Source organism: Mustelus asterias, chromosome 5, assembly GCF_964213995.1.
Source record: "Mustelus asterias chromosome 5, sMusAst1.hap1.1, whole genome shotgun sequence".
Taxonomy (NCBI): domain Eukaryota; kingdom Metazoa; phylum Chordata; class Chondrichthyes; order Carcharhiniformes; family Triakidae; genus Mustelus; species Mustelus asterias.
The window spans coordinates 73,793,474-73,865,562 of NC_135805.1; the positions used below are offsets into that span (position 1 = coordinate 73,793,474).

At 40.8% G+C, this 72,089-nt stretch overlaps 2 protein-coding genes across 2 annotated transcripts; one reads left to right on the forward strand and one right to left on the reverse strand.

The window, feature by feature from the left end:
• Positions 1-1,602: 1,602 nt before the first annotated feature.
• On the forward strand, positions 1,603-38,804 carry tpd52l1 (tpd52 like 1). The gene is made up of 6 exons (XM_078212811.1): positions 1,603-1,743; positions 14,196-14,296; positions 16,916-17,064; positions 23,822-23,923; positions 31,890-31,950; positions 35,642-38,804. The coding sequence occupies exons 1-6, from the start codon at positions 1,725-1,727 to the stop codon at positions 35,765-35,767; spliced, it is 558 nt and encodes a 185-aa protein (XP_078068937.1). The 5' UTR covers positions 1,603-1,724; the 3' UTR covers positions 35,768-38,804.
• A 1,489-nt stretch (positions 38,805-40,293) lies between these two features.
• Positions 40,294-56,554, reverse strand: hddc2 (HD domain containing 2). Its single transcript, XM_078212810.1, has 6 exons — positions 56,443-56,554; positions 53,134-53,255; positions 51,180-51,282; positions 50,418-50,486; positions 41,726-41,864; positions 40,294-41,329 (listed from the first exon to the last, which is right to left on the reverse strand). The coding sequence occupies exons 1-6, from the start codon at positions 56,512-56,514 to the stop codon at positions 41,184-41,186; spliced, it is 651 nt and encodes a 216-aa protein (XP_078068936.1). The 5' UTR covers positions 56,515-56,554; the 3' UTR covers positions 40,294-41,183.
• Between the last annotated feature and the right edge of the window lie 15,535 nt (positions 56,555-72,089).

A 72,089-nucleotide genomic window follows, 5' to 3' on the forward strand; every position in this document is an offset into this window, starting at 1 on the left:
TATATTATGGTACCAGTGTTCGGATGCATCAAACTCTGTGGTGAAGTGATTCATTCTGGCAGGAAGAATGAGGAGGAACAAAATAAAATAAAGGGCACAATTCTCAAGAGGCTGTATGAGCAGAGGGACATGGGGACAATATGTGGACAAATTGTTGAAGATGGAAGGGCAGATTGAGAAAGAGGTGCAGAAAAGATTCAGGAGAATGGTTGCAGGTCGGAAGAATTTCAGCTGTGTTGATAGGAGACTGGAGAAATTGGGGCTGTTCTTCTTGGAGAACTGAAGATTAAGAAGACATTTGATAGAGGTACTCAATATCTTAAGGGTCTGGACAGAGCAGATGTGGGAGAAGCTAGAAGAATTGAGGTCCAGAGGACTCTGATTTAAGATGACTGGCAAAAGAAGAAACAGCAACATGAGGAAAGAATTTTTTTCTTGAGCAGTGAGTGGTTAAAATCTGGAATTCTTTGCTTTGGGTGAAGACAGATTCAATCATGGCCTTCAAAAGAGAAGTGGACAATTATTTGAAGAGAAACAATTTCCAGGGTGACTTGGGGGCGGGGGGGGGGGAGGTGGTTGGAGCAGGATGGGTGGTGAGTGGGACCTGCCGAGAGTCATTGTCACAATGGATTAAATGGTATTCCTCTGTACTGTAACCATTCTATGATTCTAAGTAACCTTTGGAAGCAGAATAATGGTTTTGATTAGTTGCACACCTTAATTAAAATCGGCAAATGAAAATTCTCAAAATGTTAAGGTTAAGAAATTCACTTAAAAGAAAAAAGATTCAATTGGATTAGGGACCTTTTTAAAAATATGTAAGAATCTAGGATTGTCTTTTAAGTTTCAAGGGATATACAATCAGGCTTTGTGACTCCAGGTTTTCACTAACAACAAAAGTTTGTTTAAGATTTCATTTAAACTAAATCTGTCCCTGGATAATAATTCCTCCTTCATGTATTTGTTTTCTAAAGCATTTGCTTTCATTCACACCCTTGTATTTTTAAATCTCACAACACCAGGTTAAAGTCCAACAGGTCCAACGTGGACCTGGACTTTAACCTGATGTTGTGAAACTTCTTGTTGTGCCCACCCTAGTCCAGCGCTGGCATCTCCACATCTTGAAATTAAATGGAATAAAATAAACTTTTAATTACTATTCATCAAAGTGTTTAAAAGATTTTTGTTCAGCAAAAGGTTGTGAAGGGTTATGGAAGCAAAGGTGGATAATTGGAGTTGAGATACAAATCAGTCATGATCCAATTGAATGGTAGAACAGGATCGAGAGCATGAATGGCCTAGTCCTCGTTCCTATGTACTCATGTCAATTATCACCCATGCGCTACCTGTACCAACTTCCCAGCGGCGGCAGTGGCCAGAGAGTGGGAGTCCTCCAACCATCGGCGGCGTTGTTGTGTCTACTGAGAGTGCGAGTCCTCCAACCGGCGGCGGCGCTGTTGTGCCCATTGAGAGTTGCTCGTCCTTAACCGGCGGCAGCGCTGCTGTGGTCCACTGAGAATGCGAGTCCTCCAGCCGGCAGTGGCGCTGTTGTGCTCATTGAGAATTGCGAGTCCTCCGACCAGCGGCGGCGCTGTTGTGCCCATTGAGAATGCGAGTCCTCCGAGTCTGAAGCTTCCCTGGAGCAGAGCGCAGTCTGTTGTGAAGAAGTCTGGTAGGTGGCAGCGGAGAAGGGCGACCCGTTCTTGGAGCAGGGAGAGAGGCCGATGGAGCCCGTTGAGCGAGGTAAGTGAGTGTGTATGTGTCGAGGTCCCTCTCCCTCCACATTCTCGACGAGCCCCCAGAAGTTATCAGGAGCGAGGTTAAAAATCCCAAACTGAAATGGTCGTGAAATAATCCGTTATTATAATTCTCCAAATGTCTTTTTCATCTTCCCGAAACCTCCTGTTGCAGCAGGAATGTTGTCCGGATAGGGTTTCCTCCCAACTGCGCTGTGTGTGTCCCTTCGCCATTAAAACAGGTTGTCCAGCAGCTGAAGGTAGTGTCTGAGTTCAGGTTGTGCATCTTAAAATACCATTAATCACAAGCCAATTTAAAATTGATTTTTTTTTTCAAATTTATCATTGGTTGTATTCATTTTACAGACTTACTCTCCCATGGTGGATCACCAACAATATTAAACTAAACTGGGTCTTGCTGTTGCACCAGGGCTGTGTCGCCTTGGAGTTGCAGTTGCATTTGCTTTCCCCTCCCCACGCCAAGTATTATCGGCTAAGACAAGAGATGAGCACTGTAATCGACTGCTGTAAAATCATGTGGAATGGTTGGATGAATGAATGAGAAATGTTGCACCAAATGTGCCAACACAAAATGTTTAAATCGTTTAATTTTGGGGAAGATAGGTCATCAGGTGTAAGCACCACAAGGTTACCTTCTTCCTCCACTCCAAAGGCATTTGGGAAAGAAATACTTGAGCTTGGTGTTCAAAGAAGGAACTTGTATTTGTATAGCGTCTTTCATATTCTTGAGAAGCTCCAAAGTATTTAACAGCGACGAATTGTTTTTGAAGTTAATTACTTTTTCAAGGAATAACATATGCGTCCTATAACATATGCGTCCTATATAAATCATGACTTTCTTGAGACTTGCCAATTATAATTTCTTATCACTCACCTAAGTAAGATATCTAGGAAGGTGTGCAGATGCAGTTTACAATTTGGAACAATGCCAACATTAAATTCTGTTCTTGAGATGAGGAATGTCAGTGTTAGGTAACAGAACATTTTTCTCAATGTTGCATCCCAATGATAAACTGAGCATTTCCTGAAGTGATTGGAAATCAATATAGTTCTGACCAGACTCCAGGTAAAATTTGTTTGTCTGCCTCAACCTTGTATCTTAACTCCAACTCATTAAAAGCGCAGCGATTTCTCAATCAGCTGTTACTGTAACTAAGCATGACTGTAAATCACTTACGTAAATATAGTGCAATTGTTTACATTAGTCTGGCTGGAGAACTAGGTGGAAAATAGAGTTTGGTTTAAACATAAGTCTCTGGCTCCTGGTTGTCTGCTGGTATATTTATAAACATGTTTAATCACTGGTATAAATGCAGTAACCACAAGAAAAGACTGATTCTTGTATTTTTGTGAGAGTGCGCTTCTAATGATTTTAAAACTTATTTTTCTCTGTTTTAATGTTTACAAATTTCTGTTTTCCTTTATTATTTCTGTTCTTTCTGCTTCGTTCTCTCAAAACTTTCAGTTACAGTACAATAAACAATAAATATGTTCTTTCCTGTCCCAAAATAAACACATGGAGACATCCCATAAAAGTTCACAAGAAGCTTCTGCTTAAGCATGTGTCTTTGTAGGTGGAACATTTATCCTCTCAATTTTGCTGATGTAGATGGGTTCAGTTGCTGGGTTTTAATTTTGAAATTCTATTCATAGAATCTTAGAGTTAATGCAGAAAAGTGTGAAGTGTTTCATTTTGGTCATTTACAGCACAGGAGCAGACTATTTGGCCCGTCATGTCTGCTGGCTCTCTGTAAGAGCAACTCATCTAGTTACCCTCCCCCATTTTTCCCCCATAGCCCTGCAATTTTTTCTGTTGAGATAATTATCTAATTCCTTGTTGAAATCCACAATTTAATTTGCCTTCATCACACACACAGGTAGTGCATGCAAAATCACTTGTGTAGATATAGTGCAATTGTTTACATAACTCTGGCTGGAAAATTAGGAGGAAAAATAGAGTCTTTGGTTTCAGCACAAGTCTCTGGCTCCTGGTTGTCTGCTAGTACCTTCAAAAATATGTGTAATCACTAGTCAAAATATGATAATCACAAGACTGATTCATATATTTTCGTTAGAGTGCTTCTAAAAATATTTAAAGATTATTCTTCATGCCATATTATGCCATTGCTTTTTTGGTCATTCATCTTAAACCTGGGCCCTCTGATTCTTGATTCTTTTCTCCAATGGGAACAGTTTCTTCCTATCTACCCTGTTTAGACCCCTACTGCTTTTTGAATACCTCTATCAAATGTCTCAACCCTCTCCAAGGAAAACAGCCCCAGTTTCTCCAATCTTATCGACATGAAAGTTCCTCAATCCTGGAACCATTCTCATGAATCTTTTCTGAACCCTCTCTATTGCCTCACGTCCTTCCTAAGGTGTGGTGCACAGAGCTTTCTTGATTGCTTTCTCAACCTGCCCTGCCACCTTCAATGATCAGTTCACATAGAACCCCAAATCCTTTTGCCCCTGCACCCCCATCAGAATTGTACTCTTTATTTTGTATTGCCTCTTTCTTCTGGTCAAGATGAAACACTTCACACTTTCTGCATTAAATTTCATCTGCCAATTATTTGCCTATTTCACTAACTTGTCTATGTCCTCCTGAAGTTTATCACTATCCTCCTCACATTTCACAATCTTCCAAATTATTTGTTGTCTGCAAATTTTAAAATTATTAATATATAGCAGGAAAAGGATGGGTCCTAACATCAACCTTGAGGAGGCCCACTATATACCTTTAAATCTGAAAACATTCATTCACAACTCCTGTCTGGTTTCTGCCACTGTGCCAATTTTATATCTATGTTTCTATTGTCCCTTTTATTCCATTTGTTCTAACTTTGCTCACAAGCCTTTTATATGACACTTGATTAAATGCATTTTGGAAGTCCATGCATACCACATGAATCACATTACCATGATCAACCCTCTCTGTGACCTCATCAAAAAGCAAGTTAGTTTAACATAATTTTCCCTGAACAAATCCATGCTTGCTTTCCTGAATTAGCCTATGTTTGTCCAAGTGACTGCTAATTTGGTCCCAGATTATCATTTCTAAAAGCTTCCCCAACACAAGTTAAAATATGTGGCCTACAGTTATTGGGCTTATCTTTGTATCCTTTATTTATACAAGGGTGTAATATTTGCAATTCTCCAATCTTCCGGAACCATCTCTGTATCTAAGGAGGATTGGAAGATTATTGCCAGTGCCTCTGCAGTTTCCACACTTACTTCTCTCAGTATCCTTCGATGCATTTCATCCGATGCTGGTGACTTATGAACTTTAAGTACAGACAGCCTATCTAATACCACCTCTTTGTTAACGTTTTGCCCATCCATGTTTCTTGTCTTTCACTGTCTTGGGCAACATTTTCAAGGTAAAGCCGGATGCAAAAGTATCATTTAGCCCCTTGGTTATGCCCCCCTGTCTCGTAAATCCCCTTTGTGGCCCTACTCCTCTTAGAACCTTTTTACTATTTATATGCCTACAGAATATTTTTAGGTTCTTTTCTGTAGTAGCTGGCAGTCTCTTTCTCATGCTCTGTTTCTTACATTTCTTATGTTTAGTAATAAATAATTTAAAATGTCTGCACAAATGAATAGCTGTCAGATTGTGAAGTGCAGTTTGTTTTAACTTCAATGGCTGAGGCAAGGAAATGATTAGAATAATATTGCATACTATTCCATTGTATTTACAGCATAAAAACAGAGTTATGCCTTTATGTTCCTCAGGAGCCTCCTTCCACCTTTCTTCATCTGATTCTTTCCTTAATGTATTTATTTAGCTTATTCTTAAATGCTCCTAAGTCAGCTGCCCCCTTATGATGGCATGTTTTGAAATAACCACTGCATGGGTAAAGATGTATCTTCTGAATTCCCGGTTGGATTGATTAGTATTTTATATTTGTAGCTGCTAGTCCTTGTTGTAGGCTGTTAGATATTCAATTGGTTTTAATGAAGTCTTTGTAATCTTAAGTAGTTTAACTGTATGTATTAATTATCTACAAAAGCTATGCACATATATAGTAAAGAGATCAAGCTAGGAGCTATCTCCATGCTTGATACTATATACAGCTCTGTCCAACACTACACTAATCCCTGGATTTGGTCACATGTTCCCTTACATTAGTGAGGGCAGTGGTGTACTCAGTCCCACGTTAAGCCTATATGTGCATGATCTCCTCATCAGTTTTAAATCCTTCTAGTGTCTGAATTACCTCTTATTTCACCAAGGCCTGGATCGCAGCATCTTCTTTCATAAAGACAGGTGTAAATTATTCATTTAATACCTCAGCTATGCCCCTTTGTAAATCCACTTTTTGGCCACGAATCAGCCTTATTCCTCTTAGCACTCTTTTACTATTTGCATACGCGTAGAAGCCTTTGGGATTCCTTTTTATGTTAGCTGCCAGTCTTTTCATAATCTCTCTCTCATTTGCTTTTTCCCTTCTGAACCTTCCATGTTCAGCCTGGTTCTCCATTGTATTGTCATAAGCACACTTTTTATTTTTCATCTTAATCTCTATTTATTTTGTTATCCAGGTACTCGGGACTGGTTTGTCCTACTTTTTCCTTTTAAGGGAATATACTTCCATTGAGTCTGAATTATCTATTGTTTGAAGGTAGCCCATTGTTCAGTTACCATTTTCCCCACCAACCTTTGGTTCCAATTCATTCACCCCATATCCTTCCTTACCCTGTAATATTTAATTTTGTTTATATCAAGCAAGATGACCTGTTGTTATGATGATGACTCATTGGTTTGTATTGCTCTGCAGTGACAAGTTGTACAGATTTAATTAAATGATCTGATATAAACCATTGTCCTGTGTGTTTGTTTGCTACCTGAGAAATAAAATGACTTAAAGCTTCATTCTTGCAATGCCTAAACATGAAGGTATCTTCAGCAGATCTTAATTTATTGTAGCCACTTCCTCACATTGTGCTAGAAAACTTACATCCTATTAAACTTCCGATTTAAAAAACTTCTCTTACTACTTGCGAAATACATCTGTTGCAACCTGCGTGCTAATACCTGCATTTTCTGCAGCTCTTTGGTAAAACCAAGTCTGTTTGTTCCTTTCTGACTTCCAGACACCACACAACAGCTGGGAGAGATTGACAGGGCGGGTTGTGGGGGTGAGGTAGTCTGAAATTGCAACCTTTTGCAGTTTAGGAGAAGGAAATCATGCAAGTTCTGGGGAGAGAAGCAATAGAGAATGTGGAAGATGATGAAATAAGATGTGTCAACTGAGTGTTCTTCGGGTGGCACTGGGTGGTTAACACTGCTGACTTATAATGCCAGGGATCTGGGTTTAATTCCAGCCTTGTTGTTTGCATGTTCTCCCTGTGTCTGCGTGGGTTTCCTCCCATAGTCCAAGATGTGTGGGTTTGGTTGCTAAATTAAATTGCCCTTAGTGTCAGGGGATTAGCAGGATAAATATGTGAGGTCACAGGGAAAGGGTCTAGGTGGGATTGTTGTTGGTGCATGCTCAATGGGCTGAATGGCACTGTATGAATTCTGTTCTATGGCTCATGGTATATGATTTAATTTCATATTCCATCCTGCTATTTTTTTGTTTCCAGTGGGTTATTATCTACTTGGTATAGTTCTGTCCATTCCATCATAGTCCAGTATTGTTCAGTTGTCAGGATGGTTCCCCACCACAAATTGCACTCCTAAAGATAAAACCTGTAACCAAATTATTAAAACATGCAACAATTCAATTAAATTAGATCATTTTTTTTAACCCTGTTCAGTTGTTCAACTATTCTACCCACTCCATGTGCAGTACATCCCACTGGACCTCAGACTCTGAAGTAGCATGAATCTTCCTCTGATACTTCAGAGTCTCAGCCAATCATGGAGAATCCCAATTGTACCTGCATCTCTTGTCACAGTTAATGTGCAAAGAGTGTGCTTCTACAATGGAACTGTGCAACCAGACTCGATTCCCAAAAGCCTTTGGACCCTCTTTTCCAAGCCCAATCTACTGATTTTTAGGCCTTACTAAATCAATCTCATGGGTCTAAGTATTCGCTCCTGGATTAGGAGTGCAGAGTCGGGAGAATTGCTGGCTTCGCAAATCTCCTGAAAAACTACCCTGGAAGTTCCAATTTTTGTTCAGGGAGAGATCTAATGGGAGTCGTGCTTGCTGACCCCAGAAACAGTTCAGAGGCTGAGAGGCTGGCCTTGGTGATCTGGCACTTGGTCCGAGCTGAAAAAAAAACCCAAATCAGCCCTCGAGTCCTCACCTCCCACACATACACACCCCATGTTCCATCCATGCCAACCAATGGCCCCCACCCACCTTCCAAGGATCCTCATTCCCTCCTGTACCAACTTATGCCCCCCACCTACCTCCTGGCCTTTCATACCCACCATGCCAACCTGCGCCCCTCTACCCACCCCCATGGTCTCTCATACTCTCCATGTCAGCCTATGCCCCTCCACTCACCCCATGGTCTGTTATAGCCACATGGCAACTTAGTACAAACTCATGCCAACCCATGCCGTCCCACAACCACCATTTTCCATTACACCCTCCATGCCAACTCATCCAGTATTCACCATGGGTAGACTTCTGGACCCAAGATGAGAGGAAATAAAATAAAGTTCTGTGTGTTGATGAATTCACTATTTTAAAAGATTGATTAAAAATGTTCTCTATATTTAAGCTCTGATGAAGTGTCATCCAGACTTGAAACGTTGGCTCTATTCTCTCCACAGATGCTGTCAGACCTGTTGAGATTTTCCCGTTTTTGTTTCACTACATTTACATTTGTTCAAAGAACAAACAAAGAACAATACAGCACAGGAACAGGCCCTTCGGCCCTCCAAGCCCGCGCCGCTCCCTGGTCCCAACTGGACCATTCTTTTGTATCCCTCCATTCCCACTCAGTTCATGTGGCTATCTAGATAAGTCTTAAACGTTCCCAGTGTGTCTGCCTCCACCACCTTGACCGGCAGCGCATTCCAGGCCCCCACCACCCTCTGTGTAAAATACGTCCTTCTGATATCCGTGTTAAACCTCCCCGCCTCACCCTGAACCTATGAGCCCTCGTGAACGTCACCACCGACCTGGGGAAAAGCTTCCCACCGTTCACCGTATCTATGCCTTTCATAATTTTATACGCCTCTATTAGGTCACCCCTCATCCTCCGTCTTTCCAGTGAGAACAACCCCAGTTTACCCAATCTCTCCTCATAACTAAGCCCTTCCATACCAGGCAACATCCTGGTAAACCTCCTCTGCACTCTCTCCAAAGCCTCCACGTCCTTCTGGTAGTGTGGCAACCAGAACTGGGCACAGTATTCCAAATGCGGCCGAACCAACGTCCTATACAACTGCAACATCAGACCCCAACTTTATCTAATCCAAATAACAAACAACCATATAACAACAAATATTTGTATTCGTAGTCCAACTACAAAGACTGTTGAAGCACGTACAGCTGTCAAAACTGTGAACTGGCAGGCAACCACCCCACTGTGATAATAGTTTATGAAATCGGTCATTCAACAGAAATCCTATGACAACCCTCAGGCTTATGCGAACAAACAGTGAAATAGCAAGCAGATTTATTTAACCTGCTGAACAGTTTTTTAAAATTGAAAGTCAGGAGGGTTAAATCCCTTGACAACTTGACAGTTCAATTGTGCTTTGACAGCTTGCTTGACAGTTCCACTGAGTTCATCCACTTTTTACACACACACGTGTGAATAATTCCAAAGGGCACTTTATCTCCCTCAAAGGATACTTTATTTCTGCCAAAGGACACCTTAACTCCAACTTATTTGCCAACTTTGGACTTCCTCATGATAGGTCTGTAGTACAGAAATGGTGTTTCAGACAGCCCACCAGCTAAAACTGGACTAAAGACAGCTTTACTTTAACATGTGCAGCTGCTGCCATGAATCATGGGGTGAAAAGTGCAAACTGACCATTTCCCCCTTCCCCCATCCCTCGTGGCGGGGACAGGTTCACGGGTGGGACTTCCAGATTCGGGTCTCTGGCACTATTTTCACAACAATGGAGAAGTTCTTACACAAAATTTCAGGCCTTGGTGTTCACAGGAGCCAATCTAATATTCAGTACAAAAACCCCTCTTGCCCTCCAGGCCTCAGCACCGCACACTGCATTACTCTTGTACGATGATCAATTTACTCTTTTTTTCCCTTTGCACCCAACATTGATGCTTGATTCTTTTGTAAAATACAATAGAGTGAATTCATGCTTAAAAGCGTATCTGCAGATTGTCAAATGCAATTATCAATATTGATGTATCAACATTGTGTGGGTTTCTTCTGCGTGCTCCGGTTTCCTCCCACACATCCAAAGATGTGCTGGTTAGGTGGATTGGCCATACTAAATTGCCCCTTAGTGTCAGGGGGACCAGCAGGGTAAATACATGAGGTTATGGGGATAGGGTGGGATTGTTGTTGGTGCAGGGCCGATGGGCCAAATGGCCTCCTGCTCTGTAGTGATTCTGTGATCTGTGAATATTTCAAGTTAGCTTTCCCATTGTAGATTGTTGTATCTGTATTTTGAAATTGTGCCTAGCACACCCAATCTAGGTCATTAATATAAAGAAAAGCTATGGTCCTGGCATTGGCCCCTGGGGAACCACTGAATGCCTTGTTCCAGTCCAAAAGCCATTCACCACTAATGTCTGTGTCCTGCCACTTAATCAACTTTATATCCATGGTGCTATTTCCCCTTTTATTCCATAGACTTCAACGTTGCTGCTAAATCTATTGGCAGTTGATCAAACAAATCAACTCTCTCTGTTACCTTGTCACAAAACTCAGTCAAGTTAATTAAACATGCTTTGCCTTTGACAAATCCATGTTGTCGTTCCTTAATTAATTCAGTTTTTCCAGTGACTTAATAGGGTTAGTCTCAGATTATCATTTCTAGAAGTCCTTCCAATAAGGATTTTAAATTGACTGGTCTGTAATTGTTGGACTCATCCTTAAACCCTATTTTAAACAAGTGTGTAACGTTTGCAATTCTCCAGTCCTCTGACAATAACCTTGCATCTAAGGGAAGCTGGAAAGTTATGGCCAGTGCCTCTGCAGTTTCTACCCTTACTTTCCAAAGTACCTTTGGATGCATCTGATTCGATCCTGGGTTAATAATTGGTGCATAAAATGTAAAGCAGTCCAGTCCTAAATTTGCATGGGTACCTTACAGATGATTTTGTGCTACTAGGGAATTTTCAGACTTGTTTTTAAAATTATTTAAATTTGGTTATGTAATGGTTAGCAACAATAAAAATAATTTATGCTTGCTCAAAGTAGCTAATTTTGAATATTTCTCCATCTACCAGTATCTCTCAGTATATTATTTCATAAATAAACAGGTTGCTCTTTTAGTGAGAATGTGAAAATTGTTACCTTATGGAGTGTTGCATGGAATAGCATTGATGTAATTAAGGGGAAGTTACATAAGTACGGATGGGAGAAAGGAATTGAAGGATGTTTCAGCAAGATAAATTGAAGTAAAATGGGAGGAGGCTTGTGTGAAACATAAACCCTGTTTCTATTGATTTTATTTATCAAACAAAATTGTCTAAGACCATGGAGCAGGAGTAGGCCATTTGGCCCATCAAGTCTAGTTTTGGAGTTGCCACCAATAATTCAATACTGAAGGCATTTTCTGGGCAATGCACTCCACAGATGCAGGATATAGCACCATGTAATCATGTGGAATTGACCACAAGCTTTAATTTTTTTATAAAAGTAATTCTGCATATCTTAAGTTAATGTGCAGCATACACCACATCCTAATTTGCTCAGCTATCAACAATTATAGAAATGGCTACTGCGTGGTCCAAATTAGCTGTCAAAATATAACTTTTTAATCACTCAGCATAAATATTATTTCTGAAAAAATGGACATGCTGTCAAAGCTTTTCATCTTGCACTCATCAGGGCAGATTAGCAAGCTTCAATATTTCTCTTCAGCAATATTCAAGTTCTGTACTACCAAGTGGCATGGACATTTTGGTATCAATTTTAAATAAGGTTAACTTGTTTTGCACTGGTTACGGAGCCTGTTATTTCTCTAAATACCAAATTAATGAGAATTGTTTTCAATTGAGTCAAATGTTTATTTTTATAATGTAAGTGCTCTTGGTGGCAAAATGGTATCTAATTTTTAATGAAAGTCGATATGATGAGGTGCACAGGTTTCAACAAAACAGTTTTTCCCCCTCGGGCTCCAATAATATACCATTTACTTCAAAGTCAGTTATTCAAGGATGTAGAGTAATTGGAATCCAGTTACTTGGTGTACTATGCAATTTAATCCAATAGAACACACGTTAGATGGGCTGTAGATGCGTTAGCAGTCTTATAACATTACACTCCACTATCCCTGAGGACCACAGCATTATTTGCTTTCAAATGAAATGCTGTTTCAGCTGAATGTGTCATTGAATTTTTCATTTTATAATTTAAGTCATTTGATTTAATTCACACACTAAAATGAAGAAACTACTTTTTTTTAGGTGTTTGTGGTTGGGGTGTTCTCTTGATTTCTAAAGAAAATCTTCAGTGTAGAATATGATGTGCAGCACTAAGTTTTACAGAACCTTTTTTTTCACGTACAGAAAATATGAAAAATAGGTTCTGTATAAACTGTATTTGGTACTTAAAGGTTAGTACATAAATCTTATGATAGACTTGTTCCATGTTAGAGTGGTGCTGGTTCTATTAACCTGATGAACACAATAGTGTAGAGCTCTGAGATAATGATTTCCCCTTCACTTCACATCCTTGAATTATAGACTGAATGTTGTCACTGCTACTCCAATAGTGATTGCAGTTTCAAAGCAGAGCTATCAAAAAAAACATTAAAATGGTTGGTACACGTCAATTGATACATCTCTTGACAGCATATTGGAACCTCGGAATTGACCACTTCTGATAAGTATTTTATCAACATTCTACCCTTTCTGAAGGATATTACTGGCTTTGAAGTTACCCTATGCAAATAGGCCAGTGTTCGATGCAATATCATGATCTGGTGACATAATGCAACAAACAAGCAGTCAGAATATCCAGTTTGAAATTTAGTGGATTGATGCGGGAGCTTGGCTTGCAGGACACAATCTCTGAAAAAAATTTTTGCATCGCATTATAAAATGTTTCTGTGGAAAACATGCAGTGCTGGAATTTCCAAAATTTGCTTGGCATTCAAAGGGTATTTTACAAGTTCCATTTTGCTTGGATTTTTTAAATAATTTAATTATTTTGACTGATTATTCCTCTAGTATTTACAAATCACTCACATCTATTCAAATATAATACTTACTTGGAGTGCAGAAAGCGTATGGCTTTTTTTCTAGACAGCCCACTTTCCAAAATCTACTGCACATGCCCTGCCATAAAGAACTTTTCTGCACTGTCCATACGATTGCCCCCCCCCCCCTCATCAAAAAAGCGAGTAGGTCCAGTCTGTGGTCATTGTCCGGAATGCTATTAATCCAGAGTACATTGGAAGCCTTCTTTAAACAGCCCTTGTGAATTAGAAATCCTGGAGTGCATTTCTTTGGAAAATATTCAAGATTCCAACTTTAATTAAAGCAGCCACAAATCCTCAGCCCACCAGCAGATCCAGAGCACTAGTCAGATGCAGGAAGTCTGACAAAATGGGAGTCCTGGCTGGACCCAGTCACAGGTCTTCATTCAGAATACAGCTGGCAAGCTATTCCTGCTGAGGTCTGGCTGGGGAGATTTCTACCCACCTCTTACATGAACCATAATATCTGAGTGGATGAGGTAAGGGCATGGATTTCCCACACACTATTGCCAATGATCTGAATCCTGGGATGAATGTGTATCAGTACCCTGGTAATTAGCTGTATAAATCTAAAATTTATTAAGTTAGATTTTTTAATATCTTCCATCTAAAGAGTGATGGTTTCAGTGTTTAGCTCTCTTTCCAACTCTTTTAATAATGAACCAGCCCGTACCAGTCTAATTACCAGGGTACTGATGCATATTCATCCCAGGATTCAGATCGTTGGCAATAGTGTGTGGGAAATCCATGCCCTTACCTCACCCACTCAGATATTATGGTTCATGTAAGAGGTGGGTAGAAATCTCCCCAGCCAGACCTCAGCAGGAATAGCTTGCCAGCTGTATTCTGAATGAAGACCTGGGACTGGGTCTAGCCAGAACTCCCATTTTGTCAGACTTCCTGCATCTGATGAGTGCTCTGGATCTGCTGGTGGGCTGAGGATTTGTGGCTGCTTTAATTAAGACTGCTCTAATTCACAAGGGCCTGTAAAATGCCAGCTAACATTTGGATAGCTACTGACCTGGGTACTGAGTGACTCTTTAGCCCAAGAATGACCGTGTATTTCACATCCTGACTTTAGTCAGAAGATAGAAACGGGCTATAACAACATTCTTATATTTTCACAGCCTCTCTTGAAACTAGACGTTTTAGTGATCTGGGTGCTGATATTGACCTTGGCACACTCCCTGAAGAAGAAAATGAAGATCTTAATGTGGAATTGGCCAAGGTAATCTGAGATAATATGTACATTTCTGTGTATAAAATGTATCACCATTACATTGTCATCTGTTTTGAGAAAGCTATTGATACAAATCTAAGTGTATTCCAGTAAAATTACAAAGCAACACTTATAAAATAATCATTTGATATGGTAGGGAACCAACCTAAAACAAGTTGCGGGAAATATCAAAAAGGCCTTGTCTGACCACATCTTTTCTTCATGGGAATATTGGGTTGTTAAACTACATTGTGAATTGCACAAAAAATTAAAAATAATCACCTTTAAATTCTATTGAATTTTTTTTCTTTATTCTTGCATGGGATGTGGGCATTGCTGGCAGGGCTAGCATTTGTTGTATATCCCTAATTCCCCATGAATTTAATGGGTTTTTAGGCCGTGGCTGAGTCAGTCACATTGCTGTGGATCACATATAGGCCAGGGCTGAATGAACCAGGACTGGGCATGTAAAATAATCAATGAACATTTCATGGTCACTATTACTGAGCCTACCTTTATGTTCCAGATTTATTAATTGAATTTAAATTCTACCAGCTGTCATGGTGGGATTTGAACCCATGTCCCCATAGCAATTAACCTGGGTCTTTGGATTTCTAGTCAAGTGACGTTACCACTACACCATCTTCTCCTCACCGTAAAAGAATAATCAAAACAAAAAAGATAATTTACCTTAAAACAAAATTGAATTAAAATCCAAATTTCCAGACTTTCCCAATGTGTTTAGAGTTTATCCAGTGATTAGCTGAGCCACATGGAATGGCAGGGTCTTGAGTTCGATTTCTTGGTTTGTGCTTAGTTCCTTCACCTTTGCTGGGATGATTGTAAAAGCAATGTCAGGGGAAGGATTGTTTGCAGTTGATCCCACATTATTTTTCTCCATTTGCAATGCTTCTGATGATGGGAGTCCATACCAGCCTGCTGCAGGACATGGATAATATTCCGACTTGGACCAGCAAGTGACAGACACGTTGTGCAAGTGTGAAGTAATGCTACCATCTCAAATGCAGAATGTCTTGTGCTTGCCTTCAACAGGATTACTTTGCCACCCTTAGTTTGAGGGTCATCATTGACCAGAAGCTTTATTTAGCCAATTGTAGCAGCAGTGTGAATATGTAGATTACTCTGCGATGAGTGGTTCACAGCTTTGATATCTCAAAGCCTCTGCAGCAAACTGCAATTCCGGCATGTTGATTGAAGGGCTTACCATTCACATGCAGCAGGAATGTAGCTGTAGCAACACTCAACTCTATCAGAAGTTAGCTTGACTGATGTCCTCCTTTGGACTTGAATTTCATTTCATCCATTACTGGCACACTATGACTGCAAGATGTATGAACTTGCAGGATGTACTCTATTGGACTTGAAACATTAACTGTTTCCACAAATGCTGCCAGATCTGCTGAGTTTTTCCAGCGCTTTACATTTTTATTTCAGATCTCCAGCGTCCACTGTGTTTTGCTTTTATTACAGCAAGTCTACTTGGTTACTGGGGGTTTCTTGGATAGTTTCTTCATCCCTTATTGGCTCTACTAATGAGGACAGGAGCAGCAATGTCACAAGAGCATCCTCCCTTCCATGATTTCCCTTTCTCCTCGTGTCAGGTCACACAGCAACCTGAATTGGAAACTCGTCACTGTTCCTTCAACATCACTGGGTCAGCATCCAGGAATTCTCTATCACCATTGTAGGGACAAATCACCAGAATGTCGAAAGAAAACTCATCATAAGTTGTTCAGCACATCTAGTGATAGGTAATCATCACAGCGTTCCAATATCACCCGCATCCTGAGAAAAAACTTTCTTCAAACCCTGTGTCACGACATTTGTTTTTCCCCTATCTGTGACAAAGGTAAACCATCCCTCCTCATCCTTCTCAACTTGTCTGCAGCCTTTGACATGGTTGACCACCCCATTCTTCTCCAACATCTTGCCGCTTTTGTCAAACTGGGTGGGACAGTACTAATGTGGTTCCTGATCTCCCTAACCGTAGACAGAATCTCTGCAATTGCTTCTTTTCCCACTCCTGCATCATTACTTCTAGTGTCCCCTAGGATCTGACCTTGGCTCCTCCTCCTGTTTGTCATCCATATGCTGCCTCTCGGTCACATCATCCAAAAATAGTTTTAATTTTCACATGTATGCTAATAATACTTAGCTGTATCTCACCGTCATCTCTCTTCACCTTCTCCACGGTTGCCAAATTATCTGACTGCGTATCTGGCATCCAAAACTGGATAAGCAGAAATTCCCTCCAATTAAATGTTGGGAGCAGTGGCCAGCTGATGAGAAGCATGGAACCAGGTTGCCTTTTCAGTCACAGGAGTTCCAGGGCTGGTCAGGAATTCCATATTTTATGGCAATACTTTAAAAGAAGTAAAAATTGCGACTTAAACATGACTGCAGAGCCTGGAGAAAGTTTGTAGTTAGAATATACGGATTCGCAAACTGAGTGCATTCAGTACTGTTATAATTTTTATATAGTGGCTTATCTGAACAAGTTGCCCATTGGGGTGGAGAGTGATTGTGGTTTTAGATTGTAATATAAACTACTGAAATATCTATTTAGAATGTGTGCATGAAGAATTAAATGTTTTTTTTTAATGTCAGCTAGAAGATGAAATCTCTACATTGCGGCAAGTTCTGATTGCCAAGGAGAAGCATCTCGCTGAAATAAAGCAGAAGTTGGGCATCACCCCATTGAATGAAATAAAAAACAACTTGAGTAAAGGCTGGCACGATATGCAGACTTCTGTGATGTAAGTTTCTGAGCGAAGGAGTTTGTTGTAACTTGTTTGAACCATGTGTACTTTATTCCTGCTGTTATATGCTGAAATGCTTTGCTGTGATTCACCCAAATGTTTATTTGCTTAATACAAAATATACTTTTTGGTGCTGCTTAATTTTTAATCGATCCAATAGAAGTGCCTGTTTAAAAATTAAAATTAACAATTCCCTCTTTGTATTCTCGGGTCACTGTCTGTGTGGAGTTTGCACATTCTCCTCGTGTCTGCGTGGGTTTCCTCCGGGTGCTCCGGTTTCCTCCCACAGTCCAAAGATGTGCGGGTTAGGTTGATTGGCCAGGTTAAAAAATTGCCCCTTAGAGTCCTGGGATGTGTAGGTTAGAGGGATTAGCGGATAAAATATGTGGGGGTAGGGCCTGGGTGGGATTGTGGTCGGTGCAGACTCGATGGGCCGAATGGCCTCCTTCTGCACTGTAGGGTTTCTATGATTCTATGATTAATGGGATAATTGCATTGCATTTGGTCCTGGATTATCAAGGTCAAAAGTTGAAAATTGCACATGTAGACATCAGGCAAGGATTGAATTGGCTGAGCCCTATTTGCACGCTTTATTGTCGCTCATTGTCTGTCTTCAATCTTGGGTTGCCAGCACCCACAAAGTTTTCGATCAGAGTCGGTATGGGGAAACCTTGTTATTAAACAGTTTATTTAGAAGTGATAGTGTGTTGAGTAAGTATTTCATAGAACATTGAAGTTGGAGAACAAGGAAGAGCTGATGGTAGATAGGATGTAGAGTGTAAAATTCCAACCTACCTTTCAATGCTGTTTTCATTTTTGTCTAATGTAATTGGATGGGGAAAATTACAACTTTAGCAAAAGATCTGTCCTTTTGAAGTATTTTTGCGCTGACTAAATAAATGCCACATGCTGCAATTTTGTTTTATCTACTTTACTCTTTTGCACCATGAAAGAGAACTGTTTTTTACCTCCACGCTTTATTCAAAATAAGTACAGGAATGGTAAGGGTTGGAGCTTCATCATAAAATCAGCAGTTTGATAAATGCGAAGTGATGCATTTTGGTAGAAATAATGTAGGGAGGAGCTATATGATAAATGGCAGAACCATAAAGGGTGTAGATACGCAGAGGGACCTGGGTGTGCAAGTCCACAGATCCTTGAAAGTGACGTCACAGGTGGAGAAGGCGGTGAAGAAGGCATATGGCATGTTTGCCTTTATAGGACGGGGCATAGAGTATAAAAGTTGGGGTCTGATGTTGCAGATGTATAGAACGTTGGTTCGGCCGCATCTGGAATACTGCGTCCAGTTCTGGTCGCCACACTACCAGAAGGACGTGGAGGCTTTGGAGAGAGTACAGAGGAGGTTTACCAGGATGTTACCTGGTATGGAGGGGCTTAGTTATGAGGAGAGATTGGGTAAACTGGGGTTGTTCTCCCTGGAAAGACGGAGGATGAGGGGAGACTTAATAGAGGTGTATAAAATTATGAAAGGCATAGATAGGGTGAACGGTGGGAAGCTTTTCCCCAGGTCGGTGGTGACATTCACGAGGGGTCATAGGTTCAAGGTGAAGGGAGGTAGGTTTAACACCGATATCAGACGGACATATTTTACACAGAGGGTGGTGGGGGCCTGGAATGCGCTGCCAGGCAAGGTGGTGGAGGCGGACACACTGGGAACGTTTAAGACTTATCTAGACAGCCATATGAACGAAATGGGAATGGAGGGATACAAAAGAATGGTCTAGTTTGGACCAGGGAGCGGCGCAGGCTTGGAGGGCCGAAGGGCCTGTTCCTGTGCTGTATTGTTCTTTGTTCTTTGTTATTACTGGAGGCCTCACTTCCCTTTTTGGAATATGAAGTCTGAAGTATACCCAGTCAATAATACAAATATTATCCTGAATTTGTTTATAAATTGGCTGTTTATAGTTATAGTTTTCATGAAATAAACAAGATGACACTAATGTTTAAAATCAGTGTTTTTTGGGTTTCTGAAATTAAATCACAACTTGAATTGCACATCATGCTGATATAATGTTAGACTTTGGATGTTAGTTGAGAGTTGACTATAAAACCCCAGCTCAGAGGCAGTTGGTCCGGTAGGAACAATCAATAATCATTCTTGTTAAATGCTCATGTATTGTTTGTATCCCCAATATTAGATTACATTTGCAAGTATTGTACTCTATATTAAAAAAAATATGAATTTGGAAAATACTTCCAATGTTTTTATTCATGGGATGTGAGCATGGCTGGTAAGGCCAGCATTTGTTCCTCATCTCTAATTATCCTTGAAAAGCTGGTGGTGAGCCACTATCCTGAACTACTGCAATCTTTGATGTGTAAGTACATCCTCAGTGCTGTTGGGAAGGGAGTGCCAAGATTTTGACCCAACATGACGAAGGAATGGCAATATGGTTCCAAGTCAGGATGGTGTGTGGTTTGTAGGGGAATTTGACGTTTTCATGCATCTATTGCACTTGTCTTTCTAAATGGTAAAGGTCACAGGTTTGGAAAATGTTGTGAAAGAAGACTTGCTAAATTATTGTAATATGCGATGCCACTATGTGCTGGAGCGAACTCATGTTTAAGGTTTTGGATGGGGTGCCGATTGAGTGGGCTGCATTGTCCTGGATGGTGTGGAGTTTCTTGAGTGTTGTTAGAGCTGCACTCATCCAGGCAAAGGGAGAGCTTTCCATCACAGCCCTGACTTGTGCATTGCAGATGGTGCGAATCAGGAACTGAGTTACCCATTGCAGAATTTCCAGCCACAGTGGTGCTTATATGGCTGGTTCAGTTAAGTTTCTGGTCAGTGGTAACACTCAGGATGTTGAGAGTGGGGGATTCAGTGATGGCAATGCCATTAAATGTCAAGAGAAGATGGTTAGATTCTCATTTGTTGAGATGACCCTTGTCTGGAACAAACATTACTTGCCATGAATATTACTTGCCACTTATCAGCCTAAGTCTGGATGTTGTCTAGGTCTTGCTGCATACGGACACAGTCGGCTGCAATATTTGAGGAATTGCAAATGGCACTGTGCAATCACCAGTGAACATTTCCACTTCTGACTGACTGTATGATGGAGGGAAGGTCATTGATGAAGCAGCTGAAGATGGTTGAATCCGCAGCAGGTCTTGGGGCTGAGATGATTGGCCTCCAACTACCACAGCCGCCTTCCTTTGTGTTAGGTATGACTCCAACCAGTGAAGAATTTCCCTCTAATTCCCGTGACTTCAGTTTTACTAGGGCTGCTTGATACTACATTCGGTGAAATGCTGCCTTGTAGATGGTGCGTTTTTCAGTTCACTAATCGAGTCCCTTTATCGCTCATTCTGATCTCATGCTGTGATCTCAGACTTTGGATTCACCTTCAATATTCTCTCAGATTCTTGGATACTAGTCTCTCCCATATGTTTACACATTTGCCCAATATCAAGTAATACAATAATGTAAGTTGGGGGTAAAACAGTGAGACTCATCCTTTGAATTTGGTGCTATGAACTTTGCATGTGCCTCTTCAATCTTCTGGATAGTCGATTAGTTAACATTTTACTGAGATGAAGTCAGAAATTGTTAAGCTGCTTTATTTTTGTCAGTAACTGAACATGAACAGCAATGCTTCTAGCTGTTTCTATTTGACTTCAAATTGATCTGTAGACCACCTCCATAAATGGTAAAAATAAATGCACCATTATGTCCTGGTTAATGGGCTAAATAACACTTGTTTTGGCAAGCATGTCATTAATTCAGATCAAGCTACTCTTAAGCTAGACTCTGAGGCCGTAACCTGCCTTTTCTCCAGGCGTGGAAAGATGGACATTCTCATCTGTAAAATGCAATTTTTCTGGGCTACTTGTCACAACATTTCATCTGATTTCTGATTTGTAGCTACAGTCTGCGGCTGTCTTGTGAATTTAACTCCTTGAAAGAAAGCTTTAACTTAAAAGCACATTTTAATATCAATTAGGCTAAGCTCCTCTACAAAGGTGAAATGTTGAAAATCCCTAAACACAACAATGGTAAAATGGAACATTAAATATTTATTTAATTAATCGGTATTTATTTAAGCGGTATTCACGAAGGAGAGGGACGTGTTAACCGGGAGTGTCTCGGAGGGAGGTGTTGACCCGTTAGAGAAAATCTCCATTACAAGGGAGGAAGTGTTAGGTTTTTTAGGGAACATTAAAACTGACAAAGCCCCAGGGCCTGATGGCATCTATCCTAGACTGCTCAGGGAGACGAGAGATGAAATTGCTGGGCCTCTGACGGAAATCTTTGTCGCTTCTTTGGACACAGGTGAGGTCCCTGAAGATTGGAGGATAGCGAATGTGGTCCCGTTGTTTAAGAAGGGTAGCAGGGATAACCCGAGAAATTATAGGCCGGTGAGCTTGACGTCCGAGGTAGGGAAGTTGTTGGAGAGGATTCTTAGAGACAGGGTGTATGTGCATTTAGAACGGAACAATCTCATTAGTGACAGACAGCATGGTTTTGTAAGAGGGAGGTCGTGCCTTACAAATTTGGTGGAGTTTTTTGAGGAAGTGACAAAAACGGTTGACGAAGGAAGGGCCGTGGATGTCGTCTATATAGATTTCAGTAAGGCATTTGACAAAGTCCCTCATGGCAGGTTGGTTAAAAAGCTTAAGGCTCATGGGATACAAGGAAAAGTGGCTAGATGGGTGGAGAACTGGCTTGGCCATAGGAGACAGAGGGTAGCGATCGAAGGGTTTTTTTCCGGCTGGAGGTCTGTGACCAGTGGTGTTCCGCAGGGCTCTGTACTGGGACCTGTGCTGTTTGTGATATATATAAATGATTTGGAAGAAGGTGTAACTGGTGTTATCAGCAAGTTTGCGGATGACACGAAGATGGCTGGACTTGCGGATAGCGATGAACATTGTCGGGCAATACAGCAGGATATAGATAGGCTGGAAAATTGGGCGGAGAGGTGGCAGATGGAATTTAATCCAGATAAATGCGAAGTGATGCATTTTGGAAGAAATAATGTAGGGAGGCGTTATACAATAAATGGCAGAGCCATCAAGAGTATAGAAACACAGAGGGACCTAGGTGTGCAAGTCCACAAATCCTTGAAGGTGGCAACACAGGTGGAGAAGGTGGTGAAGAAGACATATGGTATGCTTGCCTTTATAGGACGGGTTATAGAGTATAAAAGCTGGAGTCTGATGATGCAGCTGTATAGAACGCTGGTTAGGCCACATTTGGAGTACTGTGTCCAGTTTTGGTCGCCGCACTACCAGAAGGATGTGGAGGCGTTAGAAAGAGTGCAAAGAAGATTTACCAGGATGTTGCCTGGTATGGAGGGTCTTAGCTATGAGGAGAGATTGGGTAAACTAGGGTTGTTCTCCCTGGAAAGACGGAGAATGAGGGGAGATCTAATAGAGATGTACAAGATTATGAAGGGGATCGATAAGGTGAACAGTGGGAAGCTTTTTCCCAGATCAGAAGTGACGATCACGAGGGGTCACGGGCTCAAGGTGAGAGGGGCGAAGTATAACTCCGATATTAGAGGGATGTTTTTTACACAGAGGGTGGTGGGGGCCTGGAATGCGCTGCCAAGTAGGGTGGTGGAGGCAGACACGCTGACATCGTTTAAGATTTACCTGGAGAGTCACATGAGCAGCCTGGGAATGGAGGGATACAAACGATTGGTCGAGTTGGACCAAGGAGTGGCACAGGCTTGGAGGGCCGAAGGGCCTGTTTCCTGTGCTGTACTGTTCTTTGTTCTTTTGTTCTTTGTTTAAATTTGTTTCAATTCTGAAAATTCTGGTTTTCCAATCCTACTTATAATTGGAGCTTAACATTTTTCAGTCTGCACAGGCTATGACGGGGAGCTGTTTTATTACTTTTTTTTCCAAACTAGTAAGGCACCTAATGTGGTGCCATATTTATTCTGTCACACCTTGGGTTGATCCACAACACCGTATGGCACTGTTCTTTGTCCCTGCACAGATCATTGTTGCCATGGAGAGACATCTACATGTGAGAGGACATATTAATGTCAGTAAACTTGAGATGTAAGAGCAGAGAAAGGCAGGTAGATCAAGTTTAATAACTGATCCCTCAGTGGGTATGTGATTAGCTTACTGCTGTGCTCTGGACACTTGTTTCATTTCATTAAAACATTTACATTTTTGAGGATTTTTTTTCACCTCTATATTACTGACCAATTGTCTTAAAAAATACATTTTTGTAAGGCATGATTACCCACAAAATCTTTTTAAAAATGAAACTAGCTGTCAGCTATAACAATGTAACCAAGTTGTTGGATTTGGAATATGTTTCTGGCTTATGCAGAGGGTGGAGATTTGCAGCAATCATTCAGAAGGAAGTTGGATGAGTTCTTGACAGCAGCTGATACTGTTGCATACGAAGGGTGAGTGGGATATTAGGTAATGTATTTTGTGGTCACTGTTATATCCTAATACTTGTTTTGACTCATTGGGATAGGTAGAGGAAATTTCCAGGATTATTTCCCTCCTGAATTGACGTAAGCTTTTTAAAAACTTTTTTTTGCTTCACTCAGGAAATTACATTGACTGCTGGTGGACGGGGAGCATTGGGGATCATGTTACTTGGATGCAACAAACTGAATGAGACGAACCAGTTAGATTTATGTTCATTTGTAACATTCAAAGCTACATTCTTTGTTTAAAACCTAATTGCACAAAAGTCCAAGCTCTCCTCTCCTTCACTAGGTACTCTTCAATGCCTAAATTGTTTCATTTATTTCCATAGATACAAAAAAACACAGGAAACTCTCAATACCACAGGACAAAAGGCATCAGCAGCTTTGACTAACGTAAGCTCTACAGTTAACAAGAAAATAGGAGAGATGAAGTAAGTAAAAGTGAATGCATTCCGGACTCAGTAATTCTTAATGCAAAGTGTTTGTTATCACAGTACTTTTATGTAGCACATACACTAGACCTTTTATTCTTTATACAACCTTCAGTTTTAAGTGATTATTACAGAACTCATGCAATACCTTAATTTATAATATGTTTGAAATACAAAGTTTATAAGATTCTTATGTTTTGAGATAGGCAATTTGATTTAATGTAAAATGGAAGAATGAAGGGTGCCATGTGACCTGCTCTGAATTCTATCCAACCAGAGGCCTGAGTGGCTCAGTTGCTATGGGGACAAAAGGGGCCCCAAGTTAAGAGATTTGCTGAGAACTTGCGAAATATTCACATCTGTAGACAATGGCAAAAACATCTGTATTGATTTAGGGTAGACTATTAGTCTCCAAATCTCTCAGGGAAGAGTTAATGAATATCAGGTTTTGTAACAGTTATACTTTAAATTGTCTATTCAGTTACAAAATAGAATGGAGTTGGGAGTCTAGACAATAGCTAATTAATATTTCTACATAAATACAAGGTCCACGTGATTCACGTTATCAGGAAGATGGGCTTTGGGAAGGGAAGAGTCCATAGAAAGCCAATGTAGTAATCATGTTACAGGATTTTCTAAGATATCATTGAACTTGACAGAAATAGGTTTGTCTGCAAGAATCTGAGAGAGAGTACAGAAAAATTAGAAGCAGGGAAAAGGCTGACCCTATTTTCCACAATGTTGAAAGTAGGGTGGGAATTCGTGCTGGGATGGAAGAGACCAAGTTTGTGAGGATCTCCAGGAAGATTTGCCTAGTTTGGGCGAGAGAAAAGGAATGGCTTTGGACTGGTTCCGGGAAAATAAAATGCCTGCCTAAGAGATAGGGTAAAGTACAACCATACTGGGGAATTTTGGGTTGTTTTAAAAGTTAAGTAGGGAAACTTCTCTCTAGTTTAGAGTATAAGCTGCCTACAAACGTAGTGTTTGGTCAATCTTGTTTTTAGCTTGTTTATTACAGTAAAACTTCTATAACTTGGAACCTTGTAACATTTTCTGGAGGTCACTGGGATTCAAATACCTTTTATAAAAGTTGTCGGCCTCTGTGGGAATTAGAACAAATATGTTTTTTTTAAGTCTGCGATCTTTGCAAATGTTTTACTCCTTCATGTTTAGTAATGTTTTACTCTAGTGATTGCATCTGTTAGTACACTATCTGTGCTGCTTGATATCCATAACTGACTAACTGTTTTGCTGTAGCTTATATTACTTCAGACGTCTGCTCCCAAGCAGGTGAGATTAAAATAGTTTGGACATGTTGAGTTGTCTTTTAAGATACCAACATGGAAAGGGATGTGTGACACACAATTCCACATTTTCATTCTGTTTAATGAACTAGTGCATATACAAAGGGTTGACCACAATATATCCTTTTTGACATTTCTTTCTGAATGATTTTATTTTCTGTATGGCAACCTAGCATACAGCATCAAGTTCTCATCTGGGCTCTAAGTGTTGTTTTCATCCATCATTTTTGTACTGAGCTTTTTTTAAGTTTTCATTAACTGATAACTACATGATACATTGGAATGTGAGAATTCGAATTGAATAAGTAGGAATGGTGCCTGGGATGCTAATGTTCCACAGTTTTCATGGGTTTTTTGCAAATTTACTCCCATTAGTTTTCTCATGCCCACCCACTCTTTCAAAATCCCACTCCGTCACAGGTGTGGACTGAGATATGGATCGTAAAATTCAGGTGGAATGGTGTCTTGACCTCCAACCTGCTGAAATTTTACTCGCCATGAAGTTGGTGTCAGACAACTTGCCAACTCTTGGGCCAATTGATGCCCTTAAGTGTCTCCTCCCACCATGGCTGTTTTTTTTTACCAGTGGCGGGAGTTGACCAAGCCACATGGCAAGGCTACTGTAAATCCTAGTGGCCTGGCTACGAGCTCGGTAGTGTGTGCCTCCTGTTTGGATGCCATATGCCCAACAAAGCCCTTCCAACCAACAGTGATCAAGCCTGTTTTTTTCCACTCTCCAACCACCTAATCATGCCCCCCTCCTCTCTTGCTTGGGCATTTCAAGCCTCATGGCTGTTAAGTCAAATCAGGGCTTAATGGCCATGCAGAGGTGGGCTTGCCCATGATTTCTGATAGTGAATATTGGGGTTGGGGGCATCATCACAACTGAACCTAATCTTAGCCTCACCTAGAATCCACACAAGGGAAATGACATTTCCAGCAGGATTACTTGTTATTGATGAGGAGTAGGAATTCACACCATTTTCTCTCCTGAACTTTGGTACAGAGATCAATAGCATCACAACTGCTTCACCAGGCTACAATTATCTTTACATCAGAAATCAAACTTGCAATCTTCCTAGCGAGTTACTAGATTAATTTAAAACATTTTGTCTGACCTTCAGCTCCTGTTTTCTTTCTAGTTTAATTTTTAAACTCTCACGATTGGTAAATCAGACGCTTTAAAATTATACACCCAGGTAGCAGTGTGTGCTTGTAGTAATGTTCCAAAAAGATTTATTTGTGGATCCTTTTTAAGTTATTCCCCCATTTGTGGAGATTCCTGGATGAAGCAAAAACGGCTGTTGGGCAAAGCAGCTTAAATCATCATAGCTAGAGGAAGTATTAACCCATGGCATAGTGTAAAAAGTGTAATTAGATTACCTGTATTACAGTGCTGTGATTGCCTATGATGGGATTGTAAAACCCCTCGTATATGCACTTTTATTGCATAGTCAGTGTTTTGTGTTGTGTTGTGACTCTTCTCGGACATGATACGTTATTGTAAGCTTTTTAAAGTGTTTATTTTGAGTGTCAGCTGTTTGTTGCATGTGCTTTTCTTTGCAGCTATTTACTGCTTTCAGCTCTTTCATACTTCACCATTTAATATACAAAGTAAATCAAGTACAAAGCAAACATGGATCTAATGGTAAAAAGAAATGCAACGTCTGCAGTAATCAGTTTTTTAACTGATATAGCAATTATGTTGACACTTGGTTTCATCTCTCGCCGAACAGTTCTAGCCTGTAGAAAATTCCCTTAGAAAATTCCCTGTTCATGCATGTATTTTAATGCATCCAAAAAATATGAATTGTAATGATGCTGTGCATTTGAATGGTGATAAATTGTTCCTTCTATCATAATTGTATAAATAAAATAGAAAAAAAGAGTGCAGTAAAGTGAGATTGAATCTAACAGCAAGAAAAATATCCTTTCCAGATATGAGTAGAGCCTCCAAATCTAAGATGGGCATAGACTTGATGAGAGTTAATGTTTGTTGAATGTAAAAATGTTTGCTAGGAATGAAGGAAATCAAACTCCTTGGAGGCACCTTTAGCAATGAAGATGATTTGGAAGTGTTAATCACAGTTCCTGGTGGTCTGAGGCTAAAATTTCAGAGGAACTCTGAGGAGTTTTGACCCTGAGACATAGCATGGCATATGGACATGTCCTCGCACTCATGAACCAAACTACTAGCTATGGATGGATAGCTCCATTGCCTTGTGGATAACTCAGAAAAGGTAAAGACTAAAGGAATGAACCCTGAATAAAAATCTGGAGTGGAGCCCAAAGGCAGAGACTGATACCTAAATATGTAATTTTTCTGGCAATTCCTGCAACCAAGCCAGTGCTGACTGTAAAACGTGCGTTCCTTTGGATTCAGCTGGAGAGGTCAAAATGGAGATCCTTTAGTTTGGGCAATCATAGGGTCCCAGAGAGGACATTCCAGTATCGCTGCAGAGGGTTAGCACAATACAGGAGACAGGGGTATTGAGTGATAAGCTGTACTCCCAAGTGTGGTCTAACTAAAACTCTATACAGTTACAGCAACATTTCGTTATACTTGTATTCCAGTTTCCTTGCAATGAAGACTAACATGCCTTTCACCTTCCTAATTGTTTACTAAACCTTCATTCTAACTTTCTATGTACTTTGCATGCCAAGTTTCTCCAGATATCAACATTTGGAAGTTTTACCCATTTTTCAAAAATAGAGGGTGGAGACAGTGGCTATGGAATCAAGTTTCTGACGATGATCGAAGGCCATGGCTCTGTCTTTCCTGTATTAAAACTAAGGGAATTTTTGGTCATCCTGTACAGGAAGTTGGACAAGCAGAAACCAGAAGAGTCAAGGGTTATGGAGGTGGCAGACAGATGGGAAAGTAGAGTTGAGACCACAACTAGATCAGCCATGATCTTATTGAGTGGCGGAGCAGGCTCAAAGAGCTGACTGACCTCCTGCTCCTAAGACCCATGTTCTCATGTTCCAGACAATTTGTGACAATAGAGGAATAGAAAGAGGTAATGGGAAGGTAGAGGTTGGTGTTGTCAGGGTACATGTGGAAGCCAACAATTTGTCTTTGGATGTCACCGATGGATAGCATGCAGATGAGAAATAGGCAAGGACTAAGACCCACAAATTTTGGACATAATTTAAAAGTGATGTTTCATTTTTAATGGTAAGAATGCCACCTGGATACCAGAAATCTAAAAATTATGTAATTCAGTGACTTCAGGGGAAGCCAATGCACTCCTGATAATGACTAGATAAATAAGAATGGAACAAGGCAAGTGCAACCCCACCCCAGCTTATCAACAGAGAGTTGGAGGACGATGGTGTGTGGTAAATCATGTCAAAGGCTGCAAACAGGATGAGGAGGGCTAGTTTGTCATCATCACAGTCAGATAGGATGTCATTTTTGACTTTAAAGCATTGTTTCAGAACAGTGGCAGGGATGCAGACCTGTTTGGAAGGATTCAAACATGAAGTTCTGGTTGGATTTAGGAGGTTAAGGACTTTGGAGAAGAATGGGAATTTGGTGATGGAATGGCAGTTTGCAGGGTTGATAGAGTGAAGATTTTTCTTTAAGGAGAGGGTGATGATGGCAGATTAGATGGAAAGGGGACAGAACCTGAGGAGCGAGAACCATGAACATTGTTGGCTGACTTGGGGGCCAGAAAGACAAGTTAGCTGGTCATAGTTTAGTGGAATAGGGTCAGGGGAGCAAGACATGAGTCTTTTGAACAAGATGAGCTCAGAGTGTGTATGAGGGGAATTATTTCGGTCAAAGAAACTGGCTGTTGAAACCAAACTATGTGGATTGTCTCTTTAAGGGCAGCAGAGTAGGGTCACCTGGCCTGGGTGACCCATCAGGATTCAGAGTGGGGAATCACCCCGGCAGGAGGAGTTCACTTAAGCAGAATCATTTTAGAACTAGCAGCAGACATGCTGCTCTTGTAGATCCATGCAGGTGAATCTTTTTTTTTGTTCAGTAATGAAGTCTCTGAAGGTGCATCATTACAGCAAGTAAAGCAATTATGTGTTACTTTTTCTAACTGTAGCAAGTCTCACAACACAAGATTAAAGTCCAACAGGTTTATTTGGTATCACGAGCTTTTGGAGCGTTGCTCCTTCATCAAGTGACTCACCTGATGAAGGAGCAGCACTCCGAAAGCTCATGATTCCAAATAAACCTGTTGGACTTTAACCTGGTGTTGTGAGACTCCTTACTGTGCCCACTCCAGTCCAACGCTGGCATCTCCACATCATTTTTCTAACTGGTTATCTCTCATCAATAGAGTTGAACAGCAATAAAAGGAACACAAAATTCACATTTGGCAGTCATTGAAGAGGGTGGTCAGTGATTTCAGTGAGACACATGTTCATAGAGTAGGCAGTTAGCAGAAACAATTTAACGTGTTAATGAATGAAGTAATACATTTTGGAAGATAAAACCAAGATTGGAAGTATACACTTAAAGGAAAGGTGCTGAAAAATGTGCATGAATGGAGAGACCCACATAATCTCAGAACAATATAAGTGCAGGTAGATAAAACCATTTTAAAGCAATTAAGTTCTGTAATTTATAAATGGAGATCCAGAGGTCAAGAATTAATAAGTAATAATAAATGTGTTGTGCCCCTTTATTAAACTGACATTAAGATTATAGATTAATCAGAATGGGGAAATTATACTTATGAGGACACTATTTCCACAGGAGCTACTGCACAACAGGCTAAGAAGAGATTTAGGAGACCTTTAAAATTGTGAAAGGTTTTAAGAATAAATAGACCATTACCTTTCTCTGGATGGCTATCAACTTAAGCAATGCATGCTACAGGGCTGTAGGAAATGTGTGGACTGGTGGGATTCAATTTGGATTGCTCAGACACAGCAGATACAGACACAGTAGCCTCCTTACGTATGTGGTATCAGATTGTAATATTTTCTTGTATATGTCACTGCTTGTATTCCAAATGTTAATAGCTTTATTTAATAAATGTTTTAATTGTGGCCTTTTTTTCTACACTTATTGCTTGACTTAAGCACATTCAATGTTTTTCTTTCTTTAATGCTTCATGTACCAGTTACCCTGTGCAGCATTCAATTAGTCTGCCAGCTATGAGGTAATGTGATGTGAGTTGAAAGAACCGGGACATAACTAAATTTTAGCCGTGAGATTTGTTTGAACTGCATTAAGTAAAAAATTTTTTTAATGATTTAGTGAGAGACTTGGGAACATTTTTTTTCTCACATATGAGAAACCGAATGGAGGGGTTGATTCTCGTAAATCAGGGTAGATTTAATCAGATCAGTGTGAGAATTACAAAGTCAATTTACTTGCATTGGACTTTGTAAAATTTTAAGATTTATTCCCCCTTATTTAAATGTTAGCTTCAATTGCTGCTTCAAATTTCAAACATAAAGTTATGATTACCTCCAACACACTTGATGTTTATTGGAATAATTTTACTTTGATAATAAAATTACAGCCAGGCAACTGGCTTGGAGGAATTACATGGCCCAATGATGTCAGGGAAGTGAATTAATATTTGTAGTCAGATAATATGTATTTTAACTTCATTAATTCTAACAAGCAGGAAGCAATAAATGCATGGTTTCGAGTCGTTCCCATTTTGCCAATTATTAACATTGCAAGGTCAAGAAGCCCATTTAACCTAAACCCAGCTTTTTAGTTGGCTTGAAACTGCACTTTCCATTTAGGATGGTAGCAGTAGCAATTAACGCAATGAGAAAATAAGGCTTTGATTAGTCCAACTGCCTTTCTCCTGATCTTCCACTGCAGTGGTTTTGGAACCACCTACTAGTACCACAGGTTCTGCAATAAGCATTTAAGCTGGAAGAGGGAATAAGAAATATATTTTGTTAAATATTAGCCTGGTTGATGATTCTAACAGACAAAATCTTAATAAAGTCATAGGACTTTTATTTTGTCTGTAATGTGGACATTGCTGAGTTTATTTTAATGGGTTTGCAAATCCATTGAATAGTGAACAGAGGAACACCACTCAAACATATTAAGCATTTATTCAATAATATTGCAAACAGTATATTTTGAACGTATCATCTGGATTTATCAGTTCAGCACACTAGTCATTATACTTTACAAGTGGTCCTAAAGCTGGTTAATTTACAGTATGCATAGGGTACAACCATAATTTTTGGCTACTGTTATCATTGAAACCGTGCCAAACAGAGCAATTTATGGTTGTTATCTTGCATGTTTACTTAGTTATGGTTCCTATTGAATTTGTGTTCTGTTTTTAAAATACATTTAACTATGTCTCTAAATATTACCAGTTGTGTCTGTATTTTTAGAATGCTTGGGCTCTATCAGTTTAATGTAATGTGCACCTCTTCAATAAGCAGTAACTTGCTTTCAGCCGTTGGAAAGTTTCTTGACCTACTACTACATGGAAGTTCACTAACAGTGAATTCAACATTTTAAAAAAAAACATGCAATCAGTGCTGTTTCCTGCCAACATAAATTAGAAACATGTGTGGAAGACTAATTTACATAAAATGTGATTATTAGTAAAACTTAATATTTATAAAATCTGTGCCAAAATGCGTGATCCATTTACCGTAACTCTAAGTGAATAAAACACAAAAACAAATCATTGTGTTTCTTGTTGCCACAGAAATTCTCCTACATTCAAGTCCTTTGAGGAGCGGGTGGAAACTACAGTTAGCAGCCTGAAGGTAAAGGTTTTGTTGTCATAATTTGGTGGTGGAATGTATCAGCACTGCATATCTCTTAAACCTAGCCGATCAATGTGGTTTGATCTGGTTATGTTGCATTTAGAATTCCAACTTTCATCTTCCTGAGCACATTTGAAATTTCATACATCATCTTCATTATTCAAAATTAATTAAAATAATTAAGCCCCACATTTAGAGGAGGCATGATAAATGCCGGCACAACAACCAGTCAATGCCAGTGTTAATGCTTCACCTGAGCCTCCTTCCATGTTTTCTCACCTAAATCTACCATTGTAATATCTACTCCAATTCTGCCTTATACGCGTGTCTACCTTCCCCTTAAATGCATCTGTACTGTTTGCTCCGATTACTCCCTGTGGTGGCGAGTTCCGCATTCTCTCACTCTTTGGGTAAAGAAGTTTCTTCTAATTCCCTATTGGATTTCTGGTGACTATTTTATATAGATGGCCTCTAGTTATGTTCTTCCCCACAAGAGGAAACATTCTCTCTCTATCCACTCTATCAAAACCTTTCATATTTGTAAAGAGCCCCTCTGCCTTTTCTTAGAAGTATGCCCATGTATTTCTGGTATAATCCATGTAAATCTTCTCCTCTCTCTCCCCCGTGTCTCTGTTATTTTCCTAGTAAGATGATTAGGACTGAACTGAGTACTCCTAAGTGATATCTTGGTGTATTGAGTTGGTACAAGGTCAGTATAAATTTATTTTGGCATTCTGAACACTAATCACTTGACTCAGTGGAAATGAAAATTAGGGGAAATTCTAATGGATGGCCGATCCAATATTAGCTATTTTATAAAGACATGTAACAGTTGCTAAAGACACTTTATTAAATTAAAGAAAAGACAGATTCACACAAATAGGACAATAATACTCTAAGACAATTAAATAAATAAATCTTTAAACACATGCAGTTTATATAGTAATTACCTCTTGTTCCAAGATATATCTGCGATCCCTGAACTCCTTTAGACTTTCCTGTTCCCAACAACATCCAAATTGAATCAATCTATAAGTCAAATCCAGCTTATAGTTACCACACAATACAAAGTGCATGATCATGTCTGGGAAATGTCTTTTTCCTGGAATGAACATACTTACACTGCCTTTACGAAGGTTTCTGGACTAACTTGGCTCTAAGATTTCTTAGATGTAAACTGCCTCTCAGGATCTGAAATGTTAAACTGCCCTGCTAGCAGATGTTACCATGCCTGCCTGCTTCTGCAGGTGTAGGTACTTATACCCTGGTTCCTCTTTTATTTTCCCCTCTGATTCTGTCTGGATTCCTGCTAATCTCATTACTGGTAAAGATTGCATCTCATCATCTCCTTTGAATGCTGGCTACTACTGTCGCTAGACAGATTTGACCTGTTGCTGGGCAGTTCACATCCTAACATTCCTTGTGAAATTCTTGTTCCTGCTGTTACTAGGCATATCCATGACACAGCATTTACTCCGTCTAGTCTGTTAGTATTTTATAAATTTATATGAGATCCCCCTTCATTCTTCTAAACTCCAGCAAATATAATCCTAACTGACTCAATCCCTCATATGTCAGTCCCGCCATCCCAGGAATCAGTCTGGTAAACCTTTGCTGCACACCCTCCATAGCAAGAACATCCTTCCTCAGAAAAGGAACCAAAAACCAACACTCCAGGTTCCAGCAAGGGCCTGTACAACTGCAGCAAGACATCCCTGCTCCTGTGCATGAATCCTCTCGCAGTGGAGGCCTATATAGCATTTGCCTTCATCACCGCCTGCTGCACCTGCATACTTACTTTCAGTGACTGATGTACCAGGACACCAAGGTCTCATTGCATATTCCCCCCTCTCAATCTATAGGCATCCAGTTAATAATCAGATTCCTATCTACTGCGTTGGCAGGCAATTAACTTTGAGAAGATAATCCAAGTTTGATGCTACGATAGTGAATGTTCACAGCTGCAGTTTCAGTAAAAATCATTAATAATTGAGAATGTGAATTCTGGATTTTTTTTTTGCTCTCCTGATGGTTAATGTAGCGGCTCTATATTCAACCAGCTGAGCAAAGAGTACAAATCAAATCTGGAACCTCTTGGTTTTTTATTGAATGCAAATTTGCGCTTCCAAGATTAGGTTGATTTTAAGAGAGTAACTACTGCCACAATACAAAAGCAAAAATATAAAAACAAACCAACTGCAGATGCTGGAGATCTAAAATAAAAAAACAAAAATGCTGGAAAAACTTAGGACTGGTAGCAACTATGGAGAAACAGTATTAACATTTCAGGTCTGTGACCTATTGTCAGAACTGGGAAAAGTTAGAAATGTAACAGGTTTTAAGCAAATGAGAAGGAACAGGTTGGAAAAGAAATTGCTTAAAAGAGGAGGACTGTGATATGGTTGAAGATGGAAGAAATTAAATGACAAAATTGTTGATGGTGCAGGGCCAAATGGAGTGGTAATGGATTTAGTGAAGATACAAAAGATGCATCCAGAGATGGTATCAATGGCAGAAGGAGCAGCTGCTGCCCAAAAGCAAATGAATAGAAAAACCTTTTGTCATTTTACCTCCTGTCTTCCACTCTATCTCAGACCTCTTTACTATTTTTACAACCCCTTCTCCCCCTTTGACTTACTTAAAACCTATTACATTTCTAAACAATTCTGTGTCCTCATGAGAGGTGACGGAACTGAAACGTTAACTCTGTTTCTCTCTCCACAGATGTTGTCTGAGCTGCTGAATATCTCCAGTACTCTTTGCTAAATTGACTGCATAGCTCCAGTCTTGTCATTTTTTATATATCCTGTTTTAGATTCCTTGCCTTTGACAAGAGACAAGTCACCAACAGATTGGGAGCTGGACCTTAATTTTATGTAAATGCACAATTTGCTCTACACAAGTAGTTTTGCTCTAATAAACATCAAAAGATATTGATCCACATTTTTTAAAGATTTGTTACACGGTAAAATTACCACAAGAGATAGAATGGTTGAGTGATAATATTAGTTCCTTTTACATGAACAGGGTCAATGGGTCCCTGTTAAAAGATTATTCGGCACTTATTTGTACAGAGCCAAAATATAAATAATTTTCAGAGGTGTGCTTTCAAAAGAAAAATATGTCATTCACAGTTTTTAAAAAAATTCTGAACTTATTGTGGAATAGAAATATAAACAATAACCTTGGAGGAAAACTTGTGCTCAACAGATGGATTGCTAAATTGGAATTCTTGAGGCTATTCGGAATTCTCGGTCTTTCACCCCCCCGCCCCCCCGATGTCTAAGATTACTTGGTCAATCATGTCCAATGCTACCACTAACCAGTGTGTGCTGCTTTTACAGCCAGTATGATTGTGGTATTCCTGACCACTTTGTATTCAATCATATTTTCATTGGTCTTTGGCTTTTCACCTCTCCCGGTATAATTATCACCCCAAGTTAGTCTCCTTTCTTTCTAGCTACTGACTCAAACTACTGGATTTTCCTTCTGTGGATGATGCCATTATTCACTTTTGGATGTATTGTTTATCTATAATTGTTTAAAAAAATAGTAGCTAGTAAGCTGATGAAATGTTATATTTAAATCTTCAGACTGATCAAACTATGTTGCTGTTATGTGGAGGTTATCAGTAGGCATAACCTCTGATACTGTGGATTTTTCTTAATTTCTCAATATTGTTTCTGTTTAGTGTAAAGTTGGTGTGCCGACCCAAAAAAGTGGAAATTTTGAAGATGTGCTGAATTCTACTGCCAACGCCAGTGTTCAGGAATCAACTTCAGCAAATCATTCAACTGAGGGCTTTGGAGTTTGTTAAATCTTTTCTTTAATACTGGAAAATATAAATGTATAATCTTGGTGTTACTAGATTTTATTTAAAATTCAGTAAACCCGTCTCTCCTGAGTATATTAGGAAAGACAACCTGGAATTATTCAAAACAGAAAAAATTTTCTACATTTTATCAATAGAAAATTGTTTCTTATACTTTTATTCTTTGACTATGTCTTTACTATATTTATAAAGAGCTTATTCCATAGTTTTATTCCGAGCTTCATCTGTGCTTGCATTGCAACAGTTTGTCGAGTTACATATGCTTTAAACAAAACCTGTTTTAAGAAATGTTTTATAAAGCCCTATTTTGAAGACTTAATGTATCATATTCTAGCTTGAGGTGTTGTAGGAAAAAAATGAGAAATTATTTCTTGATACCACCTCTATTTGCAACTTCTTGATGATGGTCATGAAGTGAAAGGCTATAAAATTAAGTATTTAGAAGTAGAATTAGCTATTTACAACATTGGTTAAATGAACCCTACAATCAACCTATTCTGTTAAAATAATTTGGCATTGTGTTTGATACTTTGAAGCACTTTAAAGATACTGTAATCATAATTATCAGAATATATGATATTTTGAATGTTACATTAGCTTTACTTAATGTTAAAGCTCTACATGGATTTGTTTTTTATGGCGTTACTCAGGATGGACACTAATTTATGCAGCAATACAGATTAATTGCTCAGCACTTACTATCTACTCTGTGGTCCAGTTTTAGTTCAAAATTCACCAGGTGAAATTAGAAGAAAGGGAAGCAATCAAGAGATAATTATCTTAGAAAAATCAACACCGAAATTAAAATCATCCCCAAGATTGCTATAACTGAGAAACATTTTTATTTATTATAGTGCATATGAAAATGTTACGATCTGAAATCTCCAAATCTTTGCTAGTATTACTATTTCAAAAAACATCATTAACACTGTCAAAATAGATTCCTCTCCCCACCATCCTGCAAAAGAAGTTTGTTTAGAGAAATTTAATTTATAAATCAAATACATTTGTATGTGTTCACTAATTGATAGTTAATGCTTTCAGTATTGTGTTGCAAAGGGAAGAAATGAAGATGTCAATCCTTTGAGTTAGTTGTGGCTCGGTTGACAGCATATTTGCTTCTGACTCGCAAGATTCTGGGTTCAAGTCCCATTCCAGGACTCTAGTGCAGTACTTAAGCAGTAAAATAAAAGAAAAATACTGCAGATGCTGGAAATCTGAAATAAGAACAGAAAATGCTGGATAAACTCTTGGCACTTAGCAAGATTTCAGTATTGTGTGCCAGGAAGCCCTTTCTGTACTTTCAGGAAGAAAGGAAGATGACTTAAAACTTTGAAACATATTTTGTCTCAAAACCTGTCCAAAAAATTGATTATTTCCTCCACTTTCCTGAAAGCCACTGCTAGATTAAGTTTCTATGAGCACCAGTTGTCATCCAGTACCTCAACCAAATTGCCGTGATTTACATGCAAGTGTTGGCAATTGTTTCTTTACTTAACAACCCAATTACATAGCAATCCACAACACAAGCCATAGTTGCTTTCCTAAGGTTCTGAGGCTAAATTAGTGTCAGACTTGTAGCTAACTCAATGCTAACTTATGACATTCTTGGTCAGTGTGCCTCACCAGTTACTGGATAAAATCAGAGCTGTAGCACAGACTTATACAAAGTTTGAACACATTTGCTAATGATACAGAAGAAACCAACACATTTATTCAAATTCACTGTCAATAAAATGTTTTGAAAATATTTTCCTTTTTGGCATGAATGCAGAAATGCTACTGTAGACCTCAGGTCTAGCATTATTTTGTTAATTTCCAAGTTACTTTAAAGCTTTTAATTTTAACCAAATGTCATTTTTTAGGCTTGCATTGCACAATGTAATTTACTGTATTTAACAATCGTTATTAATCACTCTCTGTTTAAAACTGGTTTTTGAATTGTGTTTAATTTAGGCAGGAGGACAGCAGCTTCCTGGATTTGAAGATTTTGGAAAACTTTTTCTTCATTAACGCATCTTATTATTTGCACTGGAAATTATTCATATGTTCTGATCTCTATGAAAGTGGGACAACAGTGGATGATGCATGCCTGATGTCTCAAATCTGATTTATTTTTACTTGTTTTTATGGGATGTGGTTGGCAAGACCAACATTTGTTGCCCATTCCCAATTCCCTTTGAGCTGAGGGACTTGCTAGGCCATTTCAGGGGGCAATTAAGAGTCAACCGCATGGCTGAATGTATCCAGAAAAGTGGTTCCCGAACTGTGGCTTGCGAATCCTCTTTTTTGGGGGGGGAGGGGGGATTCATGTAAAAAATTATGTAATGGGAGAATATTAAGAAACACAAATTCTTGTCTTAATTTGAAGTCCAGTGTCAGGAACTCCAGTTTGCGATAAGCCTCGGGCTCTCCACACATGTGCCAGCTGGGAAATGGCTGCATATATGTAGTTTTTTTTTGCCTTCAGACTAGGAACTGGCCCTGCATGGAAGAAAATAGGAAACGGTGCAAAAAGCAGGTCAGCTGAACTATTACGAATAATGTGTTATATCAGTCCAATTGTTCGGTTGATTTCTAAACATTATCCTCCTAAATGCTGATTTGTCATTTGCTGCAACGTTCCATTGAGTCTGTTAACTCTGTCTCAGGCACACTTTCTAATTCTTTTGAAATTCATCTCGTTAACAAAGCTGAATAAGTATTTGCTTGCTTGTGTTAGGTTGTCAAATGTGTACCGATGTCTTGGAGGTTGATGTGTTAACTTGGGATTTTTTAGGTTTCTGTGTAAGCAAACAGGAAATATTTGCATTTTGACGAATGTAAAGATGAGGATACACCATTGTTGCAATCCGTCATAATCTGTGACAGCCCCTCACGTCTGAACTGAACGAGGAGACAGATACAATTAAATGTTTCTGATACCTGCACAAGCCTGTCTGTTCCGTATGATTGCACATTAAATAGTCTAGGTTATTTTTCTTGATGAATCTGGCTGGTTGCAGCAAATAAATACCAGAGCAAAAACATTGTCACATCACTGACTGCAGAATTTTGGCACAATGAAATGATGACCGGGAATGATATATACAGATCTGTATATTTTAGGGGAGAAGTGGCAGCTTAGTTTTAAAAAGTGAAAATATGATAATTTGAAATATCATAATCCCTACTGTGCAGAAGGAGGCCATTTGGCTCATCGAATCTACACCGATCACAATTCCACCTGGGCCCTATCCCCGTAACCCCACATTTACTCCGCTAATCTCCTGACACTAGGGTCAATTTAGCACGGCCAACCAACCTAACTCACACATCTTTGGACTGTGGGAGGAAACCAGAATACCCGGAGGAAACCCGCGCAGACATGGGGAGAATGTGCAAACTCCACACACAGTGACCTGAGGCTGGGAATCGAAGCCAGGTCCCTGGCTCTGTGAGGTAGCAGTGTTAACCACTATGCCATCCTAACAATGCACTGTATGGGGTTGTAGATAAATATGGGTTAAGTACAGAAATTTCAGAATGATCAGTTGGTTTTGTGGAAATGTATATTTCATAAGCCATTATGCATTTTGCAGAGTTACTGGTTCAAGATTCCCCAGGACTTGGGTATACAACGTCCCAGAACACAAGTCTTTATTTTTTAAGGATCTAGTTCCCAAAGCACTTTTGAGCCAATGAAGTAAATTTGAAAGATTATTTTAATGTATATGTGACAAATTTGCACACATGGTACCACATACAACAGTGTGATAATGACCAGCCAACTATGTACTAGCCAACTTTCAGCCAGCAGTGCCAAAAGCTCATCTCATTATTGGCATATTTGCCTACAAAAATAGGTGACTATACTTCAAAACCCACTGGCTGAGGAGCTTTAGGATATCTGGAGGACATGAAGGATGCATTATAAAATGCATGTTTATTTCTTATTAGTGCTGCAACTTTTTGTAGGCCCCAATTGTCAGCAAATGAGGGAATGATGTGTGCAAGTTACCTGGTTGAATTGTTTCCATTTTCTATGGTTCCATAGGCAGCAGGCTTCTAATACAACCTCAGCGGAGTTTGATCTTGTACTTAGACGATTACAGTATCTCTTGTGCATTTTCCAAGACTCATTAGTTTGTAGTCTGGCAGTAGGAATTGTAGTTGATGTTTCCCTCCCTCGGTCAGGTACTCCATGTTAGTTGTTACCATGAGGTGGAGATGGTGGACTGAGGTGGATAAGATGAGGTCACATGACACCAGGTTATAGTCCACCAGGTTTATTTGAAATCCTAAGATTTCAGAGCACTGTTCCTTCATCAGGTGATGGTGTTATTTGTGGTAAGTAGGTGCAAAGTAAAAGTTGTCTCCAAACTGCTTCAACAATGACTTATGTCCCAACCACTTATTCCTATTAAGATGGTAATTGGCTATTCATAAGCGGAGACTGCAGTTTTAAATTAAGCGCCACCAGGACTGCAAGCAAAACTAAAGCAATATCAATTTAAAAGAAAGACAAGATCGAGGTTGAAATATCACACTTTTATTGTATCCAGTGCCATCTAATATAATTAATGTTGAGATTTGCATTACACCACATAAAATTTTGGTTGTAACCTTAAGTCTCCATAAGAGCTGCCAAATTTGGTTAGTGAACTGTGCCTGTCTGGAGGAATGACTGAAACAGGTTTTTATGTATGTATATAGGATATGGGTAAAATCTTACTGCAGAATTCTTTCACCCATTACAGTCTGTCATGCCTTCACTTGATGGGCAGAGTAAACTGCCCAAAACAAGACAAACCAATCCTTTTAAATGAACTTGTGTAAAAGTAACAACTGTTTTCAGAGCAGTTTTAAACCATGTAACCAGAGCAGTGAAACTAAAGTTGTCTCGTTCAAAGTTACTGCTCTCACCATGAAAACCTTCAATTGAGATTTTTTTTCATTCACAGTCTTCAAGTATTCAATATGTACAGTTTTTTGAATAGTTACACTGTCATTTTCTAATGTTCAAGCAACTATTAATTAAAACATCTATTGGGGCATTTTTTAAAAATGTTGGCTTCCCCATTGAAAATGTTTTTTAAAAAGTGGCTGAAGCTTAGATGGCAAGCACTCCCATCCAAAATGAAGTGAGTACTCCTTACAAATGCAAATATGGGTGTTATACTCATTTTCATATTCAAATTGGCAGAAGTTTTTGACAAACAAATTTTTGCAACCCAACACAGCGCTCATGTCTATTTCACCTATATATTTAAAACTACCCACTAATAAATAAAAAGATTGGAAAAGCCTTGATTTTAAATTTCTCCACGTGTTGGAACATCACAACGCAACTAAAGTTTTGAAGACCGATACAATAAAAAAAAACACATTTACTCAACTCCTTTAAACCCACAATGCTGTCCTAGAGCTTTGTGCTTTGAGGCAATGTGTTTGATTCACTCTTCCAAGAAGACTGTGTCTCTGAGGTGCTGGATTTTGTTTGTATAGAATTTCTTTCTGCATTTAAAGTTGATACCAGTTGAAGGATTTCAGGGTGATGAAATTTTCCTGCAAAATACAAGATCATAAGGCAAAACAATACTAATCAAACTAGTTATATAATTTTCTTTTACACATGGCTTAGAATGTGATGTGATAATCCCATTTATTTAGCAGATCACCTAAATTTTCTCATTCGCTTAAGAACAGTACAGTGGAATTTTCCATAGATACCACTAGCCTTCAATACTTGACCTACGAGGCCAGTTCACTTGAAGAGCAATGCACCACAGTGGTTACAAGTTCAGACATTTAATTCAGCCCATAACATATGTGCCACAGAACTGTGCAGCACTCAATTAACTGCAATTCATGCAATAGGACCTGCAGTAAGCCTTAAAAAGCCACTATTGTACAATTATATATTTTTTAAAAACATTATTAGGGGACAAGAATAACATTAACCTTTTGTTGAATCGTAAAACTCCTGCAGGCGACCAGGCTTTTGTTCCAGCTGTTCATATTCAAAAGCTTGCATAATCATTTCAAACTGATCTAGTTCTTTCACGTATTTGGCTTCACCACTTGACTGGTTCTCATATTCCTACAGAAAAGGTACATTCAGATAAAAATATTTTGCAGACTGAAGATATTGCATATATCCATGGATGAAAAGTCATTTTGGAACAAGCAAAATCTGGGATAAATGGTTGTGTATCAGTCCACAATTCATCACAACCACCAAGTGCTGTTCACTCAATTCTGTGAATACATTGCTAAATGGTTAAGCAATCTTAACATCACTTTTTTTTCTACTTTTACCTAAATCTGTTTCCTTTATGTAGCAATGGTATCTAAGTGCCATTTCAGAGACTTGAATTCAATCTAGGTTGACACTTCAGCGCAGATACGCAGGCCAGAATTCTCCCAAAAAATTCAAAGTGTCGAGTTCACATGAAAACTGGAGTAATTTATGCTGGTTTTTTCAGTGGGAGTTCAGAGACGAATCTCCCACACACTGCACTGCAGAGGCCACCAGTGTGAATATCATTAAAAACTAGGGGGTGCCTATCCCTGCTGGAGAGGCTGAAATCAGCACATTGAGTAGGCCAGTGCGCATGTGAGATCAGCGCATAGGCAGTGGCTCCACATTGCTGGCCAGCTTAATCGCTGGCCAGCTCCATGACCCCTGCAACACCTGTTCCCCCACCCCCCCGATCGTTGGGCTCCCTCCTTCCACCGATTGCTCCCTTCGCACTGCCCATGTCCAATGGGCAGCGCTGAGGTGCCCCCTGGGCATTAGCACTTTGCCCCTTTGGCAGTGCCAGAGGCACAGGGGGCAACCCCGGGTGCCCAACCCTCTGGGGGGGGGGGGGGCGCGGGGGCTCAATTGCCCTCACCTCCACTCCAGCGGGGTCAGGCTTCTAGTTCCCCAAAAATTAGCGGGACGGGATGCGCTGAATCCTTAAACTGAAATCCTTTCTGACCTCAAGTGGTTGTAAAAGATCCCAAAAGCATTGAGTTTTTCCAATGTATTGGTCAATCTTTATCCTGCAAATAACACAGATTTGATCATTTATCTCATTACAATTTTAGACCTTGATACTGTAGTTGCCTGTATCAGAGCAGGGAATGCACTTCAAAAGCACTTTCTGGGCTACGGAATAAGAACATAAGAAATAGGAGCAGGAGTAGGCCATCCAGCCCCTCGAGCCTGCCCCACCATTCAATAAGATCATGGCTGATCTGAAGTGGATCAGTTCCACTTAGCCGCCTGATCCCTATAACCCTTAATTCCCTTACCGATCAGGAATCCATCTATCCGTGATTTAAACATATTCAACGAGGTAGCCTCCACCACTTCAGTGGGCAGAGAATTCCAGAGATTCGCCACCCTCAGAGAAGTTCCTCCTCAACTCTGTCCTAAACTGACCCCCCTTTATTTTGAGGCTGTGCCCTCTAGTTCTAGCTTCCTTTCTAAGTGGAAAGAATCTCTCCACCTCTACCCTATCCAGCCCCTTCATTATCTTATAGGTCTCTATAAGATCCCCCCTCAGCCTTCTGAATTCCAACGAGTACAAACCCAATCTGCTCAGTCTCTCCTCATAATCAACACCCCTCATCTCTGGTATCAACCTTCTCTGCACCCCCTCCAAGGCCAATATATCCTTCCGCAAATAAGGGGACCAATACTGTACACACACATTTGAAATGTACTGAACTTGAAAGGTGCTTCATACATTCGAACACAGGAAATAAATTGGAATACTGCCAAAGTGTCCAATCATCATGTGCGAGGTAGTGAATACAAACAGGCTATTAAACTGTGAAGGACATCACAGCTGAATCAATCCTGTCCTCATATGTCAACATGTTTATTTTCAAACAATGCAGAATTATGTTGAGTACAAGCTGAAAAATGATACAAAAATATAAAATGCTGGAAAATCTCAGCAGGTCTGAGCGCATCTGGGGAGAGATAATAGAGACAATGTTTCGAGTCTGGATGATACTTCATCAGATACTTCCTTCTTTAGCCTATGGGCTCTGGGGTGAGTGCAGTGCTCCATCAGACACACCTCGACCACTTATCTGTCCCTGCTGGCATTTCTCTCATCTCAACCTTACTCCATCTCACCCTGCAGCATATTCGGCCCTTCATGAATACGGCCTTTACCATCCATGATCTCACCAAGTATAATATTTGATAGTGAGCTCCTGACAGCAAACTCTTATGGAAGACAAATGTTTCTCCCTCACTGATTTCTCGTGTGGCCACACATTCCGTTGACTGCCCCGCCCAAACCACTCTGGTTATGATACTGTTTGCAAATCACCTTATCCCCTTACTCTTCTGGAAGTTCTCTTCCCTTAAGGACCTCATCCTGCTCTACTGCTCTCGCCCAAAATACTTGTTATTTACAAGTCACCTTGTCCCTTAACCTTTGCACCTACCTTAAATGATTTCAATCCGCACTTTAACTCATTGGGTGTGGTTTTCCGGCCATGCTTACCCCAAGACCGGAAAATCCTACCCAAGTTCAATAGACCTTTGAATGGTCTGTGTCCCACGCGCTATGATTCCCGTGGTAGGTGAGCTGGGAAAATTTCACCCATTATCCTTGTATTCTCTCAATATAACTTTTATTTCAACTTTTTCATACCTTCAGTCCCACATTCTCTCATGGCCTCTCTGCACCTAGTGTGCACGTATAAGACTAACTAAACATTCCTTGTCTATCTGATCATCCAAATGTCCTATCTTACACTAAGTTTATTCCTCTATCCTCACCATTCATCCACGGAAACCTCTCTTCCAGCTCCCACCTTCCTCTAATCCTCTTCCACCTGTCAAAGATTGTAGCAAGACCTGGACTTGACAACTTGTGTTGCCGTTTGCAGGGAACTGGACCTGTAGCCTAGATTCCTCTATGTTAATGCTTCTCAGAGGCCTTCCATTTACTTCCCTTCTGTATTAGGCATTCCAAAATGCACCACCTCGCATTTGTCTGGATTAAATTCCATCTGCCATTTCTCCACCCAGGTCTCCAGCTTATCTATATCCTGCTGTATCCTCTGGCAATTTTCCTCGCTATCCGCAGCTCCCCCAATCTGTGTTTTCCACAAACTTACTAATCAGACCACCTACATTCTCCTCCAAATCATTTATATGTATTACAAACAACAGGGGTCCCAGCACTGATCTCCAGTCAGAAAAACACCCTTCCACCACTACTCTGTCTTCTATGACCAAGTCAGTTCTGTATCCATCTTACCAGCTCACCACAGATCTCATGTGACTCCACCCTCTGTATCAGCCTACCATGAGGGATCTTGCCAAAGGCCTTGCTAAAGTCCGTGTACACAACATCCACAGTCCTGCCCTCAATCATGTCCTAAAAAACTCAAATCGGGTTTGAGACACACAACCTACCCTGCACAAAGCCATGCTGCCTCTCGCTAATAAGTCCATATTTTTCCAAATGTGAGTAAATCCTGTCCCTAAAAATTTTCTCAAGTAATTTCCCTACCATTGACAAAAAGCTCACCAGCCTTTAATTTCCTGGATTATTCCTGTTGCCCTTGTTAAACAAAAGGAACAACATGACCATTCGCCAGTCTTCTAGGACCTCTTCTCTAAAGAGGATGCAAAGATTTCATACAAGGCCCCAGCAATTTCCTCCATTGCTTCCCTCCGTATTCTGGGATAGATCCCATCAGGACCTTAATGCTTTTCAAAACACCCAACACCACCTTTTTTATATCAACATAGCCCCCTCTAGACTCAATGTCCACCATGTCTTTCTTCTTTGAGAATACCGATGCAAAGTATTCGTTAAGGACCTCACCCACTTTCTACAGCTCCAGCATAAATTCCCTCCTTTGTTTTTGAGTGGGCATATCCTTTCCCTAGCTATCCTCTTGCTCCTTATATACATATAGAAATGCCTTGGGATTTTCCTTAATCATGTTTGCCAAGGACATTTCACAGCCCCTTCTAGCCCTCCTAATTCCTTGTTTAAGTTCTTTCCTGCTTTCTTTACTTTCTTCAATTTCCTAAACCTTTTATATGCCTCCTTTTTCTTTTTGACTAAGCTCACAATTTCATCCAAGGTTCTTGAGTCTTGCCATCTTTATCCTTCACTTCATAGGAACATGTTGGTCCTGAACACTAATCAACTGGCTTAAAAATTTCCACATGGCAGATGTGGATTTATCCTCCAACAGTAACCCTCCCCCCAATCTCTGTTTTCCAGTTCCTGCCTAATATTGTAGTTAGCCTTCCCCCAGTTTAGTACTTTCACCTGAGGATTACTCTTATCCTTATCCAGCAGTAACTTAAAACTTATGGATTATGGTCACTGTTCCAAAATGCTCCGCTAATGAAACTTTGATCACCTAGCCAGGCTCATTTCCCAATACCAGGGCTTGTATGACTCCTTCCGTAGTTGGCCTAGAGACATATTGCTACAAGAAACCCTTCTGGACACACCTAACAAATTACCCCCCATCCAAGCCCCAGTCAATATAGGGGAAGTTAAAATCACCCTGTTGTTTTTACATATTTCCATAATCTGTCCACATATCTGTTCCTCTATCTCCCGCTGGCTGTTGGAAGGCCTGTAGTACACCGCAACATGATTGCACCCTTCTTATTCCTGAGCTGCACCCAATGTGGTCTCACTGGATGAGCCCTCCAGGGTGTCCTTCCCTCAGTACAATGTGATATTCTCCCTAATCAGTAATGCAATACCCCCACCTCTTCCAAATCCCTCTCTATCACGCCTGAAACATCCAAATCCCAGAATGTTAAGCTGCCAGTCTTGTCCCGCTCAACAAGTAATAGCTACGACATCATAGTTCTATACACTAATCCAGGGGTCTCCAAACTTTTCAGTATGAGGGCCACATCGTATATTTTACACATTTTCGGGGGCCTAAGAAAAAAAATTAGTTTTATAAATGAACTGGCAATGATTAAGCCCGTGAGATTGAATGAAATTCACTGTTGAAACAACAGGTTTCAGAACTCAAGACATATCCACATATTTTCCACACAATGCTCGTTGATGGATAATGCAATGCAGAAACATGGGCTTTGAGAATCCACCAACCTCACAAGCTTTTGTGATTTGCCCAACCAAACCTTTCTTCACCCCAGACATGTTCTTTCCTCCATCAATTGTCACGCATTGCAGTTTATTCTACTCCAGGTTATATTCTAACACTGATTTTTGCAATTCTTTGAAGATGTCTTCTCCAGTTACTGTGCTGTGCATGCTATGCACTGATGCTAATTCTTGTGTCACATTAAATTCACTGTCGACGCCATGGATGAATACTAGGAGTTGTGATGTGTCACACACATCAGCCGATTCATTAAGTGCGAGAGAATACAACTGAAAATTTCTTGCTTTGTCTGCAATTTGATGAAATATATTGCTTCCGATATCCTCAATTCTACGAGCAACAGTATTTGGCGCAAGACTGATGATTTTGAACAGATCTGCTTTTTCTGGGCATAACTCTTCCACTGCTTCCATTATACACTTTTTGATGAGATCTCCATCGGTGAATGGCTTTCCTCTTTTAGCCAATACATAAGCTAGTTTGTAACTGGCCCTGGTTAAAGCTTCATTTTCAGGTATCTTCTGCATAAAAAAAGCTTGTTGGGAAAGCAACCTGCGTTGCATTGATTCAAATTTTTCCGAACGCTGTGTTCCTGTGAATTGGGAATAACTTGGTTCATGTTTGGTCTCATAGTGCCGACGTACATTGTACTCCTTCAAAACTGCAACAGTTTCGTTGCATATGACACACAAGGCTTTATCACCTACTTGTACAAAGAAGTACTTTACACCCCATCCTTCATTAAACAGGTGGCACTCACTGTCCACTTTTCTTTTCCCCTTCCACAACTGAATTGGTCTGAATTGCCGCCATCATTGTCATTGTTCTCGCCCATTTCAGACAGATGGAGCTTACGGATTGGATAGAGTAGCTGTCACTCAGTCAATGCAGAGCGGCAATTGGATAACAGATGTCTCAATTGCTGATTCGTTTAATGAACTGTCAGTCACAGGACGGCAGCTCTGATTGGACAATAGAAATCATAGAATCATAGAAACGGTAAATAGGCCGGTAAAGAGGGCGGGGATTCCCATGGGTCCATCAGACACCACGCAGAGCAGCAGCAAATGTCCGACCTGTGGCTTCCATCCCCGCGTCCGGATCCTGAGTCAGCGGCGGGGTTCCGGACACGGGAGTGTTTTCGGCAGTGGGAATCCCGTCCTGCCCCACTGGCTGCGGGCCAGATGTTAGCCCGCTGCGGGCCGGATGTGGCCCGCGGGCCATAGCTTGGAGACCCCTGCACTAATCCAAACTCTAAGTTCATCTGCCTTACCTGTCATACTCCTCGCATTAAAACAAATACACTTCAGACCACCAGTCCCACCATGTTCAGTAACCTCTTCGCCTTACTGGCCATAGTCTCTAACTCCTTGGTCATTTCAGTTGCTGACCTACTTCTCTGGTTCCCACCCCCTTGCCACAAGAGTTTAAACCCTCCTGAATTACACCAGTAAACCCCCCTGCCAGGATATTGATGTCCCTCCAGTTTAGGTGCAACTTGTCCTTCTTGTACAGGTCCCACCTGCCCTGGAAGACATCCCAATGATCCACATATCTGAAGCCCTCTTCCTAAACCAGCACTTTAGCCACGTATTTATTTGTACTATCTTCCTATTCCTAGCCTACTAGCATGTAGCACAGGGACTAATCCCAAGATTACAACCTTACAGGTCCTGCTTTTCAACTCCCTTTGCAAGACCTTGTCACTCTTCCTCCCTATGTCGTTAGTAACAATGTGTACCATGACCTCTGGCTGCTCGCCCTCCATTGAGAATGTTCTGCACCCACCCAGAGACGTTTCTGACCCTGGCACCAGGGAGGCTATACACCATCTTGGACTCTCTTTTGTGGCCGCAGAAACACCCATCTGTGCTTGCGAATATCGAGTCCCCTATAATTACTGCTCTACTGCACTTTGACCTTTTCTGCTGCACAACGGAGACAACTGTGGTGCCATCGCTCTGGCTGCTGCTGTTGCCATCTCCTGATAGGCAATCCGACCCCTCGCCCCTGCTCACCCCAACAGTATACCTGTTAGAGAGGGAGACAGCCACAGGGAACTCCTGCACTTTCTAGCGGTCACCCATCTATCTGTCTGAACCTTGGATGTGACTACATCTTTTAAATCTCCTGTCTATGGCGTTTTCTGCCTCCTTCATGCTTCTAAGTGTGTCCAACTGGCCACACAACATCCGGATTTGGAACTATATCACTTCTATATCATTATCAGGTCAAATTCCTTCCTAACAGTGTTGTTGATTCACCTACACCATATGAACTGCAGTGGTTCAATAAGGAGACTCACCACCACCTTAAGGGCAATTATTGATGGGTAACAAATGCTGACTGTGGCAGCAACACACAGATCTCATGAATGAATAATAGTCAACCTACTGAACCTCTTGCCTCCACATGTGATCTACTAAGCAAGTTGATCAGCATTTCCAAACTCTGTCATTCTTCTTCGAGGCATAGGCTCACAAAGTGTGCAAAACTGGCCGATAAAACATTTGTCTGATTTGGCATGACCACGTACAGCTTTATAGTAAGCCATCTCCGTCCCAACCATCTACTACAAAATCATCTTGAAAGCCAACTCTTAGGCATCTTTTCTTCACAACTGAAACCCCATTCTATTGCATCCTCCAGCGATTTCTTAACTCTACAATCAAAATCATCTGCACAGTTGTCCCCGCTAGTTTCTTCTTGTTCCTCATTCCCAAGCTCCCCACTAACCCATCCCTGAACACTTTGCAGCTTATCCCGTCTTTCCTCTCAAACATATCTCTCCTCCAAGACCAACCTCTTACTCCAATTATCCCTTCTTCACTTCATTCTCGATCACTCAGCTACTTCCCCGGTCCTCATGAAGGTGACACTGTTAAAGATTCCATTTCCTCCTACATTATCCCCCACCTGCATCAAAACTGCCATCTTCACCGCCAACCCCCTTCTAATGCGCCCCCACCCCAACTCTAAATAAAAATCCTTAATCAACCTCTCCTCTAAATCTATGGGCTCATTTTTCATGTCTCTTCAGTAAGCTATTGCCCATCAGCAACATGCCCATCTTGCCTGTAACCACCCCCACCCCCCGCGTTGGTCTCCATGTTAACTACATAATCAAAACAGTAGAATACAAATCAGAAGCGACAATGATCCAAATTTGTCAGACCACACCTTTAATACCAGGTCCACCTCTGATTGCTAAGAAATGAGAGACATACAAGACATGAACGCAATGGGAAACACTCCAGTAAACCAGAGTTCCAGACCCAAGGGTTCTCTGTTTGACTCCTGGATCTCTTACATTTACATTGATTTGGGGCAGGTTAAAGGGACTCTCTGGTTTGTAGGATATACAAGATTTACTAACATTAATTTTTTAAAACAAAATCAGTAATCATGAGTACAATATTTAGTAAAAACAGCCTATGAGAAAACCAAAGGCCATTTTCCTCGCTGCGCCTGTGATAAAATCACGACTAGAAGACTGTTATTTTACTCAATCCAATCCATAACTCACCTCCCAAAGCCCCAACACCTCTTTACCCACATCATCACTTAACAATCCAGTTAAATGTTTCATAGCTTCCTGAAAGAAAGGAGAACATTTTTTTAAAATCAGGGTCCATTTGCCAAAGCAAGAACTTGCATTTGTACACAATGCTCTTCAGGACATAAAGCAAAGTGTTGACCATCTTCCCTCTGAGAATGGTGGGTTATTTTTCGTTATTCTTTAAATTCTTTTCAAAGTACTTAGGTCAGCTGCCCTGTGGAGGACTGCATTCAGTTTTCAGCAACACACCTCACCAAGGTATAATGACCTTGGAAGAGGGTCAGCACAGATTGAACAAAATGATAGCTGGGCTAAAAGGACTGATTGCATAAACTCAGTTTGTATTTGTTTAAATTTTGGAAAGTTGAGGTATTTAAATTGATTAAAGCATTTAATAGGGTAGATACAGAAACACTATGTCCTTCGGTGGGGGAAACTGAAAACAAGACAGCATAATCTTAAAAGTAAGCCTTTCAGAAGTAAACTCAAGAAGCACTGTTTCACACAACAGGTAGAAAAATCTGAACACTCTTTTCCCTTCTTTCGGAGGAAATAATGAAAGCTATTAGAATATGAAGTCAGTTTAAAGTTCAGCTTTAAAAACTGATCCAATAATTGCAACTGCCATTGATAATATGCCTTTTCTGCAATGTGGAACCACTCCATGCTCAATACACAAAACCCACAATAAGAAACCCCATAGTTATACCTGGGAAATTCAGAACCTACTTCTTCTCTCCTGTGCTTTTCCTCTTTACTGATGTTGTCTGCTGGTGCTATATCACCTACAATGCATTCTGCCATATCATGAACCAACGCTAATTTTATACATCTGCAAAGATCAAAGGAGAAAAGCTTTGGTAAGTTTTGCCAAAACATCAAGTGGGCTGCAAAAATTCACAAATTCCTCTTTGTAATCCATAATGCAACTTAGACTTTACAACATTAAATACAAATTATTTATTGGAAAGAATATTAATTATTCATAATTTTCATTGTAAGATCTCACAGCTTTAGTTTTAAATCTGGTATCCTCTGTAAAACCTTGGCTGTCTGAGATAGGTGAGAAGGAAATATCTTTCGCTGACACCAAAAAAGACAAAACCCTCCAAGCACATCTGCCACTGTTCACTTTGTACATAAATAACAGGAGCCATGCAGCAATATCTTCATGCAGCAATCACTGCTACATTTTGCTGCATTCTAGCTATTCGACACTGTCTGTTTTTGGCCTGTCTTGATGCTCTCTCCACTCACATTGTTTTGTTAGCCTGTCTTGATGCTCTCTCCACTCACATTGTTTTGTTAGCCTGTCTTGATGCTCTCTCCACTCACATTGTTTTGTTTCTTAAAGACTTGATTAGTTGTAAGTATTCGCATTCCAACCATTATTCATGTAAATTGAGTCTGTGTCTTTATAAGCTCTGTTTGTGAACAGAATTCCCACTCACCTGAAGAAGGGGCTTAGAGCTCCGAAAGCTTGTGTGGCTTTTGCTACCAAATAAACCTGTTGGACTTTAACCTGGTGTTGTTAAACTTCTTACTGTGTTTACAAACAAAGACAGCATTCCCAAATTATTTTGTCCTTCAGAATAATTATAGTTCAGTAGTGGCTAGAAGAACTCTATAAAGGCACTTCCATCCTGTTTAATAAACATTAGTTACCAGTAACTGAGCGCACAGTTTATGCAAAAATATGGGCAAATGCTCCCATTTTGAGACTAAGTGCTGTGGCAGGATGGGAACATGGACTGCTTCCTGATGCAGAGACTGGTGGGAAAACATGACAAATCTTCTGGCCCTAACCATATTAATTATGCACCCAGGTGTTTTGCGGTGTGTTCAGTGGCAGGGCAGATCTAAATGGCACGTAGTCTGCTGTCATGTCCAGATGCCATATTGAAAAGGCATCCAACATCACTGACTCACTATTGAAGAAAGGAAGTGGACCTCCTGAGAACAGGATCTCTAGGAACATTGAACCTGCAAGATGGACCCCCACCAGGACACCAAATCTGGAAGGTCCACCTGCAAGAGCATCCTAACCTACTGCTGTGGTGTTTCAGGATCATCTTTGGCTTCTTCCCAAATTCCAGAGGTAGCTCCAGGCGAGTCCTGACATCAGCGCACCACTTTATTCCAAACGTGTTTCACACCGTCGTCTTTTCTCACCGGCATTAGAGAATATCTGGCATGAGGGAGGGGGGAGGATCGGGCCTTCATCTGCATCCCAATAACAGAATACAAATGAGGTTCATGCCAGTCTCTGGCAGGTTTTCAGATCCACCATGGCAGGCACCAGCAGAAAGTCCCACGGTAAATTCACACCGGCATGAAACCCATTTCAGGGTCTCTTGCCATTTTCTCCCTCCATGCCCGCTGCCCGCTATCAACACCACCAGCGAGGGCTTGGGAAAATTCCACCCACTGTCAAAAAAATCATCAAACTGAATTGTTCGTGGAAAGATGGAAAATGCAATTGTTCTATACTCAATTCAAAAATCTTAATATCTTAACTAAACTAATTTTGCTGTTACTTACGCTAGAGTTATTTGATAAGCATTGCTGATTTGATAAAAACAGAAAACTGCAGAGTATTATGAACTAACAAATAAACTTAAGACCATATTTCATTCTGCTTAAATAAATTATGTCTTGAGGACGAGTTTCTGATATACTGCACCTATCTTTGTTGAGTTTTTGATCTTCAGTTAACAGTGCCATTACAGCCATCCTGTACATGTGATCTGGCACACTCTCTGGCCGTTCCACATTTCTATATACCCAACCTGTTCGCGGTACTCTCTATAGGAACAAAAAGCAGACAATTATAAGACTCCTAATGCAGTTTATTACATTATATGGATTCAAATTCCGAACACCTCTATAAATGACTTAAACTGTTCATAAAACTGGAGATTCCTTGCAGTAAACATCTTAAATTCTACCCAAGGTGTATAGGTGGAGCCCCAACTATTTCTATTTCCAATAACCAACTTTGTCAGGGTTTCGCCATTCATCCACTGTAACTTCAACAGACAAGCTGCAGAAATCCTGGTAACACAGTGTATATTCCACTCTCATTGCGGGACTGCAATTTTCATTATTGATCTTCAGAATGCCAAAAGAGCTATCCTGTGTATGTGGAAATCTGCTGCCAATATGTTGTTTTTCATTTACAATTAATCGTTACCCACAAACAGAAATTGGAATTACATTTAAATCTACAAATCTCAATAACAAACAATTTAGAATAATCAGCAGCAAAATCTTCATGCCACCTGTATTGCATCTACTATGCAGTGTACTTCAAAACCACCTGGAAATTTAAGATGAAAATTGTAATGACATTAACGAGGCCCACGATGTGGACCTCTTAGAATATGAGCTCCCAGATTAAGACAGTAATGGCTTGTCCAATCAGGGAGTGCTGCATGTGTACATAAGGAGTTTCAGGTTTATACTGTGTATGAGGAAGTACCTGTCTGAGCGTTGCTTACTGTGCAAATAAATCCAAGTTTGGTAAAGGGACACTGGCCTCAGAGGAGTTATTTCAAACCATAACTCTTAAAATGTTACTAGAAATCTGACACTCTCATTGATATTCACTTCTAACTGAATGACTCTTAACTGTGTATTTCCCAGCATGCAAATAGAAACTTACTTGACCCAAGTGATGATGCCAGTTCTGCTTTACTGTTTGCAATTCTGCAAGCTAGTATTCACTGTTTAATAATCACACCATTACTGAGATTATCCATTGGTCCAAGAACTACTTATAAATGGTAACATGTATTATTTGAATTTAGAATGTCCAACTAACAGGATATTATATATATTAATTGGACACAGTCAGAAGTCAGTATTCCAACAACATATCAAATATAAATGATTTGGATGCTATTCATCAAATTCTAAGAGGTAAAACTGAAAGTTTTTAAAAACTGGCTTGGCATTAAATAAAAACATCACCAATATAATAGTCTAAAGTGTCTCAAAGAGCAACAGGCTGATGTATATCACAGCAGCATGAAGGAAATGACTGTCTTTCACCAAGTAATTGTTTATTGTATTAAAGACTGCTGTGATATTTCCTCTCATTTGAAGTGTTTCCAACTGGACAGATTAGGAAAAAATGTTTGTTAATTAATTCACGTACACTAAATTTATTACAACTGAGAAGTTTGTGAAGTGATTTGGGAGATGTACTAAAATTCTGAATAGGTGGGCAAAAAATTTGGGCTGATTTACAAAGTATTTTCAGTGATGGAGGGACCGTGAATGAGGGAACATAGGTTAAAATGCAAAAGTTAGAACCAAAAAAATGGTAGAAACATTTTTACATTTGATTCTTGAGACTGTGGAATGCATAGCTTGAGTTTTTGAAACAGAGACCACGTCAACGTTAACAATAGGTTAGATAGGCTGTTGAAAAAAAGGGTGATATGGGATATGATAACAAGGAGGCACATGAGATTAAGGCTAAAGCTCTTGTAAACAAAGTAAAAAGAGCTTCCAGCTAAATAGAATCTGTCATGACTCCAGGATATTCTAATGCACTTTACAGCCAGTGTAGTACATTTGAAGTGTAGTCACTACTGAGGGGAAAAGTGGCAGCCAAGCTGCGGACAGCACAATCTCATTGAAATTGACATCTAGGTCATTTGTTTGTATAGGTGTTGGTTCAGGGATAATATCAGTTAGGGCACTAGGAGAACTCTCCTGTTCCTCAAATAGTGCCACAGGATTGTTTACATCCAACCAAAAGGACAGGGTCTCAGTTTAACATCTCATCCCACTGACAGCACTTCCAACAGTGCAGCATTCCGTCAGTACTGTACTGGAGTCTCAGCCCAAACTTTTTGCTTTCATGTTTATGGATTAGGTTTCAAACCTACCAAGTGAAAGAGCTACCGTTGGGTCAAAGTTGACACCTTGTAGAGAATCAACACCAAAACAGACTAGTTAGGGCCAATCAACCTATGTAATTCTCTAATTCCCTTGAATAAATCTTTCAGGTATATAAAACTTGAGGTCCCAAGCTGTTCTTTCAGGTACTTGTAAAGGGTACCATGGCACTATTTCAAAGAACAGTGGAGCTATCCCCGATGTCCTGACCACTATTTATCACTCAGTTAACATCATGAAAACAGATCAGCACCTTGCTGTTTATGGGACTTGGCTGTGTTCAAACCGTCCACAGTGCCTCCTAAATTATAACTGCAGATCCATCATGATCTCATTGACGAGTGGAGCAGTCTTGATGGGCCAAATGGCCTACTTCTGCTCCTAAGGTCTTAACAGTGATTACACTTTCATGTGCTTTGGGACATCCTGAGGTGGTGAGCTGCTCTCAAACTGCAAGTCTATTTAGACGCGGTTGCATAGTGGTTAGCACTACTGCCTCACAGCGCCAGGGACCCAGGTTCAATTCTGGTCTCGGGTGACCATGTGGAGTTTACACATTCTCCCCGTGGGTTTCCACCGGATGCTCTGGTTTCCTCCCACACTCCAAAGAAGTGCGGGTTAGGTGGATTGGCTATGCTAAATTGCTCCTTCGTGTCAGGGTGATCAGCAGGGTAAATATGTTGGGTTACAGGGATAGGGCCTGGGTGGGACTGTTGTCAGTGCAGGCACGATGGGCCAAGCGGCCTCCTTCTGCACTGTAAGGATTCTATGATAATTAGGAAGCCAGAGACAGACAGGGTGTGTGGGTGGTGTCATTGCTGAGTGAGCAGCCAGGGGGCACGCGAGAGCAATGAAGCAGAATTCCTATTTGGAACGTTATGTGATCCGAGGAAACAATGCTCTCGATACATTCCAATGAAGCAGCGGGAGTTCCCCCCTCTGTGTGTGTGCGCGCTACAACTGCAGCTGCTACCATTCTGGCTACGACGGTGCAAGCGTAAACTACATGCAATGAAAATAATCCAACGAAATGCACGTTTGTCAATGTAAATCCATAATGCTGCATGGCGCTGGCCGCTCTCACCTTCAGCTGTCCCATATACTGCATGAACTGCAGCAAGTTCTTCACATTACCCAGCCCTGTACAACCGGCCATCGCCTCCGAGACGGAACTGACGTCACAGTCCCCCCCGGGTGAGGGGATGGGCAGAGAGCGCGCTTTGATTTGCTCAATGAGTTTCGACAGGTGATAAAATATTGCAAACAGTAATAATGCAAAACACATCTTGATTGACGATTGAAAGAGTTGACTCTAAAAGCCGGCAGGAAAGAGTGTTGGTTATTAGCAAATACGTACCATGCCAATGCTGGAATGTTACTATCAGCTGCAGCTTATTGCATTTGGTTTAGAGCGCTGTGCAGTTGACAGGCTTTGCTGGTGGCATTGTGCTACTGAGTGAGCAGCTCCTGGAACCAGGAGACCAGTTCAAAACGTTGGCCCTGCCAATAAAAAGCCCAGACCAAAGGGAAACTGGATTCCATAAGACCATGAGAAGTAAGAACAGGAATAGGTTATTCAGTGCTTCAAGCCTGTTCTACCATTTAATAAGATCATGGCTGATCTAGCACTCAGTAAGTCCACTTTCCTGCTTTATCTCTCTGACTCTTAATTCTGATTAAAAACCTCAAAAACCAATCTCAGGCTTGAAAATGTTCAAGGACTCGGCCTCTACAGATTCTTGGGGTAAAGATTTGCCACCCTTTGAGAGAAGAAATTCTGTCTTAAATTAACACCTCCTTATTCTCTGATTATGTTCACTGGCCCAACACTCTCCCATGAGTGGAAACATTGCCCCAACATTTACCCTGTCTAACCCTTTAAGAATCTGTATTTCTTGGTGTTCAGAAGAATGAGAAGTGATAGGATTGGCCCACCCTCGCAACAGAGAGAATTTCTAATTGTCGTTTGAAAGTGCAGCTGCTGTATATAATTCACCACACCTTTCATTTTAAATAAAAGAGACCTTTTTTTTCCCCTGATATATCACATGTTCACTCAATTGATGCATGGAGGCCAACTGGACAAGGAATGAGCCAGAAAAAATATAGAGGCTGAAACAACCTCAGGAATCATTAAGTCATGTAAAATAGAGTATAGCCTTGATAGATCGTGATAACCCATTTGAATATATTAAAGTGAAAGCATTTCAGTTTGATTCCTTTCTACCAAAGTTGTTTCCAGTGACTGGTAGCCAGATCTAGGAAACAAAAAAACCACGGATTGATCAACCCGGCGGCGGGGAGGGAGGGAGGGGGGACTCAATTCCAGTATCACATGAGCAGTAGTCTATGCTGTATTAAACCTGTGAGGGTTTTGTTTATGGGATTGGTTTGATTGGGACAGCTCCTGTATTCATTATGGGTTATACTATATCATGATTGTTTGTAATTGATAAAAGTTATTGTTAATTTCTTACCGTACATGTTAACTATATTTTTAAAAATATTTTGTTTAAAAGTCTAAAAGTAAAAATAAAAGCTCCCTAGTGGGTCATTTGAATCATACCTGAAGTGAAACCTATCATGCTTATCCTAGCCAAATTCAAGATGCAAAACCTATGATCCAGGCAGACTCCATAAAACACTTTAGAGTCAGGCTTACATTAACACTGCAATGAAGTCACTGTGAAACCTGAAACCAGAATCCAGTCCTCTTAGATATTGAATAAAGAGGTTCAAACTTAACAATGAAAGAGTCGTTATGGCCCGAACCCATCAGAAAGTATTCAGCCAAAAAAATAGAAACAGACATTATGAAAGTGTATTCCCTCATTTCAGCCAGACTCCCTACTATTAACCATATCCTGAAAGGAGACATGTACAACTAAGATGACCTGGCCTAACCTCATTTGCTGCTGTGACCCTTGCCCTGTCACCTATTGGCTGAAAGCAGAGAATATTCCAGAAGGGCTCAAAGAAAGGGGAATAAAAACAGCCATTTTCAAGACATACTCCAGGGAAGACTCAATCAACCTAGTGTGACCTGGGATGATGCAAGAGGGCATGCAAAAATCTACCTTTGTGTTAAGAGGCTCCTGAGTTCATCCATCGGCGTGAGCTCAGTGAATTGAATCTAACAGCCCAATCGATTTCACCAGACCAGGTAATATCTGTTTCTTGGGCAATTAGCCTATTTTGGGGAAAAAACCTGTAAGTGTGTTTAATAAAGCTAAGTTTATCTGTCTCGTAAAGGAAGAGCACCTGGGTAAACGTATTTTGAGTGATAAACTGGTCAAAAGGTCTGTCTAGAGTGTGGAAAAAGCAGAGGACAAAGGAAACAATCAGATGGAGGAAGAGAGAGCACCAGCTCCCCCCAACCCCCCGCAACTCCCCCTGAAGGAAAAAGAAATCAGCTGACCTCCAGCCAATGCTATTTGCCTGTGCCAGTTGCGGAAGAGCCTGTCACTTATGAGTCTGCTTCTACAGTCACAAAAGACAATATTCAATACAGAATACACTGTGGGCACAGTCCATCATCTCCCAAGATGGACTGATGCCATTAACATTAGCAACAATGAATTATTTTGTGGGTTCAGATACCAATGCAATTACCAGTTTTTGTATTATTAATAATCTACAGAAATCTTCATCCAAATAACATTTATTAATAAACCTGTTCATCCAAATTCTCTGGATCAGCTTTGACCGTAATGTCCAAGCTCCAAAACATCATTTAGAGGGGGTACCCCAAAGATGTGCTGGGAACTCACCCCACAGAGTTTCACTGATAAGGGTTTGCGTGGCAATTGCCCGGGAAGTGCAAACTTCCGACAGGCAATTTCCCTACAATGGGAACGATCTGGAAATGTGATTTAAATCACAAACTTCGATTGGTTCGACTGTGTTACATCAAGAGGTACCCAGAAAAAGTTAGAAGAATTAAAACCTCTTCTAACTTCTGGGTAACTATTGCACAGACTACACTGGACACCCCCCCCCCCCCGCCCCCCACCACCACCACCCCGACACCTTTGACCCCTCATAGGACTTCCCTGATCCCCCACGGTATTTCCTCCCCACTACCCAGCCCCTCAAGGGACTATACCCATCAACAGGATCTTCCCAAACCATGGGATTCCACCCAACCCCATGGAGACTTTTTCCCCCACTTACTCCCATTTCACCACCAAGACTGACTCCATCTCCACAAACTCCCCACCCCCAGCCAGCCCAACTCTCACCCCTAAAGGTGGGGCCTGACCTGACCCCTCCCACAAGGCCCAACCTGATGCAATGCCCAAGGCTCGAGCAGATACCCCTCCCCCAAGGCTTGATCCAACACAAACACCCCCACAAAGGCTACCAAACACCACCCCATCGCAGGTGCGACCCGACAACTCCCCAAGGCCCGACCCAACAGCCCCCAAGGTGTGACCCACCCTCCCCCAGCACACAAAGGCCTTCCCCCACTAACACCCCAATCCTACCCCCTTACCCTGTCAAAGACCTTTAAACCTTGGCTAGACCTTCAAATTTACCTGATTTATGGCAGCTAGCGCTGTAAATAAGAAGGACATGGTGTCCTAACCTGCTACTCTATGGCCCTTTGATGCTAGGGAAGTGCCGCACTGCCCAGAATTGGCCCAGTCTGAATCAGAAGGTTGGGTGAGATAGGATAGCTAGGATGGTGCTTGTCAATGACTAGAATGGTGCTTGTCCAATTCTTACTTTGAATAATAGGTGAACTGTGACTGTAACAAACTATGATTTGGAAAAAATGTAGAATGAGTACTTTTGATAACTTTTATAAGTGTCTACGTTGCTGTAGAATCGGAAGAATTTATCATGTATGCATCAACATTTCACACAAGCGGCAGGCAAAGCAAATTGCAGGATCTATATATGAACAACAGGTGGTAGTATGCACCAACTGCGATACACGTTTCAGCAATGTGACTCTGCCTCACTTGAGTGAGCACTGTTTGAAAACTAGGTCTTCTGCGCTATGTTTAGTGGACATATGTGCATGGCCATACAGAGGGAAAATATATTATATGCGGTGTATAGTGGTTATATTACCGGACTGATGATTCGGAGTTCACTCCCACTGGGGCAGCTTGAGAATTTGAATTCAGTCTTTTTTTAAATCTGGAAACAAAAAGCTGGTATCAGTAAAAGTCCAACGCCAGCATCTCCACATCATCAGTAAAAGTAACCATTAAGTTGTTGGATTTTGTAAAAATCAAATGGTTTCGTTCTTTCGGGAGGGAAGTCAGCCAGTCTTACCCAAACCAGCCTGTATATGATTGCAGTCCCGCACCAATGTGATTAATTCTTACCTGCTGTCTGAGTTGTTATAGCAAATAATTCAGTTGCTATCAGGGTAACGAGGAAACTGCAATAGATACCAGCTTTGCCAACAGCACTCACATCCTCTGAATTAAAAATAAATCTCCTTAAATTTTACAATCAAGTAGGTGTGTATGCATGTGTGATTCTGCTATTGGATTTGTGAAAAGTGAGAGTTGTTAATGAATAAGTGTCACAAGTAAGCTTACATTAACCTTTCAATGAAGTTACTGTGAAAATCCCCTAGTTGCCACACTCCGGTGCCTGTTCGGGTACACGGAGGGAGAATTTATTATGGCCAATGCACCTAACCAGCATGTCTTTTGGACTGTGGGAGGAAACCGGAGCACCCGGAGGAAACCCACGCAAACATGGGGAGAGCGTGCAAACTCCGCACATTGACTCAACGGGAATCAAACCTGGGTCCCCAGCTCTGTGAGGCAGCAGTGTTAACCAAGCTGTGCTTCTATATGTGGGCTTGTCAATGTGTTTGTGGTTGCATGTGTGGGTATCATATATGTTTCTTTATGTGTGACAAGATTTTTAAAAAATTAATATAGGTGTGTATTTTTGCTTACTTCACTGATGGAGGTATTGGGAGATGCTTGCTCAAGACCTGGGAATGTAAGTGCACAAGTCTTTGGAGATGTCAGGACAACTTGAGAAGGCTGTTGTAAAGGTTATTTGCGATTCTTGGTTTTATAAATAGAGACACAAAGTACAAAAACAAGGAAGTTATGCTACATTTTTATGAAGCATTAGTTGCGAATATTAGCACTGGTGACAGAGTTACCACCACCAGGCCTAGGCTCTTATTATGGACAGTTGCCCACCTCCCAGGTGCTGAGACCGCACCTGGAGGATTCGGGATGCATCATTGGACATGGGCCACCATAAACAGTTAAGTATAGTCTGAGGTGCTGGATCCAGTCAGACAGGCCCTGGTGAGGGTGGTGATGATTTGGTGGTTGGTGAAGTCAGGCAATGCCATTTAATATGGAACTCTAAAATAACACCCATGTATGAATTTGTAATGACTCAAGAAGGGGACATAGTTTATTACAGAATGCAAAGTAAAACCGCTACCGTGATGTACACACACCAGTCTCTACCTGGGACTGCAGTTCAGCAGGCTCAGTCCTGGGCCTGCCTTATGAAAAGCTCAGGTTATGAGTTCCGGTTGGTCAGGCCACTGCTTGTTTTCAGGGGAACTCTGACTCAATGAGCCCCACAGGGAGATCAATCAGTGATTCCCCAATGACCTCGTAGTGGTTATCACAGAATTATTTTCAGGAACATTTTAAAAATGCTTCTTAATACCTACCCCTGGATCAAATATTTGGTCAGCAGTCCTAATGCCTCCTTAGGTGGCTCACTGTCACTTTTCTCTGTATAGACCGTTGGTATAATTTACTATATAAAAGGTGCTTAATAAATGCGGGTTATTGTTGTCACTGAATGGTAATTAGGATTAGGACCACATATTTTTCTGAGTCCAAAGCTGGGATAGAGCAGGATTTAGGATGTTTAACAGAACACAGGAGCGATCCATTTAAGTCACAAACTTTCTTTGATCTAAATTCTGTTGCTTTATTGTGTGTCTAATTTCTGAGCAAAGCAGCCCTGTCTAAAGTGAACCAGCCATAGGACAAAGTGTGAATATATTGCTTCTTACAACTATTGGATCTGCCAAAAGGCTACCAGTTCAATTGATTGAACAAGTTGTCAATCGTTATGAGAGAGGAAACCTGGTTACTTTTGTTTTGAGTATTGAATATTTCTGCAGATTATTAATGTTACAATTGTGGTTCACCTGTGCACAGAGCACTGATTAAAAAATCAGATATTCAGAAACGATTCACTTATTTTTTTAAAGTTGAGGTCAATTATGCGATCAGCTAATATAGTAGACTGAGAATTGAGTCTGAGACGTTCTTGTCCATTATAGCTTAGTGCTATAATGGACAGTGACATCGTTCACTAGGCTAGTATTTCCCCCAGGTATGCATTTGCTACCACACCTAAAATACGTTGAAGATTTTTCTCTTTTCTCACCAGTTTTCTGAAGCTCTGATTATTACCTGAAGTCAATTTTAACTTTCTTTTATTCATTCATGGGACGTGGGTGTCACTGGCTGGGCCAGCATTTATTGCCTTTATACCTAATTGTCCTTCCCGATAGGACATTGGTGAACCAGATGGTCATCGTTAGACTTTTAATTCCAGATTTTTATTGAATTGAAATTTCACCACCTGCTGTGGTGAGATTTGAACTTGGGTCCCCTGATTATTGGCCCAGTGACAATACAACTATGCCATTGCCTTCCAACTGCCTCCCTAACTGATTCCAATGGGCAAAAAGTGGGTGATTGCTGGTTAGATCCATTCCACATACTGCGCAGAATTGGGCAAGGTGTAAAACATTCAACTAGCCCACTACCACTAGTCAGGAACAGTTAAAATCAAGTCCCAGGTCAGAATATGGGTTTCTAGATGCCAATATTCATGTCTGAACCTTAGTAAGCTGTACAATCATAGTGGATTGCATAGTTGAAGCTGATCCTATCCTCCACTAAATTCCACACTCACATGGCTTCCATCGAACCTACTCTATAATGATCAGAGGTGGATGGCAGGCTGCTTTTTCCCTGTGTAACCCAACACTCCTGTCTTCAAACTGAGTATGCCCTCCATCGTGTTGTTTGGCACTATGATTGTGTTAAATGTGATAGATTCAGCACAGATCCAGCAGCTCAAATCTGGACATCCATGAAAGGCAAATCATGCTACTGGACTTTTTTGACTATGCAACCAATAGAATAGATAAGGGAAAATCAGTGGATGAAATGTATTTGGACTTTCAATGGCTTTTGATAAGGTCCCTCATAAGAGCTTAGTGGGAAAATTAAAGGACATGGGATAGGCGGTAATGTATTGGCATGGATTGAGGATTGGTTGGCAGACGGGAAACAGAGTGGAAACAAATGGATCTTTTTCCGAGTGACAGGCGAGTGAGAAGCAAGGAAGTGCAAACACACCTCGATCAAGCAGACGAGCAGCCTGTCATTCAGGGTGCTCTGGACGAGATTTCCTCCAACCCCTGCCAGTGGCTGCTGTATCTGATGATGCTGCGATATCTGAGGAGTGTCCAGCCTTGGGGCTGGATGCTCCTTCCCAGCCGGAGCCAACTCAGGTTCCAGTGGCCAGAGGACGACCACCAAGTTCATCACAGCAAAGTCATCAAGCTGTCTCCAATGTGGCTGCTGGTGGGGTGGGGGGGCGCTATGGTGGTGCTGTGATGGAGTACCAATGTGCAGCACCCACAGGCATAAGTTTAAGGCAATTTAATCACAACAGGGGTGTATCACAGGTGACATTATTTGCATTTATTAATTGAGTTTTCTATTAGGTTTGGAATATTTGTATGTTGTTTTTATGTTAATCTGAAGTGACATAAACATTTTCTTTTGTTCAATGGGCTATGTTGGCTGCATGCTTTGTATAAAGGGTGGCACAGTGGTTAGCTGCCTCACAGCGCCAGGGACCTGGGTTCGATTCCCGGCTTGGGTCATTGTCTAAGTGGAGTTTGTACATTCTCTCTGTGTCTGCGTGGGTTTCTTCCGGGTGCTCTGGTTTCCTCCCACAGTCCAAAGATGTGCTGGTTAGGTGGATTGGCCATGCTAAATTGCCCCTTAGTGTCAGGGGGGCTAGCTAGGTTAAATGCATGGGGATATGGCCTGGGTAGGATTGTAGTCAGTGCAGATTGATGGGCCAAATGGCCTCCTTCTGCACTGTAGGAATCTATGATTAGCCAGATGTTGCACAGGCTTGTAAACAGGAAGTTTTGTATGGTACAGGATTTATGGGTTGTGCTTGAAAGGTAAGTTTTATTGTGAAAGAGACATTGCCATTGGATTGTTTTAGCCATGGATTCCGAGCTGAAAGTTCGCTGTCCCCCTGAATGCCTCAAAATCCTCAACCTTCGACCCATCACTGTCATGTGGTCGTACCTTGCTCTCCTCAGCCTCCATTGGGTCCCTCCATGTCAGAGCTAGATTGTGCAGGGTGCAACACATGACAACTGAGGGAACCATTCTCTGGCGGATATTGCAATGATTGGCTCGGTCAAGATATCGGGAGCGCATCATGAACAGCCCGATGGTCCTCTCCACCACCCCTGTTGTGGATATATGACTCCTGTTGTATCTTTCCTTTGCCTCTTGGGTGACGGAGTGGGGCCATCAGTTTAAGTGTATTAGTGTCACAAGTAGGCTTACATTAACACTGCAATGAAGTTACTGTGAAAATCCCCTAATTGCCACACTCCAGCACCTGTTCAGGTACACTGAAGGAGAATTTAGCATGGCCAATCCACCTAACCAGCACGTCTTTCAGACTGTGGGAGGAAACCGGAGCACCCGGAGGAAACCCACAAAGACACTGGGAGAAAGTGCAGACTCCACACAGACAGTGACCCAAGCCAGGAATCGAACCCGGGTCCCTGGCGCTGTGAGGCAGCAGTGTTAGCCACTGTGATCAGCCATCTCTTCAAGGAATAGCCCTTCTCACTTGTCACCTAGGAGCCATCCATCCAATCTTGCAGGAGTCATAAACAGCCATGGTACCTGGAGTGCTGCAAAATTTATGAATTGTGTGAGCTCCCTGGGTAATAGGCATCGTCTTGTAGAATCTGTGTCCTGTGGTGACAGGCAATCTGCACATCCATCGAGTGACACGCCTTCCTGGCTCTCCTGCTGGCACCCTGATGGCCACAAAGGAGGTCCCACCAGCAGAGTACATTATCCCCATTGGAGCAAGTGTAGAGGACCGGAGCCTTGCAAAAGATAGATCACTGCCCTGCAATCTAAAGGATTTACCATAATGCTGCCCAGCCAATTAGGGCATTGTTCTTCATGTCGCAAATTCCAGATCATAGTTGGGTCATCAAAAAGCAATCCTGCATTTTTGATACATAACTGCATGAGATACAACACCAAATAATCAAAAGTAGATTTTACTTTTCTAGTGTTCAAATAGTTAAGAAAAGTCTTTTGATTTACAGAAATAGATTGATGTTTTTATTTTTGGGTTTATATACTTCCCCAGCCTGCATTAGGTGAACTGTCCCTAACCCTAATCCTAATCCTAACCCTGCTTTCCCCAATACAGCTGCTCCCCTATTTTAAACTTGTTTCATTCAGATATCAAAGCAGTTCAGGTAGCATGCTTCTATACAGCTGCTGCAAAGCTGCTCTCTAATCAGCCAACAACCAACAAAGAAGTTTATTTGTAAAATGGTAAAACATGGCTGCATAAATCAGCAAGGTTTGTGACCTGCTACCCACCACCCTCTAACCGCCCCACCCCCCCCCCTCCCCCCCCCCCCCCCCCCCCGCCACCCCCGACCCAACCGCCTTGGCTCCAGTGGAGCATACACCATAATAATGAAATCACAACCGAAGATCACAATATCAGATCACTTAATCAAATTTGCAGCCTCTAAATTGTGAAGCAAATGCTCCTCCCAGTTCATTGATTACAGCCAAAAAGGAAAGCTCATTTTCAAAATGACGGATGGCCGATCAAAGAGGTTGCAGCCATTTAAGATGAGGTTCACACTGTATACCTTGCTTTAAATTTCCCCTTGTGTTTCATGAGGTGAAGGACAGTGTTGAATGCATTTTGTCATTTTAAAAGCTATTGATATACTTTGTTAGTTGGTATTAATCATAAGGGAAGTTAAAAACAGATGAGTTTACTGTATTTACACACAGGCAGTCAAAATCTTTGCCCAGACATGGTACAGTTTGTGCATACTAAGAACCGACAGTGCCCAGTACAAGGCTTTCTTTGATAAGCTAGCATGCAGCAGTATGCTGTTACCGTTTAGCATAGAGTATTAGCAAATTGTTACGTCTGTGTAATAACCAGATAAAAATGTCAGAATCATTTTATTTCATTATTTTCATTTATGGGAAGCCTTCAAATTATAAATAAATCCTACTTTCACTTGTCAGCTGTTTTATCCAATATGATCTTGTCAGTTTCCAGAATACATCATTGCAGCTTCAAAGCAAAGACCATCACCCAATGGAAGAAACATTCTAATTCTTGGTAGAAATGCTACACTAGAATGATGTACAATTAATGTACATGTAAATGATCGGATTTTTGTTATAATATATTTAATATCATAATAGGCCATGATACTGTGGGCACATTGATCTGTAGCACTAGATGGTAGAAACCAAGACTGTACCAAAGGTTATCCCACTGATAAATTCTCAGCCTTACCATCAGGAGGAAGAAGGGACAAACCATTCCTTCATAAGAAGGTATGGTGCAAAATCAAAGGGAAGCCTGAAATGAAAACAGAAAATGCTGGACTTACTCAACAGGTCTGGCAGCATCTATGGAGAGAGAAACAAATTAATGTTTCAGGTCAAGGAACTTTCTTCAAATCAAAGGGAAGTCTTACTGATCTAATCTTATGTACTGGCCTCATACCAATGGCAGAGAGCCAGGAGATGTTTCCTGCCCACCTTCTCAGATGGGGAATGGTACATTGTCTATGGAGAGCTTGTGAAGAAAATGGGGAAGCAGAGAATAAAATTACAAGTCAGTGAACTGTGCTAACCGCTGAATTGCCATCTCTGACAATGGTGTAGCTGCAATTTTCACCTGTCCCAAGGATAGATGAGGTAAAATACCACCTAGGCTTTTTTGACACTTTCCTTCCTTTCACTTATCTTGCAGTTAGTTATAATGTTCAAGCCACAGCTTTTTATTTTAGAAAATTTTGGCCTGATTGATCCCCTCTACAAGGGGGTTGCAAGATCCTTTGTGAATTACATGACAGGCCAGGATGACACTGACCCATTGACCAGGTGGTCAACACTGTTTTCTCTACACCTCTGTTCTAGCAGTTCCCGAGAAATGTGCAAAATGGGGCAGGATCTCACCAGTTTTATTGAGATGAGCGAGCCTCTCCAAGTCCCAGAATGTTATGATTTATTTTAATCTCTTGAGGAAGGCCTGTATATAAATATCCATGATGCTCAAATATAATAAAGCACAACTCCAATCATCCACCCACAGATTTTCATTATTCTGATAATATTCCAGCAATAGTTCTTGTGTTCCTGGACTTGTCGAGCCCCTAACCAAGCTGTTCCAGTACAACTACCCACCTGGTCAATGGGTCAGTGCCATCCTGGCCTGTCATGTAATTCACAAAGGACCGTGCAACCCCCTTGTAGAGGGGATCAATCAGGCCAGATAGCAGGCCAAAGTTTTCTAAAATAAGAAGCTTTAGCTTGAACATTCTAACTAACTGCAAGATAAGTGAAAGGAAGGAAAGTGTCAAAAAAGCCTAGGTGGCAGTCCAAAGATGTGTGGGTTAGGTGCATTGGCCATGCTAAATTGCCCTTTAGAGTCCCGGGATGCATAGGTTAGAGGGATTAGCGGGGTAAATATGTGGGGTTACAGGGATAGGGCCTAGGTGGGATTGTTGTCGATGCAGACTCAATGGGCCAAATGGTCTCCTTCTGCACTGTAGGGACTCTATGATTAGCATCTATCCAGCAATGTGGAAAATTGCACAGGCTTGTCTTGTCCAAGAAGCAGGACAAATCCGACCCAATCAATTACCATCCCATCAGTCTACTCTCTATCAGTAAAGTGATGGAAGGGGTCATCAACAGTGCTAACAAGCAACACTTCTTCAGTAATAACCTGCTCACTGAAGCTCAATTTGGGTCTTCCAGGACCTCATTACAGCCTTGGTCCAAACATGGGCAATAGGGCAGAACTCCAGAGGTGAGGTGCGAGTGGCTGCCCTGGACTTCAAGGCAGCATTTGACCGAATGTGGTATCAAGAAGCCCTAGCAAAACTGGAGTCAATGGGAATGGGGAAAATTCTCCGCTATTGGAGTCATACCTAGCACAAAGGAAGATGGTTGTGGTGGTCGGAGGTCAATCATCTCAGTTCTAGGACATCACTGCAGGAATGATAGAGGTAAAAACTGATTCACATTCAGAGATCCTATTATTGATATAGTGTCCATGATAATCTGAAGAATATATAGTACTTGCTACATTTTCGCATCTTTAGCCACTTGCCAATCTGTTCTGCTCTCTATAGTCCAGCACCATATCTCACTTATTAAATGAGGGCATACTATTAAAAATAGATGCATGGAAAGGGAAAGAGAAACACATTCAACCCCATACAATTAGCTGAGATTAAATGAGAAATCCATAATGAGTTATCACAAAACTGTACACAATGCACAAACTGTAACTTCATTTGTAAAGTTTCATCATCTCCCTTTTCTGTATTAAGTGCTGCTATTTAGAAAACCTCAAATCTCTTTTGCCTTTTTATAGCTTTTAGAGCTGCAATCCAGCTTTAATAACAAGGCCGACAACTTGCCTTTGTATGGGCATCTGCCTTGCTGCTACATCACTGTGTCCTCTCCATTGCAAATCACAAATCATTGAAGGTGGCAGGGCAGGTTAAGAGAATAACATACACAGCTTCCTAGGTTTTATTAATAGGGTCATATATTATAAAGGCAGGAATGTTGTATTAAACTTGTATGGAACACTGGTTCGGCTTCAACTTAAGTGTTACATCCAGTTCTGAGTCCCACATTTTTAGGAAGGATGCTTTGAAGAGAACGCAGAAAAAAATGGTGTCAGGGATGAGGAACCTCTGTTAGATTGGAGATGTTGGGACTGTTTTCCTTGGAGAAGAGAACATTGAAAGGATATTTGATAAAAATATTCAAAATCATGAGGAGACTGGACAGAGTAGGGTTTTTTTGTTGTAGACAGATTGAAAACAAAAGGGCACAGATTTAAGATAATTGGCAAAATAAGCAATTCTGACATGAAGAAAACCTTTTTCTGGACACTGGAATGCGTTGCCTGAGAGCATGGTGGAAACAGGATCAAACAGAGCATTCAACAGGGAATTAGATTGATTTCTGAAAAGGAAGAATTTGCAGGGTTCTGGGGAAAAGGCAAGGGAATACAATGAGGTAAATTTCTGCTACAGATTGCCAGCGCAGGCACGGCAAGCTGAATTACCTCCTTTTATCCTGTAATAATCCTGTGTATTATGTTTGGGAGGCACTAACATAGTGGTATGGACACTGGACTAGTAATCCAGAGACCCAGGGTAATGCTCTGGGGAGCTGGGTTTGAATCTTACCATGGCAGATGGTGGAATTTAAATTCAATAAAACATTTAGAATTAAAAACTGAATGATGACCATGAAAACATTGTCCATAGAATCCCTACAGTACATAAGGAGCCCATTCAGCCCATCGAGTCTGCACCAACTCTCCGAAAGAGTATGTTATCCCCTGCCCTATCACTGTAACCCTGCACATTTACATAGGCTAATCCACGTATCTTTTGACACTAAGGGGCAATTCAGCATGGCCAATCCACCTAACCTACAGATCGTTGCACAGTAGGAGGAAACTGGAGCACCCGGAGGAAACCCACACAGACAAGGGGAGAATGTGCAAACTCCACACAGACAGTCACCCAAGGCCAGAATCAAACCAGGATCCCTGGCACTGAGGCAGGAGTGCTAACCACTATGGCACCGTGCTGTCAATTGTTGTAAAAACCCATCTGGTTCATGAATATCCATTAAGGAAGGAAATCTTCTGTCCTTACTTGATCTGATCTACATGTGACTCTAGATCCAGAGCAATGTGGTTGTCTTGCCATAGAGGGAGTGTAATAAAGGTTCATGTTGATAGATATATGGATATTAAAGATATCAGGGATAATGGGATTGAGGTAGAAGATCAGCCATGAATGATGGGATAGAATCAAGGGGCCAAATGGCTTATTCTGCTCTTACATTCCTATTGGCCTAAACTGTATGCTCAAGTCTGTGGTGAACCCACAATCTCTTGACTCAGACTTGAGGGTTTTCTCACTGAGCCAAGGGTGAGATCACTGGAAAGTGAATTCCAGACATGAACCTGGAAAGGAACTCACCCGTTCTTTACCAAATTCCTTAAATGAGAACAAGGATTAAGCATTGGCACCATATAGATCTGGAATACAACACTGGACTTGATATCTGGTCAAACAATGGGGAAGCTTGCCAGTGATGGTAAACTCCAGTGTCCGAGCCAATTATACTAAATTTAAGTTTCATTTTATTTATTAGTGTCAAAAGTAGGCTTACATTAACACTGCAATGAAGTTACTGTGAAAATCCCCCAGTTGCCACACTCCAGCACCTAGTGGTATCCTTGCCTTCACATAGTGGTTCCCAACGTTTTGCTCTAACCAATCTATATTAGGTAAGAGGGATGCATTCCTGGAGTGTGAATTCTGTATCGAATGAAAGAAAACTGTGTTTACATTAATATTTCAGTTGTTTGGATTGGTATGCAGAGTTAAACATGATTTCAATATTTTCCACATGTATTCATCATCATCCAGCTGATGGAAAAGAATGTTTTAAAGAGCAAATAAATTTTTAAGAATTTCGTAGCAAAAATTTAATTTCTCCATTGAAACATAACTTATTTTCCTGCAGAAATACGCAACACTAGTTTATCTAATGGATACGTTCTTTGATAATGTCAACTGCATGTCTTCAAACTGTGAAAACAAGATTAAATCTATTTCCTATTGCAAACTTTAACATGTGCTGTGCTGGATTGAGGGCTTCTTGTAAGTACAGTATTCATTTCAAAACAGCTAGATTTCCTTTGAACAAGGCGCTAGTGGTTTGCTTTAAATTTATTTAGACACTCAGACATGTAACCAGATAAACTGTCAAACCTGCTCACAGTAAACCTGGGGATCTGTTTGAATGTATGACATGGAACCTGCCAGAAAATGCTTTTTATAAACTTTCCTGGACTTCCATTGTACAAACAATTAAGGCTATAATTTTCTTTCTATTTTCAGGAAGCAAACTCTTCCTTCCTAACTTTGCTCTTTTAACCACATGGCAAAAAATAGACAAACCAACGACTGACCAGAGAACAGACAAGCACCATTCATCTTAGAGCAAGACTGGAAGTTAGTACTGTTTTCATTATTTTTAGCTTTTTTTTCAGTACAAACCACAACATTTACCTTCTGTATTTGACCTGTGCTATAAATGACTCTGAAATCTATAAATAGCCTGGGAAATAATCTTCTGTCGGATTCAGAGCATTACTATGCGCTGAGATTCCATCCTGCTCTCTAAATACACATGTGTGTGACACAGATATGTTCAGTCTGCGGAGTTTCTCATGAGAGCAGACTCTACTGTAACCTCACTTCCCAGCGGTCAGGTCATGACCTACAGGCAATAGTATTATGGGATGTGAAATTTATACCAAGAGTTCAGT

Coding starts and splice junctions, on each gene's coding strand:
- tpd52l1 (XM_078212811.1), top strand. Junction 14,297..16,915: donor TTAATGTGGAATTGGCCAAG/GTAATCTGAGAT, acceptor TTTTAATGTCAG/CTAGAAGATGAAATCTCTAC. Junction 23,924..31,889: donor AAGAAAATAGGAGAGATGAA/GTAAGTAAAAGT, acceptor TTGTTGCCACAG/AAATTCTCCTACATTCAAGT.
- hddc2 (XM_078212810.1), bottom strand. CDS start 56,514: ATGGCCGGTTGTACAGGGCTGGGTAATGTGAAGAACTTGCTGCAGTTC. Junction 51,283..53,133: donor CAAAAACTCAACAAAGATAG/GTGCAGTATATC, acceptor TGATCTTTGCAG/ATGTATAAAATTAGCGTTGG. Junction 41,330..41,725: donor GTTTTACGATTCAACAAAAG/GTTAATGTTATT, acceptor TGTATTTTGCAG/GAAAATTTCATCACCCTGAA.